General features: G+C 36.1%; 1 protein-coding gene across 12 annotated transcripts; it reads right to left on the reverse strand.

The window, feature by feature from the left end:
* Positions 1 to 12190: 12190 nt before the first annotated feature.
* LOC114195436 lies at positions 12191 to 17964 on the reverse strand. 12 transcript variants are annotated; one of them, XR_003606493.1, is made up of 16 exons: positions 17693 to 17964; positions 17431 to 17499; positions 17245 to 17316; positions 17078 to 17140; positions 16332 to 16407; positions 15985 to 16129; positions 15707 to 15895; positions 14353 to 14656; positions 14065 to 14271; positions 13618 to 13980; positions 13302 to 13534; positions 13053 to 13220; positions 12871 to 12978; positions 12699 to 12774; positions 12531 to 12626; positions 12191 to 12453 (listed from the first exon to the last, which is right to left on the reverse strand). XR_003606493.1 is itself a non-coding variant. In XM_028085911.1 (10 exons), the coding sequence occupies exons 6-9, from the start codon at positions 15757 to 15759 to the stop codon at positions 13729 to 13731; spliced, it is 816 nt and encodes a 271-aa protein (XP_027941712.1). In that variant the 5' UTR covers positions 15760 to 15895; positions 15985 to 16129; positions 17078 to 17146; positions 17245 to 17316; positions 17431 to 17499; positions 17693 to 17964; the 3' UTR covers positions 13243 to 13534; positions 13618 to 13728. The 12 variants fall into 12 exon arrangements, 1 of the variants encoding a protein (XP_027941712.1); XR_003606488.1 differs by lacking the exon at positions 16332 to 16407 and adding an exon at positions 15437 to 15624 and having other exon boundaries at positions 17078 to 17146; XR_003606490.1 differs by having other exon boundaries at positions 17078 to 17146.
* Between the last annotated feature and the right edge of the window lie 54125 nt (positions 17965 to 72089).

A 72089-nucleotide genomic window follows, 5' to 3' on the forward strand; every position in this document is an offset into this window, starting at 1 on the left:
CCATCAGGTTTGGTTGTTCTTGTGCTTCTATATTGTTCCTGGTTAGATTCCAAGTTTCTAAATGTGATTCTTACAATGTTAGGGATAAGATTCTTGTGAGATTCAAGAATCTTGGTTTTTTGATTTGTTCAATAGTGTAATATTTGAGAGATTGTGTAAACCTTTTGATATAGTGCATAATCAGGTTCAAGTTGTCCTAATAAACTAGATGTAGCTTAGTTATTGAGTGAACTAGTATAAAAATCATTGCATGATCCTCTTTCCCTTATCTTATTCATCATTTGAATCTCAAGAAAACCAACTAAATCAATCTTTGTTTAGTATGCATGTGTTTTTACGTTATCTGGTAACATAACTAAGTTATATATTTTGATTGGAACGTATCTTGGTTGAGAAAGCATGTTGTTTGAGTGAGTTTTGTGCATTTCACGTTTCTGCACAATTTCCCAAAATATCAACCGATTAATTTCGTATTTTGATCTGTTGAATCATATTGTATGAACAGATTAAAATCTGTTGTTTTTTATTTTAATTAGTTGACAATATACAGTCTTGTAATACTTGCTTTTTGATTTCGTGGTCAATTTGATTCAGCGAAAAAAGGTTTTTAGTTTTTATAAAGTAAACAAAGTTTTATAAAGCCAATTCAACCTCCCCCCCTTCTTGGCTAAACTATCTATTTCAATACTTACAATTGGTATCAAGAGTAGGGTTCTTGAAAGTTATTCTAGTTTGATCCTAAAACTATTTTGAAATTGCTGAAAATAATCTTCCTCTTTCAGAAGGTGCTTCTATAGATAGGCCACTTATGTTTAGTGGTATTAACTACAATTTTGGAAAATTAGAATGAAAATTTTCATCAAATCAATTGACCAAGGTATTTGGGATGCAATTGTGAATGAACCTTATACTCATAAACATGTTGATAACAAGCAGGTTAACAAACACTGGAATTTATTGATTGGAGAGGAAAGAAGGTGTGCTCAATATGATTGTACAACAAAGAATATCCTCACTTCTTCATTGGACATGAATGAGTTATTTAGAGTCTCTTAATGCAAAAGTGCTAAAGACATGTGGGATGTACTTGAAGTCACTCATTAGGGAACAAATGATGTGAAGAGAGCAAGGAAGCATGCCTTGATCCAAGAATATAAGTTGTTCAAGATGCAACAAAGAGAATCAATAGTTGAAGTGCAAAAAAGATTCACACATATTGTTTACCATCTTATAGGCTTGGGAAAAGAGTTTGATAAAGAAGAGCTAGACATCAAAGTGCTAAAGTGTCTTCATAAGAGTTGGCAACCTAAGGTGACGACTATCTCAAAATCAAGGGATCTATCCATTATGACCAGAACTACATTGTTTGGTAAGCTAAGGGAACATGAAATTAAGATGCAAAGGCTAAATGAGCAAGAGTCAAGTGAGAAAAAGGTGAAGTCTATAGCCTTGAAGACTAGCATTAAAATGAGTGATGAACTTGATGAGGAGATGGCTGAATCAAGTGACAATGAGAACTTGAATCTACTAGTTAAGAGGTTTGGAAAGTATCTTAACAGGAAAAACAACTAAGGTAATCAAAAGAGGTACAATTCTAAACGAAATGATTCAAGTAACACTCTTAGTTTCTCTTGTTATAATTGTGAAAATGAAAAGTTCGAAATGAAAAGAGTGTTAAAATTGTTTCTTTAAGAAGTGATCATGGTGGAGAGTTTCAAAATGAAAAGTTTGAACATTTTTATGCAACATGGTATTAAACATAACTTTTCAGCTCCTAGAACTCCACAACAAAATGAAGTAGTTGAAAGAAAGAATAGATCACTTTAGGAACTTGCTAGGACCATGTTAAATGAAATTTCATTGCCAAATTACTTTTGGCAGATGCAATCAACATAGCAAGCTATGTTTTAAATCGTGTGTTGATTAAGCTTATTTTAAAGAAAACCCCTTATGAGAATTTCAAAGGTGGAAGGCTTGCTTTAAATCACCTAAAAGTGTTTGGCTATAAATGCTTCATTTTAAATAATGGCAAAGACCAAATTGGCAAGTTTGATGCTAAAATGGATGAAGGTATATTTCTTGGTTATGCTACAAATAGTCATGCATATAAGGTATATAATAAAATTTTAATGATTGTTGAAGCGTCTAGGCATATGATATTTGGTGAAACTAACCTTAAACTACAAGATCAAGTGGTAAAGAATATAGATGATGAAGATATACTCTTGGAAAAACAACCTGTTGCAGTAAATGAATCAACTGAAAGGGAAAAACAATCGAATGAAACAACTCTTCAGAGCATCTTGCCCAAGGTGTAAGACCCCATTTTTCTGTGTTAAAGAGTTGGGCCAGCTTTGGTAAAAAGGCCCAAGGGCAGCCCACCTGTTTTCCAGGACCCTTTTTTAGTTGTTCCCTTACTCCCAATTTGTTTCCTTACTTGCTAGTAGTTCATCAAGATACTCCCAATTTGTTTCCTTACTTGCTAGTAGTTCATCAACATAAAGCTCTGTTAGGGCACATCAAGATACTCCCGAGAGTCAACCAAACCTCTTCCTTCGCGTAAGTATGACTCAAACCTTAGTATCTTTTAGTTTCTTTTCTGTGTTGGAGCTTTGGTTCCACTGTAATCTCTGCTAGGGTCTCATTTTTGTCACCCTTGTTCTGATGTGCCAGCTCTGTAAGCTGATATCATACTATGGTGCTCTTCTTTGGGTGCCTATTTTGTTTGGCTAGCATCTATTCAGGTAAGGGAAGCTAGGATTTTCATGTTTTTGAAGTATATTTCTTGTATTTGCTCGTGTTTCATGATTCAAATACTTGGTTCACGTGTGTGCTTGTATGAGAGTGAACTGAATATTGATTTGTACTATTTTTCTACCTTTCATGCGTGAACAGGTGAAGGACATGTTATTCTCACCCAAGAGAGTAGCTCTCGCCTAAGCAAGAGTAGTATAAACCCACCTTTACGTTTGCTTGAGTTGTCGCTCAAGCTAGAAGGTCTCGCTTAGGCGAGAACTCGTAGAAAGTTCATTATGTCACTGTTGAAGTTCTCGCTCAAGTGAGAAGGCCTATCTTAAGCGCGAGAGCCTCTGTCGCTTAAGCGAAGGCTTCTAGCTTAAGTGAGAATGATGTAGACTTGTTTTTAATTCCTCTATTTAATCTGTGATTGGCTGTATATCTTGAGAATTCATTAAGTATATGACTATGAGTGTCTTATGGGATTTTATGAACTGAAATTGATGTGTTTGGTATGAAATAAGTCATGAACTGGTTGGTTGGTTGCATTGGCATGAGATTATGTTGTTTTGAGATAACATGTGGAATTGGTGTGAGAACATGGATGTGACATGAGTTAGACGTAATTCCATGAGCCTCTTGGAGAGGCCTCATGGTGGTGTTGTAGTGTATATAATCAAATAAGGATTCAAGCAAGGTTGCATCTTGAAACTCTAAAGAATCAATTAGTCTCATATAGAGCATACTGATTCAAGTCGTGAGTATAGTAGGAGGTCCTAGTCTTTGGCAGGATAATGGCCTTAGATGATCATGGGCTAACTTTGTGCGTGGTAGGGTGAAACTCATTGGCAATGTCTCTATAGAGCAGTAGAGGCCACCACAAGTGCAAGCATCTAGTGAATTCGATCTCCTTATATGTATCTGGATAATTGAGTTTGAGGGTCTTGCATTGCTTGCCTTCACATGCCTTGTGTGCTTACTGAAATGCCTGTTTAAAAATTTGCTCGTATACATATATGATGAAAATTATTTTTATCTCTAGCTTACCCTCTCTCTGTGTTTGTATTATCTGTTTGGCTTTTCCTTTTGTAATGATCACCAAATACTTGGTGTGAGCAAACGTGGAGATTCCTGGGGATCATTCAAATGGTGTTGATGTTGTTGTCTCGTTTGGGCATGGTAGCTAATGCTCTTTTGAGCAACTTTTGTCGAACTGTTTTATTTTTCAACTCCTTGCTCTATGAGCACTTTCTAGTTAAATTGTTTCATATTTTGTCTATGTTCATGGCATTGGGTTGTGCCATTGGGTATCCCTTTCAGTATATTATGGATAACTCTAAAAGGTTAATTCTGATATATTTTTTCGGTGCTTTATTAATATAATATAAACATGCAACATTTTATTTATTAGAATTATCCTATTAAATTGGGAAATTATGTAAGACCCGTAGAATTTAATTAATTAAATAAATAAATAATTAATAAATGCATGTAGTGGAAGCTTTTATGGCATTAAATTCATAAATTGTATGACGTGGAAAAGTACTACCTCAAGTGGTTGAGAGTACTTGGTTTGTGTGAGAGGACTTGGGTTTGAGTCTTATGTATGCCATTTATGTGTTATTTATTTGTTATTATTTTTTTAGATATGTGATCATGTTGTGGGATGACATAATCATTGAATTATATTAGTTAGCAAGAAACATGAATTGGCTTGATGGTTTAGCATTGACTTGACATTGGCATGGTTGTGCGTTCAAGTCTTGGAGAACCCAAATTAAACTTTATTTTTGCTAATTTTAGTTTTGCGTTTGAATATGAAGAGTTGAAGGAAACCCTAGATGAATGGACAACCTAGAAGTGGCACGAAATCAGAGAGAAACAGTGGTTAGGGAGTATAATTGACGGGCTAGATAGTGGAAGAACTTAGAGGAACTATTGGAAATCAAGGAAAGGACTCCAGCATTATATTTTAAGCAAAGGAATTTCAGGTAAGGGGGAGTTTTACACGTTCTAAATTATGTTAAGCCTGAATCGCATCCTATATCTTATGAATAATATGAATGTAACTTGAATATGAATTCCAGAAACCGTGTGGTGAGCTATGCATAGCCGCCAGGCGGCTCATCATGTTTTGGCATTTCTGGGTTCCTAGAGAAGGAACTGCCTGGCGGCACATTCCCGGGCGCCAAGCAACATATAGCGATTCACTCGGTTTTTTTGGGTTTGGATGAAGTGCCTGGCGGTAGCGAGTGATTCGCCTGGCGACGCGAGCAAGTTTTGGCTCAAATCAATGTTTTCTGTGATCTAAGTTGTTTCTGATCGGTGGAAAAGCTAACTGTAATTGTTAACGAATCATTTTGATGTTGTATGACGTATAATTTTAAGTATTAGCGGGCATGAGTATGAAATAGTGGAAAGGTGTCTTAGGGTTGGAAATTGGAGTTTTGTTACCCTAAGGAAAAAAATTGTAGTTTAGCTGCTCCAGAAAGAGTGAATAAATGCGTTGTAATGGGCGTCGTATGCTATGGAACTATGAAATCAATTGAAATTAGAGTTGTGTGCATAAGTCAAGGTTCACAGGGCAAGGAGAAATTTGGTGGTTTCTGGAAATTGCAGGAACCGCCTGGCAACACTATGGTTGTCGCCAGGCGCAATATTAGAATTTGCGAGAAATGGGTGTATGTGAGGCACTGAAGAGATTTGAAACTAGAATATTGGTTGGGTGAGTATATAATGAGAGATTGGATTTGTTGTAGTAGAACTAAGCATATAGGGAATGATTGAGAGGAGATTATGTATGACCACTAAACTATGATGCTTTTGGCTAGGTTTGGGATACTATCATAAACAAAAGACAAGTTAATAAACCCAGGGATTTATTGTAGAGAGACAAACTGGAATGTCAGAGTGTAAGATGCATTGTTAAGACAAGATGGTTATGCTCTTGGAAGGTGGAAGGAAAATGAGGTAATACATGGAGTAAGGGATATAGTAAATGAGGTATAAAGTCAATAGTCGTATGTTAAGTTATGGCGAGGTAGAACTTGAGCAAATTCACTTATTAATAATTTCGATTTAGGAACTTAAATGATAGTAGAGGAATATAGTAATAAGGTTAAGTTACTTGGAAGTTGGTTTGATTAGGCTTGTGGTGATTCGCTACGAGTGTTAGGTACCTACAGAGAGTGTGCCATCAGATTTGCAAAATCTAAATGGGTCAGTACTGATGTACTGGTGCAACGCCTGGCGGCAGAACGTGATCTGCCAAGCAATAGCTGTTAAGTCAGAGAGCTCAGGGTTAAGGTGGCGCCTGACAGTGAGGATGGTTCCGCCAGGCGGAGTCTGCACGCCAGTTTGCATGTGTGGCGCCTGGCAGTAGAGGAAGTTTCGCCAAGCGATAATTGCAGAGACATTGAGAACTCAGGCGCGTGGCACCTGGCGGCAAAGGAAGTCCCGTCAGGCGATTGTTGCAGAGAAAATGAGGAGTAAGGTGCTTGGCGCCTGGCGGTACGTGTCCCCCGCCAGGCGGTCTGGAAGCGGCAACGCTTGGTGGTATGTGTCCCCCGCTAGGCAATTTTACTACAGCGGCCTTGGGTTGCTAATTCTGCGTGCGTGATCTATAAGGCTTTTAGGATACTTCAAAGGTCGGCTTGCTGATGTTCCTTGGGTTGAGCTCGGAACGTATCCCTTGAGTTGAGCTCGGGATATGGGTTAAGCACGTGGCATTCCTCGAGTTGAGCTCGGAATGGCATCCCTTGAGTTGAGCTCGGGATGGCGGATGAACACGAGGAACCCTTGAGTTGAGCTCGGGTTGGCGAGTGTTGCCAGTGTGAGTGTGCTGGTTGTGGCCAGTACGGATGGGTCAAGATGGATTGCCCTCTTTAGTAATTAGCTGATGAGTTTGGTAGTCTAGGGACGTTACGACTATGTTCATATTTGGGAACTCCACCTGGCGTTACGGTGTGTGATCCATAGCATGGTTTCCCGCACGTGCTCTATCGGTTGTGGCCGATAGGTATGGCAGCAAGACACCTTGAGGTACTCATTAGAAGACGTAGAACACGATTAATATGGTGGTGGCCATGTGATGGGATATCAAAGGATGGAATTCCTTTGGTGTGATTGTGTGATTTGTATAATTGTGCCATAGATATATATATATATATATATATATATATATATATATATTTATATTTTTATGTTTATTTTGTTAGCTCACCCTATCTGCTTGTGTTTGGCGATGATCATGTATGCGATACACGAGAGCAGATGATGTTATAGGTGGATTTGGTGAGGCTTAGCAGTGGAGCGGAGAAAAACTCATGGGAACAATTTTATTGAGTTTTTATCACTTATGGTTTTGGAATAAAGTTGTAAACTATTATAAGACTGTTTTGGTATTTTAGAGTTATCTTTATTATGAATTAAATTATTTGAAATTTCCCGCATTTTTGGGAAATGAATTTATAATTAATGAGATTTTATTTTATTTTCTTATTTTATTTTATTATTTAAACCCGTAATATCCAGTTGGGATGTTACACATTACACAAGGAATGGATCGAACCTAAAGGGCTATCAAAGGACAAAATCATTGGTGATATTAGTCAGGGAGTATCCACTAAACGCAGACTTACTTATTGTGAACATGTTGAATTTTTGTCTCAAATTGAACCTAAGAATGTGAATGATGCTTGAAGTTATAGTAACCGGGTCATTGTTATGCAAGATAAACTAAATCAATTCACAAGAAATGATGCATGGTCTCAAGGTCCTAGAAATGATGGCATATATATAATTGGTAGTAAATGGGTGTCTAGAAATAAAATGAATGTAGATGGTAAAATAGTTAGAAACAAAGCTAGGCTAGTTGCTAAAAGGTATAATCAAGAGGAAGATATTGATTTTAATGACACATATGCACCTGTAACTAGGCTAAAAGCTATGATATTACTATTGGCATATGCTTGCATGTGTAATTTTAAACTTTCTCAAATGGATGTGAAAAGTGCACCCTTCAATGGTTTCTTAAATGAAGAAGTGTCTGTATCACAACCTCAATCCTAATCATGTTTTCAAATTGAAAAAGGCCTTGTATGGTTTGAAACAAGCACCATGACAGTGGTATGAAAGGATAGGCAATTTTCTTTTGTCAAAAGGATATGCTAGAGGTGTTATTGATAAAACACTCTTCATTAGAAAACATGAAACTAATTTAATACTTGTTCAAGTATATGTTGATGATATTATATTTGGTTCAAATAAAACTCTATGTGTGAAGAGTTTGTTGCAGCTATGCAAGGTGACTTTGAAATGTCTATGATGGGTGAGCTAACCTACTTTCTGGGCTTCAAGTCAAACAACTCAAGCTAGGGACATTTTTAAGCAATTCAAAATATTGTTTTTGATTTGCTGAAAAAGTTTGAAATGGAGAATTGCAAAGAAGCTGCCACTCCAATTGCCATAAACTATCTTAGGGATGCAGATGAGGTTGGATAACAAGTTGACTCAACAAAAAATAGAGGGTTGAACGGTTCTTTGGTCTTTCTAACAGCAAGTAGGCCAAATATTCAGTTTAATGTATGTTTGTGTTTCAATCCAATCTAAAGAGTCACACTTTAAAGTTGTAAAAAGGATTCTCAAGTGATAACGCTGTCGTTGACGCGTTCAAATTAATACTACTAAACTATAGCAACTTCAGTATTACTAAGATAGTAGTCAACAAAATAGAAAGGGTAAAGTAACTCAAAGTCGTCTCCCAACGAACACGGAATTGATTTTTAACAAATTAGTTCTTATAAATTCTATACAAAAGAGTTAGTCAAAAAAATAATAAAAATATAGGAGGATTAAGATAAACAAGAAAAAAAATAGAAAAGATAAAAAGGGATAAAAACAATAGTAAAGAAAATAGATTAATTCCATTGCTTTTTCAAAATAGATTCATCATCGGTTATCTAAAGATTATTGCTCAATTAATTATTGTTGTAGATTTACAAATTAATCAATATAAAATCTCAATTAATTTGTTGGCGTTCTCACTTTTAACCAAAGTACAGTCTCAATTAAAAGTGAGAACTTTTATATTATCCACAATAAATTCAATCAAAGTACAGTCTCAATCAAATTTTACTATGCCTAATCATGTCTATTCTTTTATTTCCTACCAAATAAAGAGCTTAATTAATCAAAGTAAAGTTTCAATTAATTTTCGTTAGAGTAAATACCTTTAATCAAAGTAAAGTCTCAATTATTGGTAAAAACTCATTTAATCACATGAAAGTTTCTAAATAAAATCAAAGTAAAGTTTCAATTAGATTTAAAAACCCTTGAACTCATATGATCAACATGCATATAGATTTAAAATCATTACTTTTTACGTGATTCAAAGATAAAAGACATAGATGAATTAAAACCTCAACAATAATAAAAAGAACAAAGAAATTAATTGATCTAACCTCTAAATCCAATTAAGAAATTACAATGGAATCAACCCAAGAAGTTTAGCAATCCATTGAATACAAAATAAAAATAGAAGAAGAATAGAGAGAGAGAAAGGAAACGAAATTAGGCCCACCTTAACGGTTCCAAAACTCCGAAGTCTCGAACTTGTCCCCTTCTCTGCTTCTCCCTTGGTCTCTTTATATAGGCTTTGGGCTGGGCTTTTTAGTTGCTAAAACCTCTCAAATATCTTTTAAAATAAAGATAAAGATAAATATTCAAAGATATTTGGAGAGATAAAAACTATTTGACAAATAAAGTTGGTTAATAATTTATGATATAATTAAATAAATAAATTATTTAAAGATATCTGATAAATTATCACCAATTAATATTTGTATTAATAGACATCCAAAAATATCAATATTTGCAAATAAACCCCTCTCCTTTGACCAGTCTTTTACTTTTTGACCAGATTTGACTAACTTTTGACTAGTTGACTATTTGACTGTCCATTGACAGGCTGACATATGGCAATGCACTTTCTCTCTCTAGAACTAGGGTTTCTTCCTCCTTCCTCCTTCCTCCAACATGGTTTCTGCCGCAAGGAAGTTTTCCAACAAGGCTGCTGCGTTGCGTTTCCTGCTCTGTTCACGGTTGCAAGTTTCACGATGGTATGCAGGTTCGTGGTGGCAGCAGTGTGAAGGATTCGCAGTGCAGGTGCACTCTGATTCTGGCTCGCGTTACTGGTGGTGCGTGACGGATGGTGGAGTTTCAATTGCAGGTGCTGGTTCGAATAGGTGCGCGATGGAGAAGGTGGTTTCCATGGTTGTTGGCGTGAGTGCGTTGTAGATGCAGCGTGGCCGGAACTGGTGCATGTGTTGTTTCGACGTTGACGGTGCAACTTCAGTGAAGGTTCGTTCATGGTGGCCAACGGTGCTGCAGTGGTGGCTCATCAAGCATGGTGCTGGTGGCTACTCGCCTTCGCATTTTTCGGTTCAGATGCACGCTGGTTCGTGGTTTCTGGTGAACTTCAGACGCGGTGGAAGGCGCAGCTGCACTGACAACGTGCAGCGTAGTGGCTGCCAACGGCGGAGCTGATGGAGGCTGTTAGGGTTTCCAAGAGAAGAAGCTAGGGTTGAAGATGATGATGTGACACACCCTGATTCGTTCACATGCATGTGCTAGGATTAATGCCACGTGGAATGTTTTAATTGGAATGATTTAAAAGTTGGGGATTGCCACATGGCATGATCTGAGTGAGTTAGGTTTAAGTGGTAGGAGGGGTGTAAATAGACATATTAGGGGGTGCATAATAGGTTTTTGGTGAGACCCATTTAGAAAGAGGGGAGTGTATAAGTAAAAACTGGAGTGCAGAAGTGATTTTTCCAAAACTTGCTAATTTCAGTCTTATTTATAGGTGTTATGTAACTTCAATCAATTTATTTTCCCACCTTGAATGAGATTAATCTTAACTTCAGCTGCATCAACAAACGTTAAAATATCCAAAAATAATTTATGCAGCTAAAAATAACTTTTTAAGACATTTTTATTAAACAAGTTCAAATAGCCAAATTATCAGAATTATCAATTAAATCACTCTTTAAGCACATAAATTCAATTAAATACCTAGAATTAAACACTGAATGAGGGCAAAAATACGCACTAAATGTTGTAAAAGTAGTCACACTTTAAAGTTGTAAAAAGGATTCTCAAGTATCTGAAAGGGACAATAAATGTTGGATTATGGTATCAAAATGTTTCTTAGATAACTCTTAATGGTTTTTCAGATTTTAAATATGCAGGATGCGAATTGGATAGGAAAAGCACAAGTGGAACATGTCACTTACTTAACTCAAGCTTGATATCATGGAATAACAAAAAGAAAGCTTGTGTGGCACTCTCCACAACTGAGGCAAAATACATAGCAATTGGACATGGTTGTGCTCAAATCATATAGCTAAAACATCAACTCAAGAAAGTATTCTAAGAAGAAATATGAAGATGAGAAAAGGATACATACAAAGATGATTAAATATAAAAAATAAAGACTTCGAGAATATATGTAGTAAATTAACATAAAAGCTAGGAGTATTATTTGTTGGAACAGTTGAAGACATTAAATCTCTAAAAGGGGAACTTGATTCAAGTGAGAAGTTCCTTTAATTTCTCACGCCGCCTTTTTTGATATCATATGATGAATTGGTGACAGTCCTGCTCTTCCAAGTGTTTTAGGAAAGTGGATTGAGAAGTGCATTGAATATTGAACGGAAGAGATGAGTATTAAGGGCTACCTGTGGATATTATATTTGCAACCCCGTCCCTCCCCAAGATTAATTGATAGTTCCATAGTATATTAAAAAACGATCCAGATAAAAAAAGTTACCACCAAGTCCTCTCATGCCTTCTTTGCTTTAACCATATGATTGCATAATTTTTCAGGAATTCCATTTTGAATCTATAACATTCAAAAGTCCAGAAAAAAATAAAGACATCATAATGAATCTAAATACAAGAGATGGAAATGACCAAGAGTTACTACTAAAATCACAGATACTAGTGTAAAATAGGCTTTTTATACCGGTTAAAAAAGGCTTTTTATACCGGTTCTAGCATCGGTATAGATGTAAGTGGTATAGAATGTTTGATCTTTCTACATCAGTTCCATGACAGATACAAAAAAATTATTTTTTATACCATTTCTAAAACTGGTATAGAAAGTCCTCTCGAAAATGGAAAGTTATGTAAGAAAAAATTACTTACTATATCGATTATAGTTCCAACTGGTATAAAAAGTTACACATTTTACACCAATTATGACCTCAACCGGTATAAAAAGTGATTTATTATTTTTTTATGAAACATTCGTTTATGCTTCTTACCACATACCAAACCTGTATATAATTACCCAAAACATCCAGAAAACAAATCTCATTCAATCTAATATTTACATGAAATAGAATCTAATGTTTATATGAAATATAATACTACTCCAAAGTGAATTACTATATAAGTCATAAAACACCTAACATCATCTCATATACTGTATATAATTACCCAAAATATTCAGAAAACAAATCTCCTTCAATCTAATATTTATGTGAAATAGAATCTAATGTTTATATGAAATATAATACTACTCCAAAACGAATTGCTATATAAGTCATAAAACACCTAACATCATTTTATATAAACACTTAAAAGAAACGAAGCCCACTGCTCACGAACTTCCTTTAAGACTCCTTGATCCATTGGAGATGTGTCATTGAAAATCTACACAATGAATAGTTGAGTCAACAATCTTTTAGTGATAAATACTTAAGATGTGATTTATAAATTGTACATATTACCATATCCCATGAGTCAACAATGTTTACGGATATGATTCTATACATGTGCCTCATGGTATAATATCCACACTCATAGCTTCCCGATTGACGTGAGCACTACAAGTTAAATTCATATAATATCATAAATTTGATAATTGTATTTCAACAGTTTGAAGATTAACTGCTTACAGTTGGCACAATGAACTACAACTTCTTTTTAGAAGTGATCTGTTGTCCCTGCAACCTAGAATGAGCCTCAACCACTCTGTAAAATTTAATGTATATTGAAATTGTGCCTAATATGGAACTTAGTAAAATTAAATTATATAACACAAAAAATAAGTTAATAAAAAAAACTTACGCTTGTAAACTACTTTTAATTTTCAAAGCGTTAGGTTTCTTGTGTAATGAACACAAAAGAACCACAACAAAATTCTGAGGAAGAATTACCAGCAACTGCCAGTGACCCCTACAGATTCAAATACCATTATATACAATTAAGTTTTACGTAAATATAATTTAATGTATAAAAGACATTCTTACTGTTGCAAATACGGCGCTAAGTACACTTCTTTTTTCCCAACATCAAATGCCTCTAATAGGTACTTTTGAACCTCTTCATTTTTATTCCCAACGCCTTGAATTGCAATAGGATCAATAAATCCATATATGTGATCATTCTTCTTCTCAGTGCATCTATGATGTAAATACCTTAAACATTGAAAATAAATAATATAAGAATAACATATTGAATATATTCAAACTTCATAAAAGTAATAAAAGGTTACTTACAACAACCAAAGTTGTATTACTGATATACATAACATATCAGTGCCAGAGAGAACTTCAAAAATATCCTTTTGACATATAAAAAAAGAGGTGTTGAAGGTCCTATTTGTGGCTTGGGGAGGCATTTATAATTGTATAGGTTGCAAGGCAATAGTCGCTGCCATTGCACCAAGTCGTTCTAGAATTGTCTGTTGTGGTAATGATTCATTCACATCTTCCTTTTCTTGTACTCTAATCTGCTATACATATTTAAAGTATTAAATAACATTAGTATATACCGATGTAAATAAATGCATAATTAAAAAGTAAGGACAATTACCTCCTTTGCAATTACTTTTGCTAATATAACTGGCCAAAGGATAAAATTTCCAGGGGCCTGCCCCACTATCTTAACCTCTTGAGTGGGCACTGGGACTCGAGCAGTAGCATCTCAAACATCTACAACCACTACTCTCATCTTATCATCTACAATGGTTGCATGGTGTATGGTTGACCCTAATGCATACATTTTACCTAAGGTAACCAAATAATATTTGTAAAATAAATAAGACAATATAATTAGGCTTAAACAAATACATGCCTCTTTCATCATCTTCTGCTCCAATTTATCATAACCCCCACGAGACAATCTATGGGGGTGGACATTCTTTTTTGCTATCTCTTGTGCAGCTTTCCTCTTAGCCTATGAGCACCAAAGTATAAAGAATGATTTATGTTAGCAATATGTTCAATTAAATAGTTAAACCTACATATAATATGAATTTACCTGAAAAACAGGATTTAATCGCCTTTCCTTAAAAGCCTGCCATATGTCTTCATCAAGGAACGGATACTTCTCACAAGGGTTTCTATCACTTAAGGGACCATAGATATAACTACTTGTAAGGTTCGTCTTAAAACCCTTCCATCGTTCCCCAGCAAATGAAATCCATTTCGTCCTCAACATATTACTGTTTGGGACATCATATGTGACCTGTATAATAAGAATGGATTACATATGTTAAATATCAGTTATATATGTACGTAATAAATTATATAAGTTAAGATTTCATACTTGAACACTTAGCCAAATCTGATTCTTTACTGTGTCTAGAACATGGTCCCAATCATCTATAAGAATGGATGATTTGCTCCTACCAAGCAAGGCCACATAGCTGGTGAATTTTGTGCTATTATCTCCCAAAGCTTTACCAGTTTGCATATCAAATTGGATAGGCAATCTCTGATCTGCACTATAACTAACTGTTAACTCTTTCAACCTAGTTCCACGCCTACCATTTTTTTTGGTACATGTATGAATCTTGTCCCCACCTTGTGAAGGTGGAAGGTCACCAAATGGTGTGTCGCCGGACATTTCTCTATTCAAATAAATAATTGTTAGTGAGAATTAATAAATAATTTCTATCTAGTGAATTCGAAGGCTTTTACATCTCAACATATGATAATAAATCATTCTTTGGAGACTTCAAAACATACAAAATGATTCCATGTGGGACTCTCTCAGAACCAGCATTCAAAATTTTTTTCTTTATAGTTCATTTAATTCCTCTAGCTAAAGGGAGGAAGAAACATAAATTGACCAAACTTTACTGTAAAGAAATCAACCCTGCCATATTAAAAATGAAGCATAGTGCTCTGTCAAGAATCCAGCTGTATGTAACTGAATATAAAATTAAATACAATTGACATATAAAACAAATAAATAATTATAAACAATAATTATAAAGATTCAAAGAGTCATATGCAGTTGCTAGAGTTATCACCATTTTCCATCTTATGTCAAAGTCAAATTCAGGCATCCAAGAGCCTTGAAGCTTAAAGTCAAAAGTAAAACAGATAAGTGGTCTAAATACAGGGCTTCACAACTAAAAATATCCTGTTCCCACTGGCAAATTAAAGTTGCACATTGGCCAAAATGCCATTAATAAACTAAATCAATAAACTAAAACCTAACCTGCACAAAACGCCTTCAACATAGTAATTACTGTTCAAATCTCTACAATCCTTTTATCAGAAGACTCATCCCAATGAATAGAATCTAAAGTTGCTCAGAAGCATTTTGATACAGTTGATATACAGTGCACAGGTATTATATCATATAATAAGTGATGGTGTCCATAAAGAAAGGTTTAGCATACATCAATACTGAATGGCTTTGTTCAGCGAACTCATCATATATGATTCCAGATTCCAAAATGGCACATCTAAGAACAGAAACTTTGATGCAAAAAGTCAAAAGTCAACTGAAATCTTAAAACTTCTCAATTCATGAAATTGTTCTCCCATAGCATATTGATGCAATATAGATATTTTTTGACCATTTTTCCTACATAAATGATATCTCAAATGTAAGCATTTCAGACCAGAAATGAATCAAATTCAGCAAACTGAAAAGCAGTAGTATTTACCTTGACGTGACTACTAGGAAAGGCAGATGTGCGGAGTGTCTCTTGAGTTTCATCAGCCAGTTTTCTTCTTAGGACACTAAGAACAAAAGCAGCTTGGTCCCAAGTGGCAGCAGTTGAAGTGATGCGGTAACCATTGTCCCACCTACGATGAATGCCTTCACTAGGATACAGGAAATCAAGTTCCACAACCTGGAATTAAATTTTGAAAGAGAAAACTTCATATCACATACTGTTTAATACAACTTAGTTAAAAAATGCTTAAAAAATAACTGTAAAACCTGGTCTGAATATCCAGCACCACAGGACACCTACTCCCAGCAGTCGCCATAGCAGTGACAGAAAATCCTTCTCTCCATTTTTTATTGATCCACTTAAATGGAAATGACTTGCTGACTTTATAGGATTGCTGCATGTATTGGGTCCCTGAAGATAACAAAACAAACCACCAACAGACATGAGAAAACAATCCAAACACAATACTACTCCCTAATTTATGCAAACAGTTCCTCAAAACAATCAAGTAAACTATTGTCAATAAAATACTCCATGCCTAAAGAACAGACAAAAAACGAAAGCAAATAACTAAATTTGACAGATAAAATAATTAGAGTAATTATATACAAACCTAGTGCAATGGCCACACTTTTTGTTTAGGACAATGCATTTCAATTATCAATTCTAAAGATTTTATCACACTGGCCCTGACAAGAAGCAAATTAAAAAGAAAAGGGTTTATGGTGTGCAGTGAAAGGATTAAGACAAAGCGCAAAGTTAACACTAACGAGAAGGAATATAATGAATTCACATGTCAGTTAACACTAACGGGAATACATGTGATACATAAAGCGCAAAGTTGAATTCACATGTGGCTTTGAAATAACATCATGTGAAATTACAAAATGTAGCAGATCATTCATGAGATTCACCAAGAAATGTGAAAACTTTGTCCACACTAACTGAGTACTTCGAAGGTCATCTCTAATCCATTTTCTTAACTTTTAGTTTCACACAATGTTTTTTTATTTAATTCACTGATTCCATTGTATCGAAATTTGAAAGTCTCCATTACAAAGCTTCGTGTTTCATTGAGCAGAGGGAAGAAGCAAATCGAACAGAATGTGTGAAATGGGTAAAGGAGCACAGACAGAAGTTGGAAGATGCTTTGTTCAATATGTGCATAAAATATGTTACTTAACATGCCACACATCCACTTCATTGGTGTTAATTTAACAGACAAACTCAAATGACAAACACATTGATATTTCAAGGACCTCATGAGCATTTTCAGTCTTTCAAGGACTAAAATAACGAATTCCTTACCTTTTAAAAATTACTATTTACTCAAGAGTAAACATATAGTAGAGTTCATACCATCTCATACATCCTTTGTGGGGCCATGTAACAGGGATCATGGATGGATGCAATTGAGTTCAACTGTCCCTAAATCAAGATTCAACCCAAAACTAGATGTTATAAATCTAAAACCCCAAACTACTAAAAATATTAGAAAAAACCAAAGAGTGGGCATTATTTATTACCGGGTCTTGGATGCCATGCTTGTTGCAGTAATAATCATTACGAATAGTAGATACCGAATTCATTTTGTGGCACTTCAACAAATTAAGGAGAGCAAATTATTCTTTGAAGTAACAGGAAGCAGATTACAACTAGGTAACTGCTACATCATATTTAATTTCAAATTTCTAAATTTAGAGACCAATTACCATTCCAAAATCAATCCGCTGAGTAGCAAAATAGCCATCCAGATTCTGAGCCCTGGAGTTTAGCCGATCCTGTAACAGAGTTTGTTAAATTGGCTGAAATTTCAGGATCTTGTAACAGAGCAGATCAACTGTAAGCACAAATCACAAATTAATACTCAAGTTTAAATAGGAGCAAGAAAGTACAGAGACAAAATTCAGGAAGGGTTAATTTCAATCATTCAACAAAATAAGAGTAATGTTTGGTTAGGGTTCAAATGTCGACCTTCAAATGGAGAAAACATATAAGAGATGTGGACGAAATGCGACAGTGATGCTAGCAGACGAAGAGCACAGAAACAACACGCGACCGTGATGAGGCGACTTAACACGGTGACGGCAACGGCAACAGCGACTTCGCACGGTGACGGAGACGGTAACTTCGTACAGTGACGGTGACTGTTGGGAAGCGGGAGTGACAAGACAATGAACTATGTTGAAAACGAGGAACCGTGTTAAGGAAAGGGAATGTACGAAAGAAATGGGAAATGGAAACATACTCTGCCGGTTACAAGGTCAAGTATAATATCTCTTTTAAAAATTAAAATATATATATATATATATATATATATATATATATATATATATATATCAAATTTATACCAATTCTAATTATAACCGGTATAAAAAGTCTTTTTTAATATTGTAAAAATGGTACCGCATTAATTTTTATATCGATTGGAAGTATAATTGGTATAAAAGATCTCATTATTTACAAAATTGTTGTCCGCCTCTTATTTTATACCTGATAGATTTGAACAGATATAATAATGTAGATATAAAAAGCTTATTTTGCATTAGTGAGAGCTTACTGCTAAAGCAGCATCATCAACCACTAAATACATCAAGTCTCCATCTCTTTCAAGCTTCAAAACAGGGAAAAGGTCAAAATGCAACATGAAAATCATACTAGATACTCTACTCGGCAACATGATTCATGATCTTCTGCAAAAAGAAGTAACAAAGGAACAGATCTTACATCATCTGCATTAAAAGATGCATTCAGTACCTCTTCATTATTGCAAGTTTGTGCCCAATGAGTTGAGTAGTTTCCTGTAATACTACTTTGCAGTCGGCGCTTGCTCACGCACCAACCTGCATGTTAAAGATAATCTAACTCAACTTAAAATTTTAGTGGAATAAAATAAAAGGATTATCAATCACATGTGACTTTCAGCAAAGTATAAAAGTAATGCATAAAGTTACTTACCATCTATTTATCTACCTGGCAATTTTCAAACACGTAAGATTTCGTGAGCCTTAGCTACCCATGAGAAATTGATACTTTAGTTCAATAGTTAGGCAATAACAAAATGATGTGACAAAAAGGTGTGTTATAATATGTTAATGGTCAATTAAAAGGGGGAAATATGCCTTCTAATTGCTCTTTCCAACGTAATAACTATGAATGGTTAGAGATTGATAAAACAAGTTTATAAATAATTTTTTATCTAAAGTTAGTTGAAATAATATTATTACAGGATCAAATATAGCATATGAAATATTGTTTATAACAAAAAGTTTGATCATGATTTCATCTTTAAAAGTTACTTCAAAATTAAATATATATATATATATATATATATATATATATATATATATATATATATAAAAGTTGTCGGTAGTTTCGACATTTAAAAATATGAAATTATTTTACTTATTATGCATATGACATTGAGAATTTTTTGTTAAGTTAGAGGTGATGGTTTTTTACTATACCTAGGCAGGCCAATGCAAGTACACGGCCAAGACCACCTAGGCATAATCCTGCTAATAAAATCAGTAAGTCGATAACCAGTCAACTGTAACATGGTGGGACATCCTTTACGCTCAAGAAAAGGAGAACGATCCTTTGGTCCAGCCCAGCCTACAGAAGCCTTCAACTAACTAAAGCAAGAGACAGCTAGCCTAACAATGAAATTACTGCTCCTAGACATTAATATAATAGACAAAGGAGAGAGCTATAGACAGCGAAGTCTAGAATGCTCTTGTTTCATAATCCAAAACTCTCATATCTCCAGCCCATAGATAAGGACAGGGACTTAGCTTAGGACTGCAGGAAAGAGGATAGCCACTAGGCCGGCTACTATATATAAATAGAATCTAAAAGCACTAAAAATATATGGGAAAGCATCTTCTATAGGATAAAGAAATCCATATTGGCTTACAGGGCTTATCCCTACTCTTATGCTTGACTAGCCATTTTGCAATTTTAACTTGCAAAAAAAGAACCGGGGACACGTATCGCTCAAATCATTGGCCGAGGGGAAAGGCTACACCTAAGACCGGGCAAGATGCCTAATATTTACAACGGGTAGTTAAAGGTAGAGACTACCGGTCAATAAATGAATGTGACTTGTGAAGTACAGCAATTCTTATATTAGGGGTACGCGCTTTCATTAATTCCTTAATCTGAGATTTGACTCTTGAGAACCTTTTTCGCTGACTTAATCATCGAAACCCTCTCCGTAGGTAATCCCTTAAGGGTCCAAACCGTATACGTTAGCAGATGGTTTGTGCAAGCTGAGAAGGAGCCGGCTCGAGAGGTCAAGGATTGAGGTAAGGCGTTATTTGTGTCCCTAATGTCTCTTATTTGTTTTCACAAGAACAATTTTAATTTATGAAATTATAATTTGTGGATGTGAAAAACAAGGAAAAAGAAATAAAGGGAAAAATCTACAGAAGGTTAATAGAGGATGTGGTTGTTAAAGAGTTAGGAGTGACAATAGTGGTTGGACATGAGATAGGAGGTGACCCTTGAAAGTGAAACCAGCACTGCCCAGTCTGCTTCTAGCATAATTCTCCAACTTTGAAGTCAAACAAACTTGAAAGAAAAACACAACAAATTAATCACCTTATATTCTTGGGGTTTCTCCCTCCCATAAGTAGATTATAAAGTAATCTTACATGCTTCAGCATCCCAAACACCTTATGTTCATGCGGAGAACAAATAAGATATGTCAGACACAAGCGTTATCTTACCTCAATCTGCAATCTCCTCAATAGGCTTCCTCCTGGCTGCTATATGTCATTTGTGGGTATCTCGGTGTGGACCAGTTTGGACCGGTTTGGACCCGAGAGGGGTTACCTGTGGAAGAGACTTTAACGCTTAAGTTAGCAAAGAACTATCAAAAAGTCAAATCTCGTAATTAAGGGAGTAATGAATGCGTACCTTTAATTGTTGGGGTCCATGCATATTTATAGGTTATTAATTATGTCTGGCCACGTCATAGGTCGGGCCTCTATTTGGGCCTTAGGTGGGCCTGGGCCTTAGGTGGGCCTAGGCCTTAGTCCAGGTCATTTAGCATGACTATCGCGGGCCTTAGGGGTTTTGCTGGTAACGCTCTGCTAAGTTCTCGTTTAGTTTCTTTAAGATACCGGCTTAGGCCGGCTACTTCCTTAGTGGCCTAGACGGGCTGCTCTTATAACGATTCAGGCTAGTTACTTTCATTTGCTCGGCATACGTAAGGTGATTATTTTCCTCCTTGGCATCTATGTGGACGAGTCTTATGGCTATAGTCGGACTAAGTCGCCTAGGTGTAGTACACCAGTCCCCCAGCCTTTAAATGTGATAAATAGTGTTAAGGCTTAAAATGTGAAGAGGTTTGTGGCAGGTGAAACGGTGGCAGATGTCAAAGGTCTAATCCATAGGGGTTTTGTGCCGTCATTTTTAAGGTTTGTGACCTTTGATGTGCATTGTGACGCTTCATATGGGTTGTGACTTTTGGTGGGAAGAAGTTGTGTCGTTTGAAATCATCGTTTATAAATGAGGGTTGCATGGAGAGTTTGTTTTTGTTGGTTCATTTGTAAGAATTCTGAAATCAGAGATCTGTGTGCGTTAGAGCTGTCCGATTAGTCTCTTATATTTGTCGGCATCTTTCTTTCTCAAAAGGTATGCCTAGTACTAGTGATAGTGTGTCGTTGTCATCGTCGAGTAATGGGAGTATGCGGTCTAGAGAGAATGTAAGTAGATGTCTTGAGGAGGGGAGTGTTAGCCCGGTGGCTGTGGTGGGGAGAATTCCTATGGAGAAGATAACTGAAGTAAGGGAAGATCCTCTCGAGGAGATAGCGGAGAGTAGTTGGCCGATGAAGGCCGGTTACGATTGGGTTGCAGCTGATGTTCGAAACCAGTCGTCGTTGTTCCGATGGTCCAGACTTCTGAACTCGTGGCTGAATTGTACTTCTGTCATTGCAAGGGACGTGGACCGTGATATAGTATTGTTGGAGCGGGTGAGCGCTGTTGAGCGAGTTTGCCATGGGCAAGAAGGAGTTGGCGACAAGTTCTTTTATATGTACATGTGCCATGTTTCACAACTCCATGTTAGGTTGTCGTTAGACGACTTTGCTATGGGGGTGCTCTGCCTATTAAACGTAGCGCCTACCCAACTGCATCTGAACAACTGGGAGTATTTGTAGGCCTTCCGTGTCCTTTGTCAGTCGTTGTATCTACAACCTTCTCCCCTTGCGTTTTTATACTTATATGACACAAGGCCCCGACAATCGACAACATGGCTATCCTTGATGAGTAGGCCGAGTATAAGTAGGCTGGACGCGTTTACTCAATCGTTCAAACACTTCAAGGATGGGTTTTTCAAAGTGGTGGTGAAGGAGGGAGGGAGGTCATATTTCTTCAACGCAGATGGGAGTACTAAGTTCCCTTTTAGTTGGACGGGTAACCCCTGGCGGTATAAGGACATGAATACTAATGAGTTATCGGCGACAGATAGGGAGGTGGTGGAGTTAGGGTTTATAATTCGGTTCATCCGATTATTGATATTGAAGGTATCTATTTGTGATTTCAACTTTTTCAATGTGTCTAAGTTAACTAATCAACATTTAATGTGTACAATGCAGGACATATGGCTCAAGCTGGGAAGAAGAATTTGACCCTTTTCCAAGCACTAAGGAAGGAGAAGGCGGTTAAGGCGAAAGTTGTCTGGAACACTGAAGTTCCAAATTTACAAGAATCATTGGTGGAGATGCATGTACATGGCGGCACAAAGAGGAAAGCCGAGTTGCCGGCTAGGCCTGGCAGAGGCAAAGATGTGAAGAAAGTGAGAGTCGCTTTGCTAGGATAGGGGTCGTCTAGTGGTGCTAAGGGGTCGAAAGCTGGTTTGATTGAACTATCGAGACGACTGTTAGGAAGGATATTGAGATCACCATGCCGAAGACGCTGATTAATTCCATTGATAGCATGGAGCTAGACCACCTGGTGAGGACGATGGTGGAGTTTAGCAGCAAGGCGCTAATATTGGGGTGCCGAGTTTGGTCGTTGTACCGAAGAGAGCTGAAGGAAGGAATCGTGAGAAGTTGGAGGAACTACAAGGTAAGGTTGATAAGTTTGCGGAAGAAAAGGTTGCGTGGGAAAAGGAGAGGGAAGAGTGAAAAGATGATTAAAAGAGGTTGGGGACCTGGAAGGTTCGCTGCTTGGACTTAAAGGAGAAATTTAAAGGGACGACAGTCGACCTTGAGGCGGATTATGATGAGCTGAAGGAAAAACATGAAGGGCTAGAAGTCAAGCTCGAGGACTTGGAAAGTTGCATCATCCAAGGCGGTGGATGCGGCGGATCCGAGGTTTGATGTGAACAAAGATGTGGTGGACGACCAACTCATCAATGAAGCCGAGAGCAGCCCTGAGGATGAGGCAGAGAAGACCATGGCGGATGAGGACGTGAATGTGGGAGGGATCGTGGAGGGTGACGACAACAAGGCGGCTTAGGATGTAGTTTTAAGATTTCTATTGACAATGAAACCTAAGTCTGTAATAACCCGTACAATATTTTTCTTTGCTTTTTAATGTGATGCATGTTGTGGATATATTTTTTTTATGGTTGTTGACGATAGCATACATGATATGAACGCGCTTGTTTGGTAATGTTGTTATGTAAGCTATATGCTATGTTTTATGTCTATTTATCTGGATAAGTATTATTGGCGTTTGTTGGTTAATGAGAGTAGTCGACCCGAGCCGCTTACGTGTGGTGAAGGTGATGAACTTAAAACGATTTTAACATTAAGTTAAAGGTGTTCGACCCAGGCCATTTACTTGTGGTAAGGGTGGGGAACTTAAAACAAATTTAACGTTAAGTTAAGGGTATTCGACCCAAGCCGCTTACTTGGGGTAAGGGTGAGGAACTTAAAACGAATTTAAGGTTAAGTTAAGGATGTTCGACCTAGGTCGCTTACTTGTGGTAAGGGTGGGGAACTTAAAACGATGTGAAGTTGAATTACAAGGAGTAGACGTGAGGTTAACAACCCTTTGTTTTATTCATGCAGTTCGGGGTGCCTCGTTAAAAACTCCTTGCCAAAACCTTCCTTAGGGAAAAAAGACCAGGTGAGGAAAAAGAGTACACCCAGGGTTACAAGTATTTGGTACAATGGATATATTAACTAAAATAAAACTTGAGATGGGACACGTTCCATGTATTGGGTATCTCTTCGCCTGATAATTGTTCAAGCTTATACGCTCCTCCTTTGGCATCTTCGCGTATTCGGTACGGGCCGTCCCAATTGGCGGAGAACTTGCCATCCTTCTTTCTTGGCTGTTGGCCATTCTCCAAACTAAATCTCCCTTTGTGAACGATCTTGGCCATAAGTTCGCATTATACTTTCTGGCCGCTCTCTGTTTGGCAGCTAAGTTGCGTATCTGGGCTTTTTCTATTAATTCGGATAGGAGGTCGAGGTGGGTGCTCATGTTTTGGTGATTCTGAACTGGGTCATACAGTTCTCAGCGCAGGGATGGTTCGCCAATTTTGACTGGTATCATGGCCAGCGCGTATCAATTATTCAATCTTGTCTTGAAGTGTTTTACACTCATCTCTGGTGTGGCCATTATTCCGATGATACTTGTAGTATTTGGTCATGTTGGTGTTGGGTGGGTTTAGGGTTTTTCGGGGCGAAGGGATAAGGTCCGCTTGAAGGGCTTCATCCAGAAGGCAAGATCAGGGAACGCTTAGCGAGGCGTATCTCGAAATTGGGGTGGTCTAACTCTCTTGGCCTGGAATCAGATCGTGATGGTGGTTTGTCGGTCTTAGGAGCTAAGGGCGTATAGTCGGTACAAAATCTGGTACGCAGGGTTTTCATCTCCTCCATACAGATGTAATCTTCAGCACGCAGCTTGAGCTCGTGCATAGAGGTCGGTGGTCTAAGATAGACATTGTCAACAAACGGGCCAAGTTTTAGTGTGAGGGCTATGCATTATAAGATCATTTCTTGGGTTAGGTTTGGCATACGATGGCAGCTTTGCCAAAGCGGTCTATGAAGGCCCTTAGTGTCTCGTCTTTTTCTTGCCTGACATTGAGGAGGAATAAAAGCATGGCTTGATGGGGGCGGCTTTCAGCGAAGTGGGTGGTGAAAAGATGGGAGAGGGTGTGGAAACAATCGATGGAGTATGGGGGTAAAGAGGTGAACCATTCTCGGGCTGGGCCTCTAAGGGTGGTAGGGAATGCCTTGCAGAAAACAACATCCTCATATGTGTACAAAGCAACGTGGGTGACATACACTTTGAGGTGTTCATCAGGGTCTGTGTCCCCGACGTAGTGTTCCAGTATGAAGGGTTCCCACTGGATGGGGAGAGGGGTGGTGGTTATGACATCAACAAAGGGATGGCGGCGTCTAGGTTGGTGTGGTGGTATAGGGTGTCAAATGATGGTGGGGAAAATTGTGGTGTAATGATGGGAAGGGATATGGGTGGTGGGAAGGGTAGCGGTAGGATGGATAATTGTGGGTTGTGCTGGGAGGGTGGGTGAGTGTTGTGTAGTCGTTTTATAGGTGGATATGGTGGGTGTTTGCTGAGTGTTGGTGAAAGTATGCGAGGTAGGATTATATTCACTTTCCTCCTCGCTGGGTTGGTGTACTAGGGTTTTGGGGTCCTCTGGTAGCTCCTTATCCTTCCCCTTCTGAGATCAACTTCAATCTCCCTTCTCAACCTAAAATTCTCCTGCCTTAGTGCTTCCATTTCGTCATCACTACGCTTCTTAAGATCGGCAAGCTCTTGTTGCATCTTGGCCTGCCCTTCTAGGATAGCGACCAAATTCAAGGTGCTGCCTACAGGCATGGTTGGTCCTGCCTCAGGTTCCTTCACAATTCCAGCTCTGCCACGTGTTGAAACCATTCTTGCAAGTTCTCGAATTGCTTGGTAAGATATTAACTCGTGCCCCACGGTGGGTGCCAATTGTTCCTGCGAAAATAATAACAAAATATTAGGGAACACAAATCACATCTTACCCCAATCACTGACTTCTCGAATTGGTTACTCCTTGGCTTGGATGTGCCTTCTCCTAGTCTTGGCGGCTTGGACCCTTAAGGGGTTACCTGCAAAAAGGGCTCTGACGATCAAGTCAGCAAAGGCTTTCAAAATTGTTGGGTTCCTTTTAATTGTTGGGTTCCACGTACATTTATGGAGTCATTAATTATGTTTTTACCTTCTTATGGGTTGGGCCCTCTTTATGGCGTTGGGCCAATGTTTAGGTTCTAAATGGGCCTAAGCCAAGCCTAAGCCCTATGTTAGTGAGTTGGCACTGGAGGCCTTGCTATAATTTTCTAAGTTTGGGGTTAGCGGTTCTTCCTTATGCGTTATTCATTGGAGTAGGCAGCCTGAACCGCCATGTGTGTTGCCTTGTTTAGTTAACCATCTTTTTATAATACGGCTAGACGTAGGCGGTTTAGACCGGGTAGTTACCCAATATCGTCTAGGTATAGTACATTAATCTTGTGAAAGTCTTTGAAAGGTGCGAAGAAACTAACCTTGTTTTAAATTTTGAAAAATGTCATTTTATGGTGGAACAAGATATAGTTTTAGGTCACATTATTTTTAAGAATGGTATGTCTATAGATCCTAATAAAATTGATATTATTTCACATTTGTCTTACTCCTCATCTGTAAAAGGTGTTCGATCTTTTCTTGGACATGAAGGGTTCTACAGGAGGTTCGTACAAAATTTTAGCAAGATAACAAATCCTCTCTCAAACTTGCTGCAAAAGGACGTGACATTTGACTTCGGAGAGTGGTGCAAAGATGCTTTTGATACTTTGAACAAGGCGCTCACCACCACTCTTGTCATCCAGCCACTTGACTAGACATTATCATTCAAGTTGATGTGTGATGAATCAAACTTTGCAGTGGGAGTAGTACTTGCGCAAAGACATGGGAAGCTACCACATGTGATATATTATGCTTCTAAAACATTGGACAAAGCGCAAGCTAACTACACCACAATTGAGAAGGAAATACTAGTTGTTGTGTTTGCCTTGGATAAATTCAAATCATACATACTTAGATCCAAGTTAATTGTTTACACTGATCATGCTGCATTGAAATTCCTTTTAAAGAAAGCATACTCCAAGTTGAGGTTGATTAGATAGATTCTACTACTCCAAGAGTTTGACATCGAGATTTAAGACAAAAGTGGGACACATAACTAATGTTATCCCAATAAGGCTTATAGCTTGGGTCAACGCCTAGGCCTAAATCATGCTCAAGGCCCAATACATGGCCCACATGCACCTTCAAGCCCAAGCCCATCAAGAGGCCCAATAACAAGGAGCATGCTTAAAAAGATCCAATTGGGTTTCATTCAAGATGGCCCAAACCCACATGGGCTTCTCACACTCTTCACATGGGCCAAAGAAGATGTGAAGATTTGAAGAGGTGTCTCAAAGAGCAATAGAATAGCAATAATATTGGCCCATTGTTTAGGCTTTGCTTTCTAGAATAATAAGTCAAACAATGAGTAGTTCAATTGATAAAATTGGGCTTGACTAAGCCCAATAGGAGATTTGGCCATGAGCTATCAAAAGAACCAAGGTGGACTAAGTGGAAGTCAACACTTCTTCCTACACCTCATGGATCCAAAGCATCCAAGGGTTAGGAATGCTTCCTCCTTTTCCAAGGAATCATCCAATGGCCATGATCAAGCCTCCTTATCCAAGCTTGATGTAAGGGCCAAGATCAAGGCCCACTCCATCCAATGGCTCTCCTTTCTCATGTGTAAATGGCTTCATATAAAAGCCAAAATTTCACTCATTTGTAGACACTCTTGAAATTTTATGCAATAGATGCAACTTGAGTTGAGAGCACTCCTCCCTCTATTGCCTTTAAGAGTCACCACTTTCTAGAGATTTCCTTTCTCTACCTCTAGCCACCTTCCTTAGGCTAGCATAGATAGGGAAATCCTATCGCCTCTTTCACCTTCCATTGCTTGCAAGTGCTTTCCAACTTGCCTCTATTCCTTCATCCATTTCCGCTGCCCATGGAGCTCTTCATGCACCTTTGGAGCTCCACCAATAACTTTGTAGTTGACCATCTTAGTAGGATTGGAAAGGAAGAAGATGGCAGTCCTACCCAAGATAACTTCCCTAATGAAGTCCTACTAGCTTTGACTGCTATGAATGGTATGATTCCTGAACCTTGGTTTGTTGATATTGTTAACTATTTGGTTGTTTCTTCTATCCCTCCCTCCTTCTCCAAGTCTTAAAGAACCAAGCTAAAAAGTGAGGCAAAGTATTATGTATGGGAAGATCCAATCTTATGGCGCATTAGTAGTGACCAAGTCATAAGAAGATGTGTTCTAGATGTCGAGATACCTTATGTGCTTGAGTTCTGTCACTCATCTCCTTTTGGTGGACATTATGGAACACAAAGAATAGGTAGGAAGGTGTTGGATTGTGGATTATATAGGCCAAATAATAACACTATCATGAAGCGATCAAATTAATATTACTTATCTATAACAACTTCAGTATTGTTAAAAAAGTAGACAAAAAATTAGTATGGGTAAAGTCAACCTTAGTCGTTTCCCAACGAACATGGAATTGATTTATAGCACATTAGTTCTTATAAAAACTATACAAAAGAGATAGTCAAATAAAATTGGGAAAAATAACAGAAAAAGATAAATATAAAAAAATACAAAAAAACAATGATAAAGAAAATAGACCGATTCCATTGCTTTTTCATAATATATCAATCATTGGTTATCTAAAGATTATTGCTCAATTAATTATTGTTGTAGATTTGCAAATTAATCAATGTAAATTCTCAATTAATTTTTTCGTGTTCTCACCATTTACCAAAGTATATTCTCAATTAAAAGCAAGAACTTTGTAGATTAGTCATAGTAAATTTAACCAAGTACATTCTCAATTAAATATTACTATGCCTAATCATGTCCATTCTTTTACCTCTAAAATCAAGCAAAAGCTAATTTACCAAAGTATATTCTTGATTAATTATAGTTAAAGTTTTCACCTCTAATCAAAGTACATTCTCAATCATTGACAAAAACCTATTCAATCACATGAAAGTTTCTAAATTTAATCAAAGTACATTCTCTATTAAAGTTAAAAACCCTGACACTCATGTGATCAATATGCATGTAGATTAAAACATCTCACTAATTAGCTATGATGTAAAAACCATTACTTTTCACGTGATTAAAAGGCAAAAGGCATAGATGAAAATAAAATCACAACTAGAATCAAAAGAACAAACAAATTTTATTCATTTTAACCTCAGAATCCATAATGAAATTACAATGGAACCAAACCTTGAAGCTTAGCCCTCCATAAAATACAAAATAAAAATAGAAGAAGAGAATGTGGAGAGAGAGAACGAAATTATGCCCCGTAAGGGTTCCTAAACTCCGAAGTGTCGAACTTGTCTTTTCTGCTTCCCCCTTGGTCTCTTTATATAGGACTTGGATTGGGCTTTTCTGTTTCTAAAATCTCTCAAATATCTTTTAAAATAAAGATAAAGATAAATATTATTTATCTTTATAGTGATTATGAATATTTAAAAATATTTGGAGTGATATAATCATTTTATCTATTGGTGTAATATCTTCTAAATATTAAATAGATTTATCAGTTTTAAAAATATTTGGAAGATACTCTCGGTTGATATTATCTGATTAATTATCTAAAAATATCTAAATATTAGCAACAACTAAATCTTGCCCAAAATTCCAATTTAGCCTTTGCGCTCTTGTAGTCCAAAATTGTAGGGAAATCCCAATATATCAAAAATTGCATCTTAATTCCTTTTTATTTGACCAACATTGACTACCTTTGACCAAACTTTTACTATCCATTGAGATGTTGACACGTAGTAGCATATCATTAGCCAGATTTGAACGTGGTGGGTTGATGACATGGCGTTATTTTGACTTGATTTTGTAACTCTGAACAATTCAATTTCACACCTTTAATGAATCAAATTTAACTTCAACTACATCAACAAACGTTAGAATATCCACGAATATTTTATGCAACTAAAATCACTTTTTAAGAAATTTTTATCGCACAAGTTCAATAAATGCAATATCAGAATTGTCAATTAAGACAATCTTTTAAGCACAAAAATTCAATTAAATACCCAAAATTAAACATTAAATAGAGGCATAAATATGAACTCATCACACCACCACACTTATCCTTTTACACTCTTGGGCAAAATAGAGTAATTTCAAAACTTTGTTCTAGGTTATTTTAATTTCATATATACATTGGATCAAAGAAGGAACATCACTAGAAACAAATCAATCTTCTAGAAATCAAGTTATCATGCATATACAAACGGAAATATTCTATTTTTTTACACATGAGTTAATCTTTTGAATTTACAAGAAAATCAAATATGAAATATTTCACTCAAGTTTAAAATGTATATTTTCTCACCAAACTTTCACTCAAGTGTTTTGGCTTGTGTTTTCACTCAAAATACTCATGTAAGTAAACACTCGTGATATTTAACAAAACTTTAATATTCACATACTTTGAGAAAACATGCAATCAAAGATCATAAGGACTTTTGAAGGTTGTAATGAGGCCAAGGTAAAGGTAGGAAAACTTAAAAGGATTCTTGGGTTTTTGAAATAAATATATAGAAAGAATAATGGAGCATAATTTCAAAAACAACTCTTTTTTTCATTTCCTTGTCTTTTTGAGAAAGCAATTATTTTTCACATTTTGTTTTCAAAACTCTTTCATGATTTTTTTTCTTCCCTTTTTGCCATTTTTATCAATTTGTGGGTGAGGTACTCACCCACACACTTTATTCCTTAACCAATCCAAACATAATCCACTAGCTCCTTCTTTCTTCCTAAGGTAAGGAAGAACATGGTCTTTTTCTTTATAAAGATTTATAATGGGCTTAAAACAAGAAAAAAAGGTTTAAAGCTCAAAGGGGCTACCAATGATTAATATCAAGGCGGACTTATTTGACCAAGTAGCTAAAAACAAGAAGTGCCTCGGTCATATCAAATCATATATATTCACCTAAGATCTAAAACAAAAGAATCAAGCTAAACATTTGAGTATAGACTAAATATGAGCAACTCACTCAAGAAAAATAGGAATGACACATGGCAGTCCATCTTTTACATTAAGGCTCAAGACTCACAAGGTCAAATTCTTTCACAAAAGATCTAATCAAGAAATTCTTAAATTAACTGAATTATCAAAAAGAAATGATCCAATCATATCAACAAGAGTTCTATTTTTCCAGAATTATGATCATCCTAGTTTCTGAGTCAAATCCTAAAAATCCAATATCAATATGTTTTATTGAAAGTAGAGAAATATTTTTGGTGGATTTTCTGCAGGTTTGGGATACCACGAGCCATCATCAGTGACTAGGGGACTCATTTTTGTAATAAGTTGCTTGATAACATGTTGAATAAATATGGGGTGACACATGCCGTTGTTACACCATATCACCCCCATACTAATGGACAAGCTAAGATCTTTAGTAAGGAGATTAAAAAGATACTAGAGAAAGTAGTAAGCCAAACAGAAAGGAATGGACCACAAGATTGGATTATGCACTTTGGGCATATAGGACAACTTACACAACACCTATAGGTATGTCACCTTTTAGGGTGGTTTTTGGAAAGGCTTATCATCTACCTGTGGAGATTGAACATTGGGCTTATTGGGCCGTGAAAGCTTGTAACATGGACTTGGAAGAAGCAAGGAAGGAGTGGAAACTTAGTTGCAAGAACTAGAGGAGATTAGGCTTGCAACTTATGAAAACTCAAAGTTCTACAAGGGAAAGACCAAACAGTTCACTGACCAGAAGCTTTCTACAAGGAAGGACTCTAAGGTAGGCCAGAAGGTTTTACTATCCAAGTCTAGGATACGTCCTATGGGTGGTAAGTTGCGCTCCAAATGGGAAGGGTCATTCGTTGTTATAGAAGTATTTCCTTATGGAGAAATGGAGATCAAGGAAGAATCCTAAAAAAGATCTTTCAAAGTTAATGGACATTGTCTTTGAATATTCAATAAAAATCAAGATATGCTGAACAAGACAATGGATTGGATGAACTTGACTTTTCCCGCATATCTTCCACCTTGAAGAGGTAAGTACCCTTCTTCATACTTTTTCTTTACATTATATATATATATACATATATATATATATATATATATACATATATATATATATGTATATATATATATATGTATATATATATATATGTATATATATATATGTATGTATATATATATATGTATGTATATATATATATATGTATATATATATATATATATGTATATATATACATACATATATATATATACATATATATATATATATATATTGAATACATTGAGAACAATGCATGGATTAACTGTCGAGGTGTGGGGAAATAATTTATTTTGTTCCCCTTTTCTAATTTTATTTTCTGTTTGTTTTGTTTTTCTTTTTAAAAAAATTGTGATTTCTTTGAGAAAAGTGTGAAAGTATTAACTTTCTAGTTAAACTTTTAAACAATGTCTCATAAGAAATCCAGCAAAAATATTTCCCTATTTTCAATAAAAACATATTTGCAGGGATTTTAGGATTTGATTTAGTAGCTGGGATGGTCATAATTCTGGAAAAATAAAAGCCATGTGCCATGAGTAGATTGTTTCTATGATTTATTGATTGAGTTGATTTGAGAATTTCTGGACTAAATCTTTTGTGAAAGAGCTTTGACCTTGTGAGTTTTGAGCTTTATTGTAAAGGATGGACTATCATCTGCCATTCCTATTTTTCTCGAGTGACTTGCTCATGTTGCTTATAATCAAATGATTAACTTTATTCTTTTGCTTTGCAACTTCGATGAATTGATATGATTGAGGCAATTCTTGGTTTAGCTACTTGGCCAAATAAGTTCACCTTGATATTAATCCATTAGTTGCCCCTTTGATCTTTAAACCTCTTTATTTTTTTCAAGCCCATTGTAAATCCTTATAAAGAAAAATACCATGTTTTACCTTAGGAAGAAAGATGGAGCTAGTGCAAGAATGGTTGAGAAATTAAATGTGAGGGTGAGTATCTCACCCACAAAATAATAAAAATGGTAAAAGGAAAAATTGTTGATGAAAGAGTTTTGAAAAAAATGTAGAAAAATGATTGTTTTGTCAAAAAGAGCAACAAACGAAAAATGGTTGTTTTTGAAACTATGCTCCATAATTCTTTCTACATTACTATTTCAAAAACCCAAAAATCCTAAAAAAATTTCTACCTTTTCCTTGACCCTATTATAACCCGTAAAATGTTCTCATGATCTTTGAATGCATGTTTTCTGAAAGTTGTGAATATTAGAATCTTGTTGAGTATTATGAGTGTTTACTTGCATGAGTTTTTGGGTGAAAACACAAGCTAAAACACTTGACCGGAGTTTGGTGAGAAAACACACATTTTAACTTGAGTGATCTCTTTCATATTTGATTTGCTAGCTAAATTCAAAAGATTAACTCATGTGTGAAAAAAAAGAACTCATCCATTTGTACACGCATGATAACTTGATTTTTAGAAGATTGACTTGTTTCCAGTTATGTTCATTCCTTTAATCTAGTGTAGATATGGAATAAAATACTTCAGAATAAAGTTTTGAAATTGCTCAATTTTGCCCAAGAGTGCAAAAGCATTAGTGTGGAGGTGTGATGACAACAATAGTAACCCACAAATGGAGACCTGTGTGAATAAATGGGGAGTTGTGTTGGATTTTTTGAACTACTTGGACATTGTATTGTAATGAAAAGGCACCATGATGGCTTCTTCTTGGCTCCACGGATGCTAGCGTGAAGAGTGGATGCTCCTTGTTGTTGTTGGATGCAAAAGTATGAAGGAATAAGGTTTGAGGTGTTTGGTTTGGTGTAGGTGAAATGTTTCTTAAGAGAGGTGAAGCTAACTCTCAAGGAAGGAAGCTAAAGTATACTAGCAAGGAGGCTACTCTAGAGTGTGCTCAAGGGAGATAAAATGTGCACACATTTTGGTAGAAATTCTCTACTAAATTTCAAGCACAAAAATACATGTCCTAAGCCTTCTATTTATAGCTTAAAATGATACCAAAGAGTCTCCAAAAAGAGGAGGGAAGAAGAAGTATAGAAAGTTTAATTTTGGAGCAAAAAGGGAGCATGTGGGAGGTGTAACTTGCCACTTAAGCAAGTCACACTATCATTGCCATAGGACGCTCATTTGAAGCCTTGGAGAAGAAGCTTGAAGCTTTTAGGTCTATCTAGCTTTATGCGTTCCACTAAAGCCCAATTCCTCTAAGGCTCGATACATGGCCCAAAGAAAATCGTATTCTACTGGCCTAAAATACAAAGCCCAAAATTAAATTCTAATAAAAGATTTACAAGGAAAGAGTCCTAGGTTAGGTCATTAGGTCTTCACATCTTCCTTGGCCCATGTTAAGTTCATCGTGGGCCTTACATGCTTAGTTGATGCACATTCTTCTTGTATCCTCCTAGCCATAACTCTTGTAGTAGGTCCCTTGGCTAGAGGTATCTCATTACACCATATTCTATCTACCCAATATAGCTCATAATAGATGACATTAGACTTCCCATGACCAAAAGAGTTGTCAATTGGAGTCAATTTTAACAAAAATAAATATGGGACCAGTAGTAACCCACATCGGAGGACCCATGTGCAAATAAATGAGGAGTTATGCTGGGTTTTCTGAACAACTACTATAGAGTATTGTAATCAACAACCATCATATTCTATTTACCCCATATAAGCCATTCACATCTATATTGGACTTCCCATGACCAAAAACATATTCAATAGTAGTCACTCTTAATGAAAAAAAATGGCACCACCAGTAACCCATATCTGGGGACCCATGTGAACATAAAGAGTTAAATATGTTTTTGGTCCCTTAACTTTAAATGAAAATTAGAATTGGTCCATCTCTGAAACTTTAGCCCACTTTAGTCCTCCATCTTTAGAAATGCATGAATTTAGTCCTTTTAACCAAATTTTATTAGTTTATTTGACGTTTCAAATGTGTTTTATGATAATAGTTGAGTTGTTTACACTGTTTCACACATTTATGTTTCAATGTTAGCTTAAACATGAAACATGTTTTAAACATCAAACAAACAAAATAAAATGTAGTTAAAAGGACTAAATTCAAGCATTTATAAAGTTGAGGGACTAAATTGGTTCAAAGTTTGGAAGAGTAACTAATTCCAATTTTCACTAGAACTTAAGGGACGAAAAACATATTTAACCTAGAAATAAATGGGGAGTTGCACTTGGTTTTTGAACAATTACTACAGAGTATTATAATCAACATCGAACATATTCTATCTACCTTATATGGGCCATTGACATCTACATTGGACTTCCCATGACCAAGAAAATATTCCATAGTGGTCACTTTTATTGGAAAAAAAATATGGCAATAGTAGTAACCCACATGTGGGAACCTATTTTGAAATAAGTGGGGAGTTGAGTTGGATATTTTGAACAAATTATGGATAGTTTTCTAATCAACATACAACATATTCTATCTACCTAATATGGGGCATAATAAATCACAATGGAATTCCCATGACCAAATAAGTTGTCCATGAGAATGAGGCAAAAATATTCATAACAATAAATACATGTTTTATACCATGTACAAATGTTGTAATAAATACAATTCATTTGAAGTTCTAATTACATGTTATGTACTTTAAAAGTCTTTTATTGTCATGCTTCTAAATTACTATGGTACAGAATACAACAAATCTACATGAATAACTTCTAACTCCTAACTAATAAATCATGTTGTCCTATAACTTCTTGTCTTTTGTTGTTGTCTCCATGTAGTATCCATTTCCATATGTATTGTTGTTGAATATGCTAAAGTTGTTCCTGCATAACGACTCATTCTTCATTCAAGCCATAACATATTGGTGCATAAAAAAGAATCTATAAGTAAACAACCAACACCTTAGTCAGTCTTACATTGAACTACTTACATTGGTGTAATCAAGGAATCAAAATTTTTGACATTCATATCTCATAAAAAGTAATTCATTCACCATGTTGCAACATATAAATGTAACTACTAACGTGTTTGGTTGAATTGGAGTTATTTCGTGTTAAGGTTCAAACATTGGCCTAACATTAGCATTACAGTTCACCAACATCCCAAATCACAATTCAAAATTATGAGTCTGCCAAAGCTCAACATAAAACTTAATAAATAGAGAAGAATATATAAGTCAACAAAAAAATGCGAACAACTTTAAATGCTTACAACAACGTTGTTTATCCTTTTGTAATCCTATTCGCTATGACTTAATAAATCCAATACGAATGATTGCTTTCTTTGACACTTCACAATATAGCACCACCAATGGTCATCATAGACAATTGGAGCAAACAACTACAAAAACAAATGTTTATTACCTAAAAATTACAAAAATAATTTATAGGCTATAAATAACAAAAAAGGTAAAAGAATCTCACAAAATTTGTAGTCAATATATCGTGTAAAGAAAAAGTATTGGAGGGAAGTAAGTATTATAGTCATTCAAGGTCCACTAACGTTTATTGACCTCCATCTTCCGTGAGTCATGAAGGACATGGGTCTACTACAATAGCAACTATTAGTTTCTTCTTATTAAATAATCAATTACAACTTTGAAAGCATTATTTATACTGTATATAGTGGATTGAAAGCTTGACATGGTCATACATCCGTCGTTCAAAGTACATCATTGTGCCTATACTAAATAGCACAACCTACACACACCGAGAATGGTAACTAACTTACAACAACACCAAACTAATGAAAATCATTTCGGAAAAAGACTTCTTACCAGGTTGTCATCCTTCTTACGTGGACCAAAACTCTTGGGTGCCCAATATATGCCCATTTATTTCGGAGACAACCCTATAAAATTAACAAATACATTACAATTCGAATTTTTTATTTCATAATTTCATAACTTCAATTACAAACTAATTAAGAATACCTATAAGGAACACAAACATCAATTATAGTCCCATATAACTTCATCAAGTCTGCTCAAGCGTAGAAATATCCTCATAACGACCAACTTCAGCATCAACATTAAAATCACAATAATTGTCATCCTTCATGTTAATTATGCGTCTTCCATGCCTTCTCACCTATTTTTTCAAATTTGTGTTGGACATGGACTTATGTGCATCATGCACTTCAGACTCTATTTCATCACGAATACTCAGTGCTACACAAATTATTTCATTGCATAAGTCCCCTCCTTTTAAAGTTCAATCCCAAAAAATCTGAATCCAAACAACACATAACATATATTACTCATATGACATCTTAACACATGTTGAAAACAACAAATGTAGCTTCATTAATTTGCTTGTTTGAAAGAGTGCATCAATGCTTGTTGAACTTAACTGAACATTAGGCCAACTCATTATTCTTGGAAATCAAATATCTCTATCAGGGGTAGATAGACCAAGACATTCAACAACCCAAAGCTACAACAATACAGTACACCATTACAATATTACACATCAAAAGGAAATACATTTTAATCAATATAAATAAATTACATGCAACACTATAGTTGACTCGCTAAGGCATATCTCCTACTAGCCTAGTTCCAAAAAGGCACGACTTAAGATGTTAATAAAATAATTAAGAGCAGCTTTTGCCCAATTGTATTTTGACAAACTATCTAAATTGTCTAAAACACTACAAGGAATATTACAAATAATTTTTAAATTTCTAGGAAAATAAAGTACGTTAAAACATTAATATATACAAATGATAAACATTTTTTGCATCATCCATTTTAGTCTCTATCATACATTTCATCATTTCAATCACATTTTCAATTGTTATTAATTTGGTGCTCATAACTGAACCAACCAATCCACAAACATTTCGATCAAATTGAACCTGAACCCCACCAACGCTCAATTCCAAACACATACAATGTCACCAATGGTTAAAGGAAGACAGTGTTGCATCAAACAAAAGGAATGACTAACAGATAAGCAATGCATTAACAACTCTAAAATGAGAGGGTTACATATCTGCATTGACTTTTGTATATGCACACACCATTTGAATGGTGTCTCTCCAATCCTTGAATGGTGTTTCTTCATAATCAACCCATTCATTTCAATTGTGTTCGTTGTATAACAAGAAGTACGTAATTGAACCTACCAAACAAAACAAAAGGAAATATATTTCATATAACATCTTCATATTTGATACCCAAAAAATGCAAAGTTGAAACCAACAACTGATTGGAATCACCTTTTCGTTATATGCATTCTTCCCAGCCATCTCTTCTACAAATCCTATGGATTGCCTAAAAAGCAAACAATAATCAACAACCATAAATGGTTGCCCAAGAAACAAGCCTCAAACAACCAAGCATTAAAACCCTAAACACAAGCACAAACAGTTGCCCTACAACCAAAAGAACCAGCCATAAATTCCCTAACAATTTCTCAACCAAAAAAAAAAGACAAGAAATGAATAACCTATGCTTCAATTGCTGACCTATGCTTCAATCGCTGAACAAACACACACACACACCCCGAACAACCACCCAATGTCGCCGACAAAAGACAATGCGAACGAACAAAACACATACAAATGAACAGAACATGAGTGTTAGGCGATTGCAATAGTGGAACGACGAAAATAGGGAACGCAGACTTTGAAAACACCAAGGGTTGGTCACTGCTTTCGCTAATTGTTCTATTTCTCTCTACCAAAGGAAACCAAGTCGCGAGGCACTACTTTAATGCTGAAGGTTCTCGTTCTTTCTACCAAAGGAAACCAATTTTCTTTGAAGGTTCTACTTCTCTCCAACAAAGTAAACCAAATTGTGACGCAAGGCAATGGTTTAGCGCTGAAGGAAGGTTCTCGATGTCTTAGCCGAAGGAAAACAATTTTCCCTCTTTCAACCTCTTTCCCTATACATGTGGAAGTTGTTGAGAAATAAAAATCAAATTAAAAATTAAAAATTGAGGGCCACGTCAGTAGTGTAGAGAATGAGTAAAAAGTGGGGATCGAAATATTGTTTTTGTTTCTGCAATTGGGTCCCTTTTCCATCACCCAAGAAAAACGTAGTGTTTTTTAGAAAGGGTACAACTTGTCGAAAGAAAAAAATCGATGCAAGAACATTAATTTTTCCTTTTATCTTACTTAAATCTTCCATTTCATTTTTTTCATTTTTAAAAATCAAAATAAAAGTAAAAGTAAAAGAAGATAAAAGGATAAAATAAAATGAAATAAAAAAATCTAATATAATAAAACAAAAATAAAATAAAAATAAAATAAGATAATATAAGAAAAAATAAATAGTAAATAATGAAAATAAATGCATATTATTTCTAAACTTAATAAACATATTTTTTATTTTGTATTTCATGTTTTGAAAGTTAATTTTACTCATTATTATTATTTTTTATCATTGTTATCCAAAGAAATTGGTTGTTGACAATTGTCCCTCTTTATATACATTTTACTAAATAATATGAAAATGAATTATCAAAGTAAAAAATAAGTAAAAATAGAAACAATAATTTTGTCCAGATTCTGAAAGAAAACAAAACAAAAGAAGATAAGAAAAGGTGGATACGTTGACCAAATTCATGAAATGGTCACTGACCAAGACAAAAACATACTTAACCGTTTTAAAGAAGAGGGTTGACCAATTTCATGAAATGTTCACGAACCAAGACAAAAGCATATTTGACCGTTTTCAAGAAGAGGGTCTTGATGCAAGGGAAATATTTGAGATTTTCTTTTTTGGTAATTTTGACCATTTTGAGTTTTTGTTTTTTTTTTTTTGAATTTTTGAAGTATTTCTAATCATTGATATTTCAAGTATTTTTGAAATTGAGTTTTTGAAAAGAAACTAATGATTGCAAGAGAGAGGTGGCAAGGTGTTGAAACTTTGGTAGGGTGTTGAAACATTGACTTAAACAAGAGAAACAAGGTGTAGAAATCCTAGCAAAGTGTCGAAACCTCAACTTAAACAAGAGAATCAAGGTGTAGAAATCCTGGCAAAGTGTCAAAGCCCTAACTTAAAGAGGAGAAACAAGGTGTAAAAACCTTGGCAGAGTGCCAAAACCTCGACTTAAACAGGAAACAAGGTGTAGAAACCTTGACAGCATGTTGAAACTCCGACTTAAGGTAGAGAAACAAGGAGTATAAACATTGGTGGGGTGTAGAAACCCTTACTTAAAGAGGAGAAACAAGGTATACAAACCTTGGCGAAGTGGAGAAACCACGACTTAAATAGGAGAAACAAGGTGTATAAACCTTGGTAGAGTTTAGAAACCTTGACTTAAAGACGAGAAATGTAAGACCTGGGAAAATTAAATAGTTAATTTAATAATTATTTAATAAATGCGGGTAATAGAAGTCTTTAAGGAAATTAATGCGAAGTGCTATGATGTGGAAAAGTACTAGCTCAAGTGGTTGAGAGTACTTTGGTTGTGTGAGAGGACTTGGGTTCGAGTCTTCTGTTTGTCAATTTTGTGTTTTTTAATCTATGCATTATTTTATTGATACCTTTGGATGTGAGACGTGATAATGTAATCTTAAAATTATAGGAATTATCACAAATATGAATTGGTTGAGTTGGTTGTGTATTTGACTTGGTAATTGATGGGTTGTGGGTTCAAACCTTGCTAAGAATAAAAACTAAATTTCTTTTTGTCAAATCTCTTTTGCATAATATTGAAGAGAGCTAGAAACCCTAGTTGCAGGGAGACAGCCTAATGGGCTAGAAACAACCAAATAATAAGGGCTAGGCAAAGAATTTCCAGAAGATTTATACTAATTGCAAGGAGTGGTGAGGCTGAAAAACGTGGTTTAGAGTAGAAGAAAAGGCTAGGAGAGCTTTTGGGTTAGAGGCACACACCAAAAATTCGATTTTTGGAGCGAGGATTCTAGGTAAGAGGAGTTGTTCATTCTTGTTTTATTCGTATGTGATGAATTGTATCTTGCCATGTTTATATACATGATAATTCCCCTCTTTTTATGCTATTTTTGTACGTTTCTGGGTTTCTGCCCAAAAATCGCCTGTCGAACACTGGTATGCCGCTAGGCAACACATCTCTGTTGCACATGTTTCTGGATTTTTGGGAGGAACCGCCTGGCGACGATGAATACCTGTCAGGCGGTGCAACGATGTTCGCGATTGTTGATGCTGTTTGATGCTGGAGCCTTTGTGGTTCTTGGATATTTTTGGTTGAATCTTTGTACGTAATGATGAATGTTATTATTGAATGGGAATATGATGTGTAATGAACTGTATGGCAAGGGTGAGTGAATGGTTATGAATTCACAAGAAGAGTTGGAATAAGGAAATTGAGGAATTGAATTTAGTGTATAATAGTCTATAAGTTCTGGCATTACTTATACCTTCTTAATTCTGGGATTGTGACTGAGTTTGGCCTTGTGTACGGTAAAAATGAGGAGCCAAAAAGCGAGAGTTATCGCGTTGTGAAGAAATTGGGAATTTTCTCCAGTTTTGGTACGCCGCCTAGCGGTGTAGGATTTGCCGCCAGGCGATAGCTAGTTTTTCCAGCCTATCAGTTGTTGGCACGTGTTTTAGTGATGCAGGAATTGGACAGTGATCTGAAATTTGGAAGAATGAGAATTGTATGCTTAAGTTGGAATAAATCAAAATGTGAAAATGTAAAGCGTAAGAAGTTGTGGTCATATTAGGTGTATGTGGTAGGTAATATAGGTCTATAATCTAAAACAGAATAAAGGATAATGGTAATTGGGGCTGTAGGAGCTGGGAAGGAAAATTTCATTAAATTATAGATTGGCAACCTTGGGAGATTTTAATGTGGCAGGATAAGGAATTCAGAGGAATGGTGCAACATAAGTGGAAAGTAAATGATGGGAGATTGTTAGTATTACTATGGAGCAGGAGTAATAAATTGTTTTATTGCAAGGTATTGGGCTAGGGTCTAGTTCATAGGCTTGATTGGGATATTATGAAATGTGGAAATACTTGGTAAAAGCATAGGCCTTGATTAAGGAACTTGACATTTATGAATCATAGACACTTGCCCATATTAGAGCTGTAAATTTCCAAGAGAGTAATACTGTTTTGATGAGTGTATTTCTGGACTGCTAGGATGGCTTTGGTACATAAGTCAATCTGTGTTAGGTGTTAAAACCAGTAGCATTTCGCTATTGATATAGCGCCTGGCAGCACAGGTAGGTGCACCAGGCAATAGGACTAGCGTTAGAGGTCCCTGCACTGTGTGGCGCCTAGCGGCATGGTGTGCTCCACCAGGCGGTGATTGTAAAACAGTGGGTCTGGGAGGGGTTTGGTGCCTGGCGGTGAGGAGGTTCCACCAAGCGGTCTGGACTGGTTTCGCTTGGCGGCGCTTGGGGCTGCGCCAAGCGATAATCTTGCAGACTATGAGCGGGGAGGTTCATATTCAGTTACTCTCGTATGGGGATACGAGCGAGGTAGGTTCATATGTTCTGTGCAAGGAGGTACGTGGCTAGTGGATCACATGTGTTGGACTACGGGCGAGTAGGTCCGTAGAGCAAGATTACGAGTAGGGAGGTTCGTAGAGCAGGACTAAGCATGGGGAGGTTCGTAGAGGCAAGACCATGAGCGGGCAGGTTCGTGTGAGCATCATATTCCCGAGTCCAAGGCTAACCATTTGTGTGATTTGAAGGCTTAAAAGCCTTGGGGTTAAGGTATTGGACAAGAACTAAGTAGATTGACCAAGATGGGTATATGACTTATCTTGTGTTATTATATATGTTATTTTTATTTTTTTATCAGCTCACCCTTTTGTTGTGTTTGGCGATGATCGTGTGATTCGTTACATGGGAGCAGATGATGATACAGGTGATGCTGAGGATGCTTAGGCGACGAAGTGAGGGATAGCTGGGATTATAACTAGGAATCTTATCATGTTTTCACTTGTTATTTTGGATTTTTGAAATTGTAATAACCTATGATTTAATTTCATTTGAATTTTGTCGCGTTGGATATTAATTTTTAATTTTCCCGCGTTTGGGAATAATGATATTACGACGATTAAGTTTTCAGTTTTGTTATTTATTTATTTAATTAAGTAATATTCCCTAGGGATGTTACAAGAAACAAGGTGTATAAACCTTTGCAGAGTGTTGAAACCCCAACTTAAAGAGGAGAAACAAGGTGTAGAAACTTTGACTTAAGAGGAGAAACAAGGTGTCAAAACCTTACTTAAATAAGAGGAACAAGGTGTAGAAACCTTTTCGGAATGTACATATCCCGACTTAAATAGGACAAACAAGGTGTAAAAACCTTTAGAGATTGAATCAGTAACACCAAATAGTTGAAAGGAAAAAAGACTATATTTGTTTGGAGTATCAAAGCTCACTCTTGCATGTATGTGTAACTTACATCTGAGGAAACTCATTATGAAAAAGAAAAATAACCTGTTTTATATACTTTATCAAATATCAAAAGTTATCTTTAATTTCCTTCTTTTCTCTATCTTGTTTTAACAGTTTGTGGATGATGTTGAGTTTGGTTTCCACCTGATAAAGGTTCTACTGTGGAGTATAGATTTGTATCTAAGATGGGGATTTAAGTTAAATGAACAGTTATAACACCAAATATTAACTAAGGACAATTTTAGAAAAAATTGAGTCATGTAAAGTGCTTCTGTTGATAGCTTGTAATGCCAATGGTAATGGGTATTGTAAATGTATACCTACAGAAAAATATGATCTTTTTGGGTGAGAATGGGTGTTAGACCAATCTGACCAGTGCTTTCCCATGGATCACTCTTAAACCCAGACTCTAAGCAATGTGAGACTTGGAAGAAACTATAGCTGCATGCGGCTGGTGAACCCAATAAAGTCCCATATTAGTGAAATCATTCTCTTTTCAATGGTTCATAAACGTTTGCATTTATTGGCAGCTTAAATGTTGTGTGTGGAGGTTGTGTGGAAGTCTTGTGTCTATGTTGTTTAGATGCACTAAAATACATGAAGCCAAAAACATGACAACTTCATTTTAGCATGTACAAAGACATCTTACATTGGACTAATGTGTCTTTGATGAAGTGTTTATTGTGAGCACAAGAAAACTTGGTGCAAAGATTTGATAAAGCAAACTGCAAAAGATCACATGTGGTTGATGAAGATTGATGAAGATTGATGAAGATCCACTTGAAGATCATGTTTCTATTGTATTAAATCTGGAAATAATGTGTAGAATATGATGGTTACACGTAGGCTATATGACATAGGTTAGATGTCTTGTTAATCTTACTGTGTCCTATTTAATCTGTTAAAATAGGTTTTAACAGGTTAAAAGGCTTGTTGTATATAGTTTCCAGTATGAAGGTATTCAACCAATTGAATTGTTTTTAATTAACTAATTTCACTTAAGTCAAGTGAAATCAACAAATTGTACCAAAAATTCAACTGATTAATTTCACTTAAGATCAGACTATATAAGTTGTCTTTCAAAGAGTTAGGGCACGATTTTGAGTTTTGGGGTGCCAAAACCTATCATTCATCACTAGAAAGCTCTCTCTCTCTGAATCACACAAGTGTAAGTTGAAGATTGAAGATCTTGATTTATCTTGGTTGCATTTTGCCTTGGTAGAAGCTTGAAGAACTCAAGTTTGGTTGGCTAGGGAGAACCACCATCAAGTTTTGTAGTTCTTGTGCCTTTTGTTGTGTTCCTAGTGTGATTCCAAGTCTGTAAGTGTGTTTCTTACTAGGTTGTAGTTGAGATTTTTGTGAGTCAAAAATCTTTGTGTTTTCTATTGTTCAAAAGTGTAATCTTGGTTTGTGATTTGTAAAACTTTTGATAATAGTTGAAACCAAGCTCAGGTTGTCCTAGTAAATTGGATATAGCTTTATGATTGAGTGAACTAGAATGAAAACAACTATCCAATTCTATTTCCCCCAGTTTGCTCACATTAAAATCACACGAAAAACCAAGCAAATCATTCTTTGTTGTGTTTGAATATGTTTCTGTGTAATATGATAGTGTAATCTTCGTAGAAATACTATTTGGAACAAATCTTGTATGAGAAAGTATGTTGTTTGATTGAAATTCGTGAAATATGCATTCTGCATAATTTTCAAGTATTTTAGCTTATTGTTTTGAAATTTTAATCTGTTGATTCATAGGTGTATGAACAAATTAACCTGTTGCTTTTATTTTTGACCAATTGAAAATGCAATGTCCTACAACTTATGCATTCAAATTTGTGGTCTATTTGATTCAAACTAAAGAGGTCTTTTTGCTTTTGAAAAATTTTATATAGCCAATTCAACGCCCATTATTGGCTTAAACCACTATTTCATTACTAAAATTTATATTTTGAATGATGGCAAATTCTCCTTGAACACTTGCACAAAATAGTTAGTATGTTCTATCCTTGGTTGCATCCATGGTCCCACATCGTTGGCTTGGTTTTCCTGCACATATTTGAGCTAAAAGGCTTTACACCAACATTTTGAGTTGCACATTAGACTGTGACAAATTGGACCGTACATGTGTTGATTAAAGCAGGATGTTCCTTGGTTACTAGTCTAAGGAATATAAAGAGCATTTGTTGAAACTCAGCGACACACTGAACTGGGCTGCGAAAGCTTAAGACTTGGCCCAACAAGATGGATGGCACGTTGTTGAAGACATGGATGGAATTGGGCTGCTATTATCTTGGCCCAGAGCTGGAGGCATCTAGAAATTGGCTTACATGTTAGTTTTGAAATGGTGATTTTAGCTAAGAAGGGGGGGGAGGTGAATTAGCTTTATAAAACTTTTTTGAAAGCTTAAACCTCTTTTCAATTGAATCTAATAGATTGGAAAGTTTGGATGTAAATGCAACAGACCAGTGCACTTTCAGTCGATTAAAATATAAATCAGCAGACTAATTTATTCTTGGAGTTATGAAACAGTCGATTAAAAAGACAAATCAGTCGACTAAATAACTAGAGATTTATCCAGAATTCGTAAATTCAACTCAAACAACAATCTTTTACATACAAGACTTGTTCCAAACAGTATTTATAACAAGTATACAACCTCAAATTACACAAGAACGCAATAAATCACACCAAATAACAAATTGCTTGGTTTTCTTGAGTTTTTAAAGAGATTCAAAGTGACTAAGATGAGGGAGCGAGAATTGCACAATTGTTTTTATACTGGTTCACTCAATCATAGAGCTACATCCAGTTTACCAGGACAACCTGAGCCTGGTTTCCACTATATTCAAAAGTTTTACAAATCACACACCAAAATTATACTTTTGAACAAAGAAACTCATTAGATTTTTGACTCACACAAAAATCTAGACACATACCCTACAAGAATCACACTTACAGACCTGAAATCACATCAGGCAAACCAACTAGAGGCACAAGAACATCCAAACCTGATGGTGGTTGTCCCTAGCCAACCATACATGTGTTCTTCAAGCTACTCACAAGCCAAAATACCTCCAAGATCAACCAAGATCTTCAAAACACGAGTTGCAGTTGTGTATTGCAGAGAGAGCTTTCCAAAGAAGAATGACAAAGTTTCATTCACAAAAACTCAGATTTGCACTTTTGCTCGTGAAAACACTGCTTATATAGTTTGGTTTAAGTGAAAACAGAGGATTAAATTTTCTGTATAGTCAGCTGATTTCACTTCACTCAAGTGAAATCAGACGATTGAAAAATAATTCAACTGACTAAATGCATTCATGCCAGAAACTATATACAACAAGCCTTTTAACTTGTTAAAACCCATTTTAACAAATTAAAAGGGACATATTAAGACACACAAGACATCTAACATATGTCATATAGCCTACCAACAAGATATAACACTAAAACATTACATTTAACATGTTATTTTCAAATTTAACACACTAAAACTTAATCTTCAAGAGGATTTTCATCAATCTTCATTAAGCACCTATGATCTTCATGTACATGGCTTTATCAATTTTTTGCTTCAAGCTTGCTTGTGCCAACAATCTCCCCTTGTATTGATGAAGCCAACATCCTCGAATTGAATTGATGAGCTAAGATCCATAAAGAAACCTAAAAAAGCTTTTGCATACAAGATACCAATATTCCAAACATACAACCAAGCAAAAGCACACAAACATACATACATATCACATATGCATATGCTCCCCCTATCACTAATAATATGATTTAACTTCATATTTTAGATTAAGTTTGTAGTATTATATAATTCCGACAGATTTATTACAGGTTTTCCAAATCTTTATTACATGTTTTCCAAATCTAACACAATTTTACTCATTTTTCACATTTTTCTCCCCCTTTGGATTCATCAAATGAAAGTAAATGCATAGATCATTTTTGAAAGATGAAAATTTTCATTAAAACATTAACATAGGGGTGTATCTGGACACCTAATACGAATACAAACACACTAGAACAAAAACAGAAATGACAAATACATCATGAAGCTGAGACTGATATAATCAGTCGACTGAAATGAGAAAATAGCCGATTAAAAAATTGGAATAGACAAACAAACATATAAAATGCAGCACGAAAATGCAATGCATGACCTATGAGCCATCCCCTTCACCCATTCCTAGGGTTGTCTCTACTATGGACTTGGTCATCCAAGTCTTGAACCTTGTTGTGTAATATCCACGATGTGCATTTTGTGCCATGTTGAGATCTTGAAGCTGGTTAAGAACCATTCTCTCAAACTGGGAGTATGAAGGTCCTGTATTTTCAGGAGGGTTATAAATTTCAATTGCCATGTGTCGTGGTTCATATTCCCCTTGGTTTCCTCCACTAGTTCCCGCTTCATGGTCATTGGCTCCAACTTCAATATTTGCAGCATGATCTCCTTCAATCAGCCAAGTATTGCCTATCTTTGTGAATCCTATCTTGTGCATATTAAATGTAGAAACATGATTTAGAAGTCCAGTAGACTCCTCAAGCTCGCCTTCCACATCCACACCAAAATGCTCAATGAACTTGGAGATGAGCACCACATATGGAAGCTTGAAATCCGTGAGTCTTTTTGCCTTCATCATGTGGTCACGAATTGTGTATGTCCAATCCACCATCACACCATTTTGAATGTAGTACATCACCACAAGATCAGCTTCATTCAAGGTTGCATGATTGCTCACCCTAGGCATGATGATCTTGGTCACCACTATGGCTAGCAACATTTCCTCCACACGAAGCCTTCCCACATGGAAATTTCTAGTTTGCTTACCTTGATTTCGCACACATTGGTTGAACTATTGCACTTTGTTGAATTCATCCACTGCACTAGTTTCACCCTTGCAAACTTGCACACCTCTTTGCCTTAGGCCAGCCACATCCTTCCATGTTTGCCTAGTGATTTCCATCTCCACACCTTTGACAAAGTGATTTCTAGTTTGCTCACCTTGATTTCGCACACATTGGTTGAAGTATTGCACTTTGTTGAATTCATCCACTGCACTAGTTTCACCCTTGCGAACTTGCACACCTCTTTGCCTTAGGCCAGCCACATTCTTCCATGTTTGCCTAGTGATTTCCATCTCCACACCTTTGACACTTGTTTTGAGAATGCCATTGCTGAACTTAAGGTTGGCATAGAACACCTTTACCAAGTCTGAATACACCTTGCCCAAAAGTTCAAGGAATGTCTTCATTTTTTAGGTTTTGAGATGCTGCTCAAGGTTGCAAGAATTCTCTGCCCTTAGCCATGACATGCTAATCAACTTAAGAAGGATGATTTGCTTCCTATTGTTCTCAATCAAGAAGGTTTGAATTTTGTCTTCATGGCCTTCAAACCATACTTCAAGCCTTCCTTGATTCATGGCATTTGGAGAGGATGAAATAGGTGGGGTGGAGCTTTCATCATCTGAGGGGGTTGTTCGTGTTCTTCTAGGCATGGTGAAATATAGGTTTGGCTCTTACTTGAAAATGAGAATGCCAATGCATGATGCTTATGCAAGTATTTATAGAATCAACATGTTGATTTTCAAAATCAGTCAATTAAATTGTTCAGATATTTTGTTTTCAATGCAGTACAAGAAATCATAACCAATTAAATGTGAGAGAATTTGTATCAGAGATGCGATGATGTGTTTCCCATGCGTTTTATGAACAATCCACTCACAAACAGTTCACATATAATACATGCTCATTAGAAATCATGTAATTAATGCACTTTATGGTCAATGCAATACGAAAAGTTGATTTTAACTGATGTAATAGTTGTTACATGCTGCTACTACAGTCCAAAAACAGTCATGTGATGGATATTGTGACTGGGTCAATCATTTAAAATCAATTCAAACAAATCCACACTAGCATAAGTGATTTTGACACATAAAAATATAGAGTTAGTCGACTAAAACTATACTAGAAAACTGATTTTTTGTGCAATGGCAGTTTTAAGTGAAATCTGTGTTAAATTTGCATTTTAGCTGACTAAAAATTTCATATTACACGAAATTCACACCAGACCAATTTAAATGAAATATATGTGTTGTTTTGTGAAAATTAACAGATTAAAACAGTTCCAGAACACGAATTATGCAAATTTTGACAGTTTAAGTGAAATCTATGTGTTGAATTTCCAAATTTAGCTGACTGAAATTCTAGCAGTTTTCAAATTATGCAAATTTTTACAATTTTAAATGCAGCACACACATGATCTAATAAGATTAACAAGCCAAACAAATATCAACATATAATCTTCATGTCAAGAATACCTAATTCAGTTCTAAGCTTATTAAATCTATCACGTGCAAGTGGTTTAGTGAATAAATTTGCTAATTGATTTTCAGTTTTCACAAAAATGATTTCAATATCACCTTTTTGAATATGATCTCTTATGAAATGATGCCTGATTTCAATGTGTTTAGTTTTAGAATGCTGAATTGGATTCTTAGTTAGATTGATTGCACTTGTATTATCACAATAAAGAGGTACCTTTTCTAACTTTACACCATAATCCATAAGTTTATGCTTCAACCATATGCTTTGACCACATGCATGTTGAGCTGCTATGTACTCAGCCTCAGTTGTAAAGAGTGCTACACAAGCTTGTTTCTTGCTATTCCATGAGATTAGGCTTGATCCAAGTAGATGGCATGTATCACTTGTGCTTTTCCTATCCCATTTACACCCTACATAGTCGGAATCTGAAAAACCACTAAGAACAATGTTAGATCATTACGATACCATAATCCAACATTAGTTATCCCTTTTAGATACTTGAGAATCCTTTTTGCAACTTTGAAGTGGGATTCCTTTGGATTGGTTTGAAACCTTGCACATAAGAAAACACCAAATTGTATATTCGGCCTACTAGCAGTTAGATATAGCAAGGAACCAATTAACCCTCTATATTTGGTTGAATCAACTTGTTGTCCAGCTTCATCTGCATCCATAAGGCAACTTGTAGCAATTGGAGTGGCATCCTCTTTGCAATCCTTCATTTTGAACTTTTTCAGTAGGTCAAAACAGTATTTTGACTAGCTTAAAAATTTCCCATGCTTGAGGTTCTTCACTTGCAGCCCTAGGAAGTAGATTAGCTCACCTATCATAAACATCTCAAATTCTCCCTGCATAGCTACAACAAACTCTTCACACATGGAGTTACTATTTGATCCAAATATTATATCATCTACATATACTTGAACAAGTATTACATCACTTGCATATCAACTGCACCTCTAGCATATCCTTTAGATAAAAGAAAGTTGTTTAACCTCTCATATCACTATTGTTGTGCTTATTTCAAACCATATAAAGCCTTTTTCAATTTGGAAACATGATTAGGATAAAGGTGATCTTCAAAGCCAGGGGGTTGTGATACATACACTTCTTCATTTAAGAAACCATTCAAGAATGCACTTTTCACATCCATTTAAGAAAGTTTGAAATTACACATACAAGCATATGCTAACAATAACCTCACAGCTTCTAGCCTAGCTACAGGTGCATATGTTTCATCAAATTCAATACCTTCCTCTTGATTATAACCTTTAGCAACTAGCCTAGCCCTATTCCTAACAATGTTACCATTTTCATCCATTTTATTCCTAAACACCCATTTTGTACCAATCACATTCATTGCATCAATTTTAGGAACAAGAGACCACACATCATTCCTAGTGAATTGATTAAGTTCATCTTGCATAGCAATAACCCAATTACTATGAGATAATGCATCATTCACATTCTTAGGTTCAATTTGAGAAATAAATGCAACATGTTGAAAGAAGGCAAGCTTACGTCTAGTGGATACTCCTTGTTCTATGCCACCAATTATGTTGTCCTTTGATAATCCCCTGGGTTCAATCCATTCCTTGGGTAAGTTGTTGTCTTCATCTTTTTCAGGCGATTGAATTTCCTTTTCAGCTAGATGATTTCCTGCAGTAGATTCCAGTTCTGTAACAGTTTGTTTTTCCTGCACTTTATCTTCTTCATCTGAAATTTTAGGATCATGATCTTGCACTTTTGGGTTGGTTTCATCAAATAAAACATGCATAGACTCTTCAACAGTCATCAATCTCTTATTATAGACTCAATATGCATAACTTTGTATAGCATAGCCTAGAAAAACACCTTCATCCGCTTTTGCATCAAATTTTCCAAGACTTTATTTGCCATTGTTTAAGATGACACACTTACATCCAAATACTTTTAGGTGACTTAAAATAGGCCTCCTCCCTTTGAGAAGTTCATAGGGTTTTTTCTTAAAAGTTGGCCTAATCAACACTTTATTTAAAACATAGCAAGAAGTTTTGACTGCATCAGCCCAAAAATACTTAGGTAGTGAATTTTCATTTAACATAGTTCTAGCTAGTTCCTCAAGTGACCTGTTTTTCCTTTCAACAACACCATTTTGTTGTGGGGTTCTTGGTGCAGAAAAACTATGCTTAATGCCATGCTTTTCACAAAAGTGTTTAAGCCTTTCATTTTGAAATTTCCCACCATGGTCACTTTGAATCGACATTATCTTGGAACTCTTTTCATTTTCTAGCATCTTGGCAAGTCTTTTAAAAGCATGAAAAGTGTCATTTTTGGCTGCTAGGAACAAAGTCCATGTGTACGTAGAGAAGTCATCAACTATGACTAATGCATAAAGATTGCCACCAAGGCTCATGGTTCGAGAAGGATCAAATAGATCCATGTGAAGCATCTCTAAAGGTATTTCAGTTGAAACAATATTTTTGGGTTTAAAAGAGATCTTGGTCTACTTTCCTTTTTTACATGCTTCATCCACTTTATCCTTCTCAAACTTGAGTTTTGGTAGTCCTTCAACCAACTGTTTTCTATTTAGCTGATTAAAATGTTGCATGTGTATGTGACAAAGTCTCATATGCCATAACCAAATGTCATCCTCTTTTTTAAGCAAACAATGGATGCTAAATGATGCATGATGCAGATCAAGTAGATATATATTGTGGACTCTTTTTCCTATCAAAATAATGATACCATATGCATCATATACAAAGCAATTATTTGGTTCAAACATGACTTTAAATCTTTTGTCACATAATTGACTTATACTTATCAAATTATGTTTCAGCCCTTTTACCAGCAGAACATTCTTGATGTTGAAAGAGGATCCATTGCCTATGACTTCATTTCCAAGCATTCTTCCTTTGTTGTTGTCTCTATAGGTTACAAATCCTTCCTCCTTCAACTCTAACTTTGCAAATTTGGTCTTATCTCTTGTCATATGCCTTGAGCGGCCACTATCTAGGTATCATAGATCTTTCTTTTCTTGTTTTATGACCTGCAAAACAACATAGTATTACATGGTACCCTTTGATAGTTTGGGTCCAACATGGTTATGCCTTTCTAGATCCTAGTGGGATCCATTTCATAAATCCCTTAGGTACATTATACTTTCTAGCATAACAATTCTTAAGAACATAACCTTTCTTCATACAATAGTTGCAGGAAATGAATGGCATAGTATTTGGCTCACTCTTGGAAAAGAAACTAGAGAACGTCTTGGCTTTCTTTTCATGGATAGGTGTATAACCAAGTCCAGCCTTCCCAAAAACACAATTTTGAGAGCCAAGAACAGCTTCCAGGTTTTCTTTTCCTCTTGTGAACTTTGCACAAGCTTTCAAAAGATATTTCACTTGATTTTTTAAAGTAGTGCAGTTTTCACAAGGTTTTATAGCCAGCTGTTTTTCAGAACAATCGACTGAATTATTGTAAATCATTTCCAAATGTTTGAAATCAGTTTTTAAGTCGACTGTTTCTGATTCTAGTTGGCTAACTTTGTTTTCTAGCCAGCTATTTATTCCTTTTAGCCAATTGTTCATGACAACAATTTTGTTTGCCTCACTATGCAACTCTTCAAAGTCATGCAACAATTGGTTATAGTCATTTTTATCCTTAGATGACAAGGAACTTACTTGGCTTGATAAGGATGATTCATATCCGACCATGAGACATAGATTTGCTTCCTCACTTTCTTCTTGAGATGAAGTGCTTGTTGAATCATCATTGTCCTTCCAAGCTATGTAGGCGCAACTTTCCTTGGCCTTTTTCTTATCATCAACCTTCTCCTTCTCTTTGTTAACATTAGGACATTCAATCTTTATATGTCCTTGCTTTCCACAATTATAACATGAGAATTTAGAAGAATTACTTGAATCATTTTGTTTAGAAATGTACCTCCTTTGATTACCTTTGTTGCCTTTCCTCTTGAGATACATCCCAAACCTCTTGACTAGTAGATTCAAGTTCTCATTATCACTTGATTCAGCATCCTCTTCCTCGGTTTCATCACTCTTCTTGGAGCTAGCCTTCAAGACTATGGTTTTTACCTTTTTCTCACTTGATTCAAGCTGACTTAGCCTTTGCATTTCAATCTCATGCTCTCTTAGTTTGCCAAACAGTGTAGCTGTTGTGATGATGGATAAATCCTTGGATTCAGATATGGCAGTCACCTTTGGTTGCCAATTTCTATCAAGACACTTAAGCACTTAGATGTTTAGCTCCTCTTTGTCAAATTCTTTGCCTAGACCCATGAGATGATTGACTATGTAAGTGAACCTCTTTTGAACTTCAGTTATGGACTTTCCTTTTTGCATCTTGAAAAGCTCATATTCTTGAATCAAAGCATGCTTCTTTGCTCTTTTCACTTCATTTGTCCCTTCATGTGTAACCTCTAGGACATCCCACATTTCCTTTGCATTCTTACATTAGGAGACCTTAAAAAATTCATCCATAATCAAAGATGAAGTGATGATATTCTTGGCATTGCAATCATATTGAGCTTTTCTCCTTTCTTCATCAGTCCATTCACTCCAAGGCTTGTCCACCTGCTTATTTTCAACAATACATTTAGGAGTATATGGTCCATTAACTATTGCATCCTAAATCCCTTTATCTATAGATTCAATGAAAATTTGCATCCTTATTTTCCAAAACTGATAGTTTAGGCCACAAAATAGATGTGGTCTATGAATAAAGGCACCTTCAGCAAAAGGGAGTTTACTTTCAGCCATTTCAAAAGATTTTTTATCAAACTTGAATACCTTTCAAGAACCTTGCTCTAGATACTAATTGTTAGTTTTGAAATGGTGATTTTAGCCAAGAAGAGGGGGGTTGAATTAGCTTTATGAAACTTTTTCGAAAACTTAAACCTCTTTTCAATTGAATCTAATAGACTGGAAAGTTTGGATGTAAATGCAACACACCAATACACTTTCAGTCGATTAAAATATAAATTAGCAGACTAATTTGTTCTTGGAGCTATGAAACAATCGATTAAAAATACTGAAGATTTGTGCAGAATACAGAATTTGCAAATTCAACTCAAACAACAATCTTTTACATACAAGACTTGTTCCAAATAGTATTTATAACAAGTATACAACCTCAGATTACATAAGAACGCATTAAATCACACCAAAGAACGAATTGCTTGGTTTTCTTGGGTTTTTAAAGAGATTCAAAGTGAGTGATATGAGGGAGAGAGAATTGCACAACTGTTTTTATACTAGTTTACCAGGACAACCTGAGCATGATTTCCATTATATTCAAAACTTTTATAAATCACACATTAAGATTACACTTTTGAACAAAGAAACTCACAAGATTTTTAACTCACACAAAAATCTTGACACATACCCTGCAAGAATCATACTTATAGACCTGAAATCACATCAGGCAAACCAACCAGAGGCACAAGAACATCCAAACTTGATGGTGGTTGTCCCTAGCCAACCATACATGTGTTCTTCAAGCTACTCACAAGCCAAAATGCCTCCAAGATCAACCAAGATCAACCTAGATCTTCAAAACACGAGTTGTAGGTGTGTATTGCAGAGAGAGAGCTTTCCAAAGAAGAATGACAAAGTTTCGTGCACAAAAATTCATATTTGCACCTCTACTCGCGAAAACACAGCTTATATAGTTTGGTTTAAGTGAAAACAGTTGATTGAATTTTCCGTATAGTTAACTGATTTCACTTGACTCAAGTGAAATCAGTCAATTGAAAAATAATTCAACTGACTGAATGCATTCATAATAGAAACTATATACAACAAGCCTTTTAACCTGTTAAAACCCATTTTAACATATTAAAAGAGACACACTAAGGCACACAAGACATCTAACCTATGTCATATAGCCTACCAACAAGATATAACACTAAAACATTACATTTAATATGTTACTTTCAAAATTAACACACTAAAACTTAATCTTCAAGAGGATTTTCATCAATCTTCATTAAACATCTATGATCTTCATGCACATGATTTTATCAATTCTTTACTTCAAGCTTACTTGTGCCAACGCTACATGCCTTAACACTTACCTGAGAAGATTGAAACACTTGTTATATAGGTGATGGCCCAATGAAGAGAACATTGTCACTCAATAAGTCCAATTTGGGTCCAAGAATGTATGACCCACCCAAGGTGGTGCACATGGGATGGGCTTCTCCTAGGCCACAAAAAGTCTACACATAAAAAATGGGCCAGCTTGAATCTGACTTAGCCCTTTGGGCAACTTGACTGTGAAGATTACATAGAAAATAATTACTCAAAAATACTAGCCCAAATGAAATCTACTAATTACACCAAGAAATGACTAAATCTTATACAAAATATACTCTTAGTTTATATTTTTAAAAACAAAGAAAGAAATTGGTCATTTTCATTGGCTCATGCTGCAGACCCTTGAGGTGATTTTCATCTGGTTGCCTTTCAAATATTATTCTTGATTAGCTTAGAGTATTTGGGCAATACCATTGTTTAGCCAAAAATTAATGGATCCAAATAATGCTTGTATCTTTGTAGTAATAGTGGAATCTTTAATCAAGTAGGTCAAGAACAAAATGTATTATGGGATATGAAATGAATTATTATAAAATGTTATGTAAATTTCTATAACAACTTATCATTTTTACATGGCATGAAAGGTGGTTTAGACAGTACATCTACCAACTTGAAGTTTCATCTAAGAAGTATTCATCAAACATGGTCTTTTAGAAAACTTGTTTGACAATATGTTTGTCCAGCTTTAAACTTCTTATATTTACATTTTCTATAAAAGTTTGCGAAAAGTTTTCAAAAATTCATAGTAAACAATTCAATCTGGATCGTCTTGTATATAGAGTCTGTTTCCACATCTTCTAATAAACTCATTTTCACATGTAATGAGATTCTTGAAGTGCTAATAAAATTGAAAATATAACATATTGAAATAGTTTTATTTTCTATATTTACCATATTTAATGAAGTGCTACACTAAGTGTTAATATGTTATTGTATCAAATAATTATCATTTTTAAATTAAAACTATTTAAACTATATTCAAATTAATTATACTGTAAAAAGAAAGAAATTATATATGTTATCTTGTAAGAGTTTAATATGTTTAAAGTTTTAAGGTTTAAGAAGATATAGGTAAACTAGTATAAAGTCATGAATGAAAGGAATTGCACATTCTATTTATAAACTCAACATAATTTTAAATCTCTAACAACAAGCATACTATGCAATTATGCGTAATTTGTTTTTCAATTTAGCAACATATACTTAATGGGCTTTAGATTATTGAAGAAATATTAAAATATTTTTACTGAATTTAAAAACAGGATGAAGTTTAAAAAAACATAAAAATATGTTATCTAAATTACTTAAATACATTTTGGACAAAATGTTCCAAGATCTGTTTGGATAAAATCTTCATAAATTTTTTAGAGAAAATAAAAATGTAAATAACTTGTTTTGTAGATAAAAAATAATTTATACCTATAGTATTTATAGATATCCCTCGTGTAATTTCATTAAATTCTTTTTTTTACTTATTCATGAATTAATACTAAAATATTATTTCTTGGGAAGAACTTTCGAAGAATTTATCAAAACATCAAGTATAATAAATGAAATATTTATACGTACCCTTTCCGTTCTTGGTTTTATTCCATCTTATAGAATAAGATGGAACCGTGATTAACCCAAACACGTTATGTCCACATAATAATTTGTAAACGCAGAAATCATGGGTTTGTCTTGTTTTCTCGTCAAGCCAATTAAACTTCTATTGTTCTGTCACATGCAAGAACAAATTAGAATTTTCACACAGAATCTTGGAGAGAGAATGTTACAATCCAGCTACCAAAATTCCACGACGTTAGTATGCTATCCGCGACAAAAAAAAGAAAAAAGAAAATCATGAAGTAAAGAAAAATAATGCAGCTAGCCTCTTGTGCCAGGGTGCATCTTAATAATATGAACATGCTAGTTTTATTCTCTCTACTTGTCATATCTAATTTTTTGATACCATTTTCTTAATTTGATTTTAAATATTTATTTCTTCGATAACTGAGAAAGATGTTTGTGTTGCACAGTCATTGAGAAAAGTATAGTCTTTCTTTCTTCATTTTTTTCACATAGTATGTATGTGTGAGACTTCCTTATTTTGTAAAATATTATATATTAAAATTATGCATAATTTTAAAATATTATTTTAATCTCTCAAAATTATTGATCAAGACATAATAGAATACTTATTTTGATGCAATATCAAATATTATTGATTATTCTTCATGAAAAATGTTGAAAACATTTTGAAATGTTCTATTCAATATATATCTTTACTTTAACTTGGGATTAAATATATATTTTTTATTCTAAACTATTTTTAAAATATTGTTTCGGGTAAAACCACTTTTTTCCGGCAAACGGCATGTTGAGGTTATATTATAGTATATTCTAAAGCTCTAGTTGTCACATGAAAAATCACTTGACACAGCGATAGTTTGGTTTAGGTAGACACAGCGATAGAAGTTGGAAGGGATATTGAAAGAGGTTTCTCTCATTATCCTTCAAAAGATATAAGATTAGTTTGAAAATTAGTTTTAGAAGGATGAATGGAAGAGATTTTAGATTTAACTTTCTCATTAACCAAAAGTTAATAACTAACATTTCCCAATAATATATATATATATATATATATATATATATATATATATTGATTTAGGTATAAAATACAATTTTAAAAAAATAGTTTGAGATTAAAAAATAGTCTGAGAACTTTTAATTAAGTTTATAAGCTAAAGTAAGCTGTAATATAGTTTGATTTAGGGACAGAATACAATTAAAAAAATAGTTTGATATTAAAAACATATTTAACGTTTTAATTTAATATATATTTTGCTTGAGAATGGTTCGAGAACATTTAATTAAGTTTCTAAGCTAAAGTAACTGTAATTAAACTCTTTATTTCTTTTATAATTTTTTAGATTGGATGCTTGACATTAGAAAAATTATTACAATTTATTGGGGTTTTATGTTACCATAAATAATTCTAGAAGGTCAATTACAGAAATAGTAAAAGAACTAAAGTCCATTATATAGTTTAGAAGCCTAATTATCTTTTAAAGGCAACCTATTGATGGATTAAACCTATATTGTATTATTAATCAAAATTTATTATCATTCATGAATTGCCTAAATTTTTTCAATGCGTCTTTTTCATAATTTATACTTTTTATTACATGTTAAATTAATAATAAAATATAAATATTTGAAAGAGAATATTAAATGTATCTTAAATACTTTTCTTTACATCAAACATAAAATGGAAATTCGAAACGCACTTCCTTTCCTCGTTTTGTGGAAGATGAATGGAAATTTTAACATAGCAGTTCCTGGAAGTGACACTTATGGGAAAAGGGGAGTGTATATAGTCATAGTGCCTATTTTCAATCTTAATAAGTCTGTTTATTAAAATGCTGCAATCACTCAACATCTGTTTCTTCGAACTTTCACAAATGAAAACTGTGATACAACAATGTTCTGTACATAAAAAGATCAATGAAACTTCACTGTTCTACATGTTGAATATTCCGACAAGGAAACTACACAACCAAGAGCATGTACATGCCTTTTTTTTATTAACTTTTAGGTTTAATCACTTATGATTTGTTTATTTTATTTTATTTATTATTAATAATAAAATATTTGATGAGATTTATTAATATTTAAATGAAGAATATGTTAATTTTTTTTTTAACCAAGAGTGTTTGGTATTTCCTTTTATTTGATTTTTTGTTGACTAGTTATATGAATTGAATATTAAAATTAAATACGGTTTAGTTTGATTTATATTTAATGTAGAATTTAAATTTGTTGAGGGATTGAGAAATGGGAAGAAATTATTCAAAACATTGAAGATCATGATGAGGTCAAGAATTAGTAGAAAAATGCATTTGTACGATTAATCAAACTTTAGGAAATGTCAACTCTTATAAAAGGGTGAAACCCAAAAGGTTGAAGCTGTAAGACCACTTTAATTCTTGCCTAAAATTTAAGGGCCTCTCTTAGTCAGTTGGGCTTAAGGCTGGCCCATAGGGCATCCCAAAACCCCTAAACCAGCCTAACCCTCTCATGTTCTATCCACTTTACAAAATCAACCACCTTACTTCTCTCCTCTTTTCCTCGCAAACAGTGCTCTGCTAGGGTTTGGAGCTCATTCAGATTCAAGTCAGCTCAACCTCATTCTCTGCTCCACCTATTGAGTATGCTCCTAGAGCTGTTGGGTTCGTTGTCGTAGGTGTCTGTGCTTTCCGCTGGCATCTGTCCAAGTAAGGGAAGCTAGGATTTTTTTTATGCTTTTATAAATAATGTACCTGTTTTGGTTCTGTTGGGTGCTCTTTATGATTTGATGTGTTTTTAATGGTGTGAAAATAGTTTGTGTGAGATCTGCTATGCTCGCCTAAGCGAGCTATTTTTCGCCCAAACTAGAAGCTCTCGCCTAAGTGAGAATGGCAGTAACTCGCCCCACTTTGGTTTCGAGCGCTCGCTTGAGCGAAGGCCTCTCGCTTGAGCGAGATGGGCTAGCTTGAGCGAGAACTCAAAGTGCTCTCTGTTTTCAATCTCGCTTAAGCGAAAGCTTTTCGATTGAGCAAGAGACCTTGTCTCCTGAGCGAAAGCTCCTTAGCTTGAGCGAGATTGACAACAGAATTGTTTAAATACTTGTATGCTCTCATTATTGATTTGTTTACCCTTTTAAAGCATGAAAATATGATGCCAACATTTTATGCAAAGTGTTTGTGTTTTCTTTAGTTATTGTTGTTTGGGATTTTGTGTTCTTACATGTTGAAACTAGTAAAAATCTGTCAGTTTAGCTTAAGCGAGAGATTTTAGCTTAAGCGAGATCAGTCTAGTTTAAGCGAGAATTTCTAGCTTAAGCGAGACCAGTCTAGCTTAAGCGAGATCAGTCTAGCTTAAGCGAGAATCGCGGCAGAATTTTAATTCCTTACTTTAACTTGAACTTGTGGATTGATTCAATTACTTTTAAAAGCACGAATTGGGCGAATGGGTATTAGTAGAATGGTTTATGGTCTGTGATTGATAAGTTTAACATGACCTTGGCATGTGACATGTATGGGATGGTTGGTTATTAAAGTGGCATGGTGTTGGTACAAAATACAATTCTATATTCATGGTTTGGGAAGGATGAGTTGGCATGGATTCAACATGGAATATGAATGAGGATTGGTTATAAATGGTTGGCATGAGATTTATGTGCACGATAAGTATTACTTTGTTGGTTGAATGTGATTGATATGTGGTCATGACGTAATTCCATGAGCCTCTAGGTGAGACCTCATGGTGGTGCCTTAGTGGTCGGGACATAATTCCATGACCCTTGTTAGCGGGAGTCCATGGTGGTGCCCCATCTATATAATTTAGTAAGGATTCAAGGTAAGGTTGCATCCTGACGCTGTAAGGAGTCAGTTAGTCTCACATAGAGCAGACTGACTCTTGTGGTGAGAGTAGTAGAAGGCCTGAAACCCAATAAGGGCTAACCTTGTGTGTGTGGGTTGAGACATTGTAACACTTAGCTCGGGGGTGAGCAGTTCGGGGGTGAGCAGGGAAATTCACCATAAGTGCAAGCATCCGCTAAATCTGACTAATTATATGTATCCGGATGAGTCGTGTTTGAGTCTTAGTGTTGTTTGAGGAGTCATAACATGATTGGTTGATATATGCATCTTGAACTATTAAATTGCCTGTAACTGTGAGATGAATGATTTTCTACTCTAGCTTACCCTTCTATTTGTTGCATGTTTGTCTGGTGTGATTTTTTCTCTTTTGTGATGATCATCAACTTATTGATGTGAGCAGATGTGAGAAACACCCCTGGTCATCAGGGTGATGGAGGTTCCGCTGCATAGCTTATCTGAGCTGGATTCTGTTGGCTGGGCTTTTCTTTAAGGCTATGGCCCACATATTTCTTGTCCATGGAATTTAATTCTAAATACTGTTGGATTTTGTACCCTGTCTTGTATTGGCATCGTGGTGTGCCTCAGAATTGTCCTTTTATAAAATATGGACATCTTTAAGGAGTGATTCTATACTTCGAACCTTGCTCGTAATATTATATTGTATGACATGTCATTTAAGTAAATTTATTTATTAAATGAGACGTTACATAAGCACCTAACATTTTATAGGAATGATGTTAGTGAAGGATGTCATAAAATAGATATATAAAAATCAATTATTCACTCCCTGTTAGATAACTAAAAGAGATAGAAAATGTCAAATCAACATTTTGTAGTTCAATTTGACCATGTGATTATAAATATTTTTAATAAAAACGGTTAAACATTTTATGGTTGAAATCATTAAATAAAACTAGATGTTATGAATTAGTTTCATATGATTGTTGTCATTAATAACTTTAATTTTATCTTATTTGAAAACACATTTTGTAATTTTACAGTTAAAATTTATATATAACACCAATTTACTATCTTGTCTTAATAAGTATAAATATATTATGAGTAAAATCATATAAGAACTTTAAGAAATGTATTCTCATATATTCGATAATTGAAAATCAGCTCTAAACATGTAAATAAGTTATTTGATTTGATTTTAATTTTCAATTTAAAATCCTAATAAAACCCTTAAAATTGGGAAAAAATATCTAGAACAAAAAGAATTTCAGAGAAAAAAAATAATTAAAAATACGTACTACAAACGCTACTAATCCAATCAATAATGATATATAGAAAATTAAAATTGGTTGTCACCGATATTTCAACTGGACCACGTATTCGTATCCGATACTTTATGATACTTTATCGATATTTATCAGTGAAGTATTTAATTTATAAAGTCATAATACAATACAAGAAAATCTTTGAATAATGACTAAGAACAATTAGTCATTTATATAGTGACCAATTTAAGTATCAATTTAAAAACTAAAAATTATTGGCAACTAAAATAGTTTCAAAAAATTATAATTTGTCTCTAAATTGATAATTAAAATAGTTTTTAATATGAATTGGTTTATAACTTGGTCACTGATAGAGGTCGTACCCCACCAAATTAAAACATATTAAATGCAGTACATGAAAGTGAACCAAGTCGTTTCCCAACGACCAATATTTTCATTCAAAGCGAATTTTCCAGATGAACAAACAATAAAACACAGGGTGGGGTTTGGCAGATTCACACAAGTTTGCTAAATTCTAATCAAAACTGAATTAAACACACTATTCAAAACGTATTGGTCCCTTGATTCCACTGAAAATCACCCAATCACAGGTTACTAAATCAAGTCTCTTATCCAATTTACTCTCATGAAATCCGAATTAATTAACTATGCGAAAATTAACACAGCTTCATTATGCCATTAAGCATAGCACACATCCTTCTTTCAATTTCACACACACACACACACAGATTAAGCAACTGTGGCCAAAACCTGAACTCACTAAGCATGACAAGGATTCTGAAATTGTGCAAAATATGAACCCATGATTAAGCATCACAAATTCCATTTCAAAAGCTACGAAATTGAATAGGATGAAGAGAAATTGGGAATTGGAGTGCATTGCAAAACATTAACCTCATGGTTTCAATTCAGTTTCTTCAAGGAACCAATACGAAAAACTTAGCTATACATGGAAAATGAACAATCAAACACTTCAAAACTCCAATAACAAAACAGAACCACGAATCCTAACTTATCAAATCTGAAAACGCAATTTAAGAGCAAAAATTGAGATTTCAAAGCTTAAATGGAATGCAAAACGGTGTTATCATATATAAATGCGAAAACCCCATGAATGGGTATTGTTCCAAGTCAATAAAACCCACAAAACGAACTGCCCAAGCAAGAAAACGAATTCAAAACGTAAAACCCTCAATGGGTGCTGTCAAATATGCATAAAAACGGTAAAAATGACCCAAAAACGTGAAAAACCACAAGGTGGGCGTCCATGGAAGCTTGGAGAACGAAAATGGAGGTTTTGAAGAGAGGTTGAAGATGATGGAGCGGCTGCCTCCCTCTCATGCAGACCTAATTCGTGGTCATATCACCCATGCCACTCAGAATTACAAAACTGCCATTATGAGCCGCAGAATTACAAAAATGCCACTCTGGGCCTCAAATGTTGACCCATTGACTTTGCTGACGTGGAAATGACATGGAAATGATGTGGCAATGATGTGGAAAGTTTCTTCAACTAAATATTAATGTCCAAGCTCCAAAATTGCTTCACCCAAATACCTAAAAAATAATTAAAAACAAAAATTAGGCCAAATAATGTGAAATTAGTCCAAATTCGGAACAGTGGCCCAATAAAGCCCAACAGATGAAAAACACTCTAATGATGAACAATTAAGCACTAATCAACTGTCTAATGGGTACACCAAGGCTAGTGAAATGGAAGAAAATAATGACTCATCAGTCACTAACATTAGCTACCAAGGTTTTGACTACCAAAATAATTAGTTTCAAATTGGTTACTAACATTAGTTACCAAAGTTTTGACTACCAAAATAATTGGTTTCTAATTAAAAAATTGGTCTCTAACATATTTTTTTATTAATAAATTGGTCAGAGTTTTCTTATAGTAATGTTTTTACGATGATAATAATTTATATATTTTATATTGGCAACTTTAGTATATATAGTTTTAATTTTAATTCACACAATAACAATAATATATTTATTATATTTTTGAGAATTATTCATATTTCTAATCGAACAACCCTTTTGAGACATGAAGATTAAAAAAAAAAACTTAAAAAGACAAATTTAATTTTTGAGCTAATAATTTGGATCAATTTTCTGGTTTTTTTTTATATTTATACGAATACCTCTATTTTCATCTGGTCCTTAGCAAATATGTATAAGAAATTTAATTATATAGATATTACATTTTATAATTGTTCCTGTAGAGAACAAACAAGCGTCACCTTACCCATGTAGTCCTATATCTCCTTAGTTGGCCTCTTCCCGGTTGGTACATGTCGGCTTGGACCCAAGAGGGGTTACCTGTAGAAGGGACTCCAAAGCTCAAGTAAGTCAAAGCTCTCAAAAGGTCAAATCAGTGATTAATGGAGTAATGAATGCGTGCCTTTAATTACTGGGGTCCACGCATATTTATAGAGTATTAATTATGTCTGATTACGACATGGATTGGGCCCTAGTTTGCGCTACAGGTGGGCCTGGGCCTTGGCCTAGGCCCTTAGTTCGACTATCATGGGCTTATTGGATGGCAGGAGGGCTTTCATTTTGCTAAGTCTTTAGGAGCGATCTGATCCGGTTACTTCTCTAGTTGACGGATGTCCTCTTTGCCCGTGCACTGTCCTAGGTTGGTCGCTCTGTTGTTAGTTTAGGCTTCGTTCAGTTATGAGTTTAAGCCTATGCCGACCCAAGTCGTGTACTTGGGTTGTTTCCGGCATATACGTCATGTATATGGTTAAGTTGATCAGGTCCGGTACACCAGTACCCCAGCCTTTGCCGATATAATGTGTCGGTGAAGGATGATATGTGTTGATGTGCTAGTCGTGACCCGCTAGGTGTGATACACCAGTCCCCTAGCCTTTAAGTATGATGAACAGTGTTAAGGCTAGAAGATGTGAAGGGGTATGGAGTAGGCAAAGAGGTTTGTGGCAGGTGAAAAGGTTTGTGGCAGGTGAAAGGGTTTCTAGCAAGTGAAAGGGTTTCTGACAGGTGAAAGGGTGTCAGAAGGCTGACTTAGGGAGGTTTGGCGCCGCCATTTTGATACTTTGTGATGATTGAAAGGAGTTATGTTTTTGGCGGGAAAAGGTTATGACGCTTGAAATTCGTATGTATAAATGAAGATAATGTTGGTAGTTCATTCACTCTGTCTCATTTGCAAAAAATCCGTTCGCGTGCATTTTAGAGCTGTCTGATATCCTCTCTTCCTCCTCCGTCATCTTTTCTAAAGAAATCAGGTATGTCTAGTAGTAGCGATAGGGTTTCATTGTCAGATTCGGGTAGTGAGTGGTCTAGGGATAATGGAAGTAGTCGAGATGATACCAACGATAGGGAAGAAATAGGTAGTATAGGGAGAATTCCAGTGGAAAGGGTGGTTGAAATTAGGGAAGATCTGCCCGAGGAGCTGGCATAAAAAAATTGGCCGGCGAAGGTCGGATACGAATGGGTGGCGGTAGACGTGCGGACTCAGCGATCATTGTTTCGATGGTCGCGTTTGTTAAGATCGTGGTTGAACTGCACACCTATTTTCGAGAAGGGGGTGCAAAGGGACATAATTGCTCCGGAGTGGGTTACCGTTGTTGAATGTGTGTGCGATGGCCGAGAAGGAGCAGCCAAAGTATGATGAACCGTTCAAGCATTTTAAAGATAGGTTCTTCAAGGTTGTAGTGAAACTAGCTGGTCGGTCACACTTCTACTACTGATGGTAATACTAAATTCCCGTTCTTCTGGACCAGCAACCCTTGGAGATATAAAGTGATTTTGAAGGAGGATCTGTCGGTGGTTGAGAAGGATGTAGTGGATACTTTGATGCAATTTAGCGATAAGATGCCCACTAAGGGCTTAGTTAGGGTGTATAATTCAGTTCACCCCATTATAGATATTGAAGGCATTTTTTTGTAACTTTGAGCATTGTTATACGTTCTAGTATTTTGACGATTTGTGTGTTAAATACTTCAGGGCATATGGCGTAGCTTGGTAAGAAGAACTTGACACTTTTCCAAACCTTGCGTAAGGAAAAGGCAGTGAAGGCTAGAGCTGCAGGGAAAACTGAGGTCCCCAATCTGTAAGATTCACTAGTAGACGTCCACGTGCATAGTGGTACTAAGAGGAAAGCGGAGTTGCCGATTAGGCCATGCAAGGGTAAAGACGTGAAGAAAGTTTGAGCTGTTGTGATGGGAGCAGGCTCGGCAAGTGCGATGAAGGGGCCGAAAGCTGGGTTGATTGAGCTTCCGGAGACTACCGTTCGGAAGGACATCGAGATTAACATGCTGGAGACGCTGATGGACTCCATTGATAACATGGAGCCGAAAGCTTTGGTGAAGGCTATGGTGGAGTTTAGCAGTAAGACGTTATTACTTAGTCGACGTGTGGGATCTTTGTTTGAGAGGGAGTTGAAGGAGGGTAGTCGGACTAAGATGGAAGAGTTGCAGGACAAGGTGGATAAGCACGCGGAAGAGAAAGAAGCGTGGAAGAAGGAAAAGGAAGAGTGGGAAGCGGAAAGGAAGAGGCTTTCTACTTGGAGGGTGCGCTGCCTTGACTCTGAGGAAAAGCTAAAGGGTCGAATTGCAGATCTCGAAGCCGACTATGATGATATAAGGGAGAAACATGACGGGCTAGAGGGTGAACTAGAGGACCTGAAGAGCTACATAATTCAAAAACATATTAATGGCTTCCAGAAGGGAGTTCGGCAAGCGTCATTTTTTTATGAGAATGTTGATGCTAATGATGTTAGGTTTGATGTGAATAAAGATGTTGTCGACATTGTACTTATAGATGAGGCGGAATCTAGCCCAAAAGGGGATGGGGAGAAAGAGGCGGTCGACGTCGATGCTGGTGGTGACGAGATGGTGGCGGAGGACGTTGAGCAGAAGGCAGCTTAAGATTTTTACTTTAATATTTCCAATCTGGTTTAATGATTCTAAGTCTGTAATAACTCGTACATTGCTTTATTTTAATGTGTGCTATGAATGCCGGATACTTCCGGGTTAATTGCTCTTTATATTTGTGTATGAATGGGGTGTTTGCGTGCGCTATTGTGTTAAGGGTGTTCGACCCAGGCCGCTTACTTGTGGTAATGGTGGGGAACTTAAACGAATAACCAACGAGTTAAGGGTGTTCGACCCAGGCCGCTTACTTGTGGCAAGGGTGGGGAACTTAAACGAATAACCAACGAGTTAAGGGTGTTCGACCCAGGCCGCTTACTTGTGGTAAGGGTGGGGAACTTAAACGAATAACCAACGAGTTAAAGGTGTTCAACCCAGGCCACTTACTTGTGGTAAGGGTGGGGAACTTAAACGAATAACCAACGAGTTAAGGGTGTTCGACCCAGGCCGCTTACTTGTGGTAAGGTTGAGGAACTTAAACGAATAACCAACGAGTTAAGGGTGTTCGACCCAGGACACCTACTTGTTGTAAGGGTAGGGAACTTAAACGAATAACCAACGAGTTAAGGGTGTTCGACCCAGACCGCTTACTTGTGGTAAGGGTGGGGAACTTAAACGAATAACCAACGAGTTAAGGGTGTTCGACCCAGGCCACTTACTTATGGTAAGGGCGGGGAACTTAAACGAATAACCAACAAGTTAAGGGTGTTCGACCTAGGCCGCTTACTTGTGGTAAGACTGAGGAACTTAAATGAATAACCAACGAGTTGAGGGTGTTCGACCTAGGCCGCTTACTTGTGGTAAGGGTGGGGAACTTAAACAAATAACCAACGAGTTAAGGGTGTTCAAACCAGGCCCCTTGCTTGTGGTAAGGGTGGGGAACTTAAACGAATTTGAAAGTAAAATAGAGAAAAGTCGTACAGTTGAGAACCTTTCGTTTTATTCATTGAATATGGGGTGCCTCGTTAAAACCTCCCTAGCCAAAACCCTTTTTAGGGAAAAAAGACCAGGTGAGGAAAAAGAGTATACTTAGGGTTACAAGTATTCGGTTAAATTACAGTATACATTTAACTAAAGTAGAATTTGAGGTGGGACACATTCCAAGTGTTGGGAATCTCTTCCCCAGATAAGTGTTCCAGGCGATAAGCTCCTCCTCATGCGTCTTCGCGTATGCGGTATGGGCCGTCCCAATTGGCGAAGAACTTGCCATCCTTCTTTCGAGCACTGCTGGCCATTCTCCATACTAAGTCCCCGATTGCGAATGATCGTGGACATAGGTTTGCGTTATACTTTCTGGCAGCTCTTTGTTTGGCAGCTAAGTTACGTATCTGGGCTTTTTCTCTGAGTTCGGGTAGGAGGTCGAGATGAGTGGCCATGTTTTGGTGGTTGTAGGTTGGGTCGTACAGTTCTCGAAGCAGGGATGGTTCGCCAATTTCAACCGGTATCATGGCGTCTGCACCGTAAACTAGGTTGAATGGGGATTCGTTTGTTGATGATTGAGGGGTACACTTATAAGCCCATAACACTTCTACTAGCACTTCGGGCCATCGGCCTTTGGCATTGTTCCTGCAGAGAACAAATAAGATTAGATAGGCACGAGTGTCACCTTACCATGTAGTCCGCTATCTCTTCAATTGGTCTCTTCCCGGTTGGTACATGTCAGTTTGAACCCAGGAGGGGTTACCTGCAGAAGAGTCTTCGAAGCTCAAGTAAGTCAAAGCTCTCAGAGAGTCAAAACCAGTGATTAATGAATGCGTACCTTTAATTATTGGGGTCCACGCGTATTTATAGAGCAATAATGATGTCTGATTACCTCATGGGTCGGGCCTTAACTTGGGCTCTGCTTGGGCCATGAGTGGGCTTGGGCCCTAACCCAGGCCCTTAGGACCTATTGAATGCGGGAGCTTCTATTTCACTAAGTTTATTGGAGTTGTCGGCCTGGGCTATAATCTTATCGGATCTGCTGGAGTAGCCGGCTTGGACCGATTACTTACCTTGACGACTTACATTGGTTATAGGAGGTGTAGGTTATTCTTCTAGACATATAGGTTGAAACCGGTACAAGTTAGGCTAACTCGACCTAGGCTGAATACTTGGCTGCCTTGGTATATGCATTGTTTGCTTATTTGGTCGAGTTTGGCTAGGTGTGGTACAGATGCTATCTAATCTGTTGCGCAATTCCACTAGGATAACCTTGTTGGCCGCCTCTGCTTGTCCATTTATTTGTGGGTGTTCTACAGAACTTGTGATGTGTTTGATGCCCAAACCATTGTAGAACTTGGCTAGCTCCTTGTCTATGAATTGTCGGCCATTATCGGTGATGATAGTATGAGGAACACCATATCTACATATAATATCTTTCCAAACAAACTGTTGGACTTGTTGGGTCGTGATCGTGGTCAATGACTTAGCCTCTATCCATTTGGTGAAATAATCAACGGTTACAATCAGGAATTTCACCTGCCCCTTGTCGGGTGAGAAGGGGCCGAGGATATCCATTCTCCATTTAGCGAAGGGCCATGGGGATAGTATGTGATGGAGTTGTTCTTGTTTCTGGTGGATGATGTTGCCATGTTTTTGGCATGGTTTGCACTTTCTAACATAGTCCTGGCAGTCTGCTTCTATAGTTGGCCAAAAGTTGCGGGCTCTAAGGACTCTAGTAGCCATAGTACGTGCGTTGGAATGGTAACCGCAAATGCCTTCATGTAGCTCTTTAATGATATACTGCGCTTGTTCTGCAGTGACACATTTGAGAAGCGGTTGGCCGTATCCGCGTTTGTAAAGGTCGTCGCCTATCATGGTATACCTAGCGGCCTTAGCCAACCAAGTTTTGTCCGCATCTTGTGGGGGGTTGCCGATTTTTAGATATTGGATATAGGGAGTGGTCCAATTGTGGTTTTGGAGAAGGGTGGTATTGTCGGTTGGGGAGAGGGTTAGGTTTTGGCAGGTATTTGTGATGGAGGGTGTAGATAATGTTTGCTATAATAGGGATCGGTGGCGGCTTTTTAATTTGGTGCTAGATAATTTGGAGAGGATGTCGGCTCTGATGTTGTCGGTTCTGGGGATGTGTTCGATGCGGACTCGTTCGAAGGCGGATTGAATGACTGCGCGAACCAGATGGTAATATTATAGAAGGATAGGGTCTTTAATCTGGAATTCATCGTTTAGGTGCCCTACAGTAAGTTTGGAGTCGGTTTTGCACGTTAACGTCTTGACACCAACTTCGCGGGCAAGGGAAAGGCCAGCGAGGATGACTTCGTATTCGACTTGGTTGTTTGATGTTTTGAAGGCAAAGTGAAGGGATTTTTCAATGAGGATGTCGTTAGGCCCTTCTAACACGATGTCAGTACCGGCACCTTTTGGATTTGAGGAACCATCTACATGAAGCGTCCACTGGTCCTCTGTGGGTGTGTGCTGGAGGTCATTGACAAAATCCAGGAGGCATTGGACTTTAATGGGGCCATGGGGTTTGTAGCGAATGTTGAATTCCGACAGCTCGACGGCCCAGGATGACATCCGTTCGGCTAGATCTGGTTTTTGTAATATTTTTTGGATTGGGTAGTCGATTTTGACGGTGATGCTGTGGTTTTGGAAGTATGGGCATAGGCGGCGAGCTGCGTGGACTTAGGACAGGGCCAACTTCTCCATCATTTGATATCTGGTTTCAAGATCTTGCAACGTTCTGCTAACGAAGTAGACAGGATGTTGCATGCCCTCTATTTCTTGGACAAGCGCGGCACTGACAGTGTGGTCGGTGGCTGTGATGTATGTAAGACCCGAGAAAATTAAATAGTTATTTAAATAATTATTTAATTATGGTGGGTAATAGAAACATTTAAAGCAATTAATGTGAGGAACTATGACATGGAAAAGTACTAGCTTAAGTGGTTGAGAGTACTTTATTGTGTGTGAGGACTTGGGTTCGAGTCCTATGTGTGCCACTTGGGTGTTATTTAAATTATGCGTTTTTGTGTGTTTATATATTGAATGCATGGGGTGATGATAAATTCCTAGAATTGTAGGAGTTATCATGAAATCTGGATTGGTTGAATGGTTTAGCCTTGGTTTGGTATGTGCATGGGTGTGAGTTCAAACCTTGTTGAGAACTAAATAATTTCTTTTTGCCAATTTTTCCTTTGGCATGAATGTGAAAAGGTTTGGAAAACCTAGTAGCCAAGAAGGCAGTCGTGAGTGTTGGAAAAATACACTGTGAGGGATATTAAGTAGACATTAACACACACTTTTATTGTAATTTTCGTTTTAAAAGGTTAAGTGAAATTAAGGGTGGAATGAATTAGAGTGAGAGAGGATAATTAAGGGATTAAGGGTCTGAGACAGGGGAGTGCATACGAAATCAAAGACTTCTGGGCGATTGGCACGAATTGTAGAGGAGAATTGGAGTGGGAAACCATTGTGGAAGAGTGAGGCAAGAGCAAGGCTGAGTTTGAATTAAAAGTCACATGCAATCCGTGTTTGGAGCGAGGATCAGAGGTTAGGGGAGCTGGAACCGAATCTTTTATTTATTGTTTTCATTTGTATGAAATGTATGAGAATTTGAATGCATGTACTCTGCTATTTCATGTATTTTCGTATTTTCTGCAATTTTCCAGAAATCGCCTGGCAGGTGATGAATCACCGCCAGGCGACTCATCTTATTTCTGGGTAATTGGGGGTTCTGGAGACGGAACCGCCTGGCGGAACGGGCTTAACCGCCAGGCGGTGCATGTTAGAGTACCCAGTTTTCTGGGTTTTATGAAGGGCCTAGCGGTGACGAATACCCGCTAGGCGACGCGAGCCACTTTTGGCTCGATTTTGATGTTTCACAGGTTCTGGGAGGTTTGTGATCAAGGATAAATTGCTTTCTAATATTTATGAATGATTAAACATAGTATTTCATTGAAAATTCATGGAATTGGGGTTTAATATAGAAGAAGATTGCATGAAGGTTATCTTAGGGTTGATGAATTGGGGATTTCGAAAACGA

The sequence above is a fragment of the Vigna unguiculata genome, chromosome 8 (genome assembly GCF_004118075.2).
Source record: "Vigna unguiculata cultivar IT97K-499-35 chromosome 8, ASM411807v1, whole genome shotgun sequence".
Lineage (NCBI taxonomy): Eukaryota > Viridiplantae > Streptophyta > Magnoliopsida > Fabales > Fabaceae > Vigna > Vigna unguiculata.

Bases quoted from the DNA above. Each gene is read 5' to 3' on its own strand.
- LOC114195436 (XM_028085911.1), bottom strand. From the start codon at position 15,759: ATGAAACTCAAGAGACACTCCGCACATCTGCCTTTCCTAGTAGTCACG. The intron at 14,272-14,352 runs GTATGAAATCTT...CTTATTATACAG, and splicing joins AGATTTGGCTAAGTGTTCAA to GTCACATATGATGTCCCAAA. The intron at 13,981-14,064 runs GTAAATTCATAT...TGGTGCTCATAG, and splicing joins GATTAAATCCTGTTTTTCAG to GCTAAGAGGAAAGCTGCACA.